At 35.7% G+C, this 70,242-nt stretch overlaps 10 protein-coding genes and 1 long non-coding RNA gene across 12 annotated transcripts; 8 read left to right on the forward strand and 3 right to left on the reverse strand.

Moving 5' to 3' along the window:
- Nucleotides 1-5,890: 5,890 nt before the first annotated feature.
- Nucleotides 5,891-8,716, reverse strand: LOC125220460 (stemmadenine O-acetyltransferase-like). Its single transcript, XM_048122631.1, has 3 exons — nt 8,655-8,716; nt 8,257-8,562; nt 5,891-7,784 (listed from the first exon to the last, which is right to left on the reverse strand). The coding sequence occupies exons 1-3, from the start codon at nt 8,714-8,716 to the stop codon at nt 7,439-7,441; spliced, it is 714 nt and encodes a 237-aa protein (XP_047978588.1). The 3' UTR covers nt 5,891-7,438.
- Nucleotides 8,717-11,699: 2,983 nt separating this feature from the next.
- LOC125217581 (solute carrier family 40 member 3, chloroplastic-like) lies at nt 11,700-17,252 on the reverse strand. The gene is made up of 14 exons (XM_048119098.1): nt 16,872-17,252; nt 16,491-16,689; nt 16,313-16,376; nt 15,003-15,127; nt 14,834-14,923; nt 14,582-14,758; nt 14,407-14,481; nt 14,221-14,322; nt 14,026-14,143; nt 13,746-13,892; nt 12,786-12,892; nt 12,573-12,686; nt 12,076-12,373; nt 11,700-12,000 (listed from the first exon to the last, which is right to left on the reverse strand). The coding sequence occupies exons 1-14, from the start codon at nt 17,027-17,029 to the stop codon at nt 11,897-11,899; spliced, it is 1,878 nt and encodes a 625-aa protein (XP_047975055.1). The 5' UTR covers nt 17,030-17,252; the 3' UTR covers nt 11,700-11,896.
- A 1,333-nt stretch (nt 17,253-18,585) lies between these two features.
- LOC125217614 lies at nt 18,586-21,142 on the forward strand. Its single transcript, XM_048119139.1, has 6 exons — nt 18,586-18,703; nt 19,477-19,552; nt 19,694-19,871; nt 20,014-20,157; nt 20,289-20,521; nt 20,605-21,142. Exons 1-6 carry the CDS (start codon nt 18,612-18,614, stop codon nt 20,908-20,910), a joined length of 1,029 nt encoding a protein of 342 aa, XP_047975096.1. The 5' UTR covers nt 18,586-18,611; the 3' UTR covers nt 20,911-21,142.
- Nucleotides 21,143-24,508: 3,366 nt separating this feature from the next.
- LOC125219525 (transcription factor bHLH149-like) lies at nt 24,509-25,562 on the forward strand. Its single transcript, XM_048121525.1, has 2 exons — nt 24,509-24,699; nt 24,783-25,562. Exon 2 carries the CDS (start codon nt 24,794-24,796, stop codon nt 25,316-25,318), a length of 525 nt encoding a protein of 174 aa, XP_047977482.1. The 5' UTR covers nt 24,509-24,699; nt 24,783-24,793; the 3' UTR covers nt 25,319-25,562.
- Nucleotides 25,563-32,560: 6,998 nt separating this feature from the next.
- On the forward strand, nt 32,561-34,989 carry LOC125224547 (GDSL esterase/lipase At4g10955-like). Of its 2 annotated transcripts, none has more exons than XM_048127964.1 (3): nt 32,561-32,667; nt 32,764-32,870; nt 33,895-34,989. In XM_048127964.1, exons 2-3 carry the CDS (start codon nt 32,809-32,811, stop codon nt 34,826-34,828), a joined length of 996 nt encoding a protein of 331 aa, XP_047983921.1. In that variant the 5' UTR covers nt 32,561-32,667; nt 32,764-32,808; the 3' UTR covers nt 34,829-34,989. The 2 variants fall into 2 exon arrangements, with proteins under 2 accessions (XP_047983921.1, XP_047983920.1); XM_048127963.1 differs by having other exon boundaries at nt 32,562-32,672.
- A 3,696-nt stretch (nt 34,990-38,685) lies between these two features.
- LOC125220461 lies at nt 38,686-39,099 on the forward strand. The gene has a single exon (XM_048122632.1). It carries the CDS (start codon nt 38,686-38,688, stop codon nt 39,097-39,099), a length of 414 nt encoding a protein of 137 aa, XP_047978589.1.
- An 8,378-nt stretch (nt 39,100-47,477) lies between these two features.
- On the forward strand, nt 47,478-48,444 carry LOC125220462. Its single transcript, XM_048122633.1, has 3 exons — nt 47,478-47,606; nt 47,713-47,783; nt 47,943-48,444. Exons 2-3 carry the CDS (start codon nt 47,722-47,724, stop codon nt 48,442-48,444), a joined length of 564 nt encoding a protein of 187 aa, XP_047978590.1. The 5' UTR covers nt 47,478-47,606; nt 47,713-47,721.
- Nucleotides 48,445-51,771: 3,327 nt separating this feature from the next.
- Nucleotides 51,772-53,154, forward strand: LOC125224093. Its single transcript, XR_007176823.1, has 2 exons — nt 51,772-52,868; nt 52,947-53,154. It is a non-coding gene; the product is annotated as an uncharacterized LOC125224093 (long non-coding RNA).
- Nucleotides 53,155-54,045: 891 nt separating this feature from the next.
- LOC125220463 lies at nt 54,046-59,535 on the reverse strand. Its single transcript, XM_048122634.1, has 3 exons — nt 59,494-59,535; nt 56,208-56,996; nt 54,046-54,543 (listed from the first exon to the last, which is right to left on the reverse strand). Exons 1-3 carry the CDS (start codon nt 59,533-59,535, stop codon nt 54,046-54,048), a joined length of 1,329 nt encoding a protein of 442 aa, XP_047978591.1.
- Nucleotides 59,536-60,951: 1,416 nt separating this feature from the next.
- Nucleotides 60,952-62,513, forward strand: LOC125220464. Its single transcript, XM_048122635.1, has 2 exons — nt 60,952-62,002; nt 62,089-62,513. The coding sequence occupies exons 1-2, from the start codon at nt 60,952-60,954 to the stop codon at nt 62,511-62,513; spliced, it is 1,476 nt and encodes a 491-aa protein (XP_047978592.1).
- Nucleotides 62,514-66,527: 4,014 nt separating this feature from the next.
- Nucleotides 66,528-67,227, forward strand: LOC125217604. Its single transcript, XM_048119125.1, has one exon. It carries the CDS (start codon nt 66,561-66,563, stop codon nt 67,026-67,028), a length of 468 nt encoding a protein of 155 aa, XP_047975082.1. The 5' UTR covers nt 66,528-66,560; the 3' UTR covers nt 67,029-67,227.
- Nucleotides 67,228-70,242: the final 3,015 nt, after the last annotated feature.

Here is a 70,242-nt window from a genome sequence, read left to right on the forward strand (position 1 = left end):
CATCACTGTTGAATATTGATGGTCTACTTTTAGTTGGACCTTAAGTATTTAATCTTGCATTGGGCCTGACCCAATTGATTAAATGTTGTGGCCCAATGTTTGTGTAATGGTGGCCCAACCCGGCTTGATCCATGACTTACCTTGACTGCACCGATGTCTGCCACGTGTATCTCTCACCTGGATCCAGCTTTGTGGCCGTTGATTCTGTGATGTGTTTGTTAAGTGAGAGGCCGACCTCTCACTTACTCAGATTCGAGTCTTTCTCCTCTCACACACCAGAACTTTCTCTCCGTCTTCTCTCTGCTTTCTCTCTCTTGTTTTCAGGCGACTTCGCCGGTGAACTCCTCAGATCTTTGGGTTACACCGATTGGTCCTTGTTTTAGTGGATCTTATCGGTTTAGATCTTGAGTTTGGAGACTTTCTCGGTTTCCAACAGAGTGCTTGAAGGATTCTCACCTAGGGTTAGAATCTGGTGAAGAGCAGTGGTCAAGAAGTGAGTACATGAGAGGATCTTGTGAGTTGCTGGTGATTGTGGAGTGTTTGATAGTCTGGGTGACATTCGGTGTAGCTAGGGTTTTCTGACCTAGTATTCAAAGGTTTCTCATCGTGTGACTTGTGGTAGAAGCGTGTGGGGAGGTCCTTGGCCTAGTGTAGTCACTGTTGTGACCTGAGCCATATCCTTACTATTCTGTCTTTGTTGCATTTGTTTGTTTCTACTAAGATCCGAAAGGATCTTGTGTTGATTTACTGATATATCTCCTTGAGTGTGCAGGTACTAATTGGGCAAGGACTTGGATTCAAGATTGGTTGAAATCTTGGAAGTGTTAGGGCCTCAATTAGGGTTTGATACCTGTAATTGTTAGATATCTCAGTGGGTTAGATTACTTGTAATCTTGTATCACCGTTTGTACTTGGCTTGTAATTTCTGAGATTAGCCATCTCAGAGATCAATCAATAAAGAGGTCCCGGTAATTAGCGAATCCCGAGTGATCTGATCCCTACAGTGGTATCAGAGCCACGGGGGGATCACTTGGGCGCGCCGGGTCGCAAAATAAGGAGGTGGGCTCGTCAGAGTAAGGCTCAGCCTCCGGTACAGGCTCTGAGGTAAGTCGGATTCTCCTTAACGAAGGGTTTCCGCTCTGGTAAATTGGCTAAATCCCTAAAACTTTTACAGCTTTCTAGTTTTAGGTGTGGGCAGTTGTTGCTGGTAGTTGCCACTGGCCGTGGCTTAGGACTTCTGTTCTCCTACTTGTTTTGCATGTTCTAGTTGCTCTTTACAGCTTTCTTGCTTCCGTTGCTGCTTTCTTTGAGTGTTTCTTTAATCTCAAAGTGTGTATCTCAGAGCTTGACTCTGTGTCCTTGAGTGAATTACCTATCCACCCTGTGCCTTAACCGCCTTGAGTGACCCCCTGCGCCCCCATACATTGGGTGATTGTGAACTGGGAAATCCTCTTGCCGGGGTACACGTGACAGATAGGGAGGAACTCCTTCTGGACTTGATTCTTGAGTCTGAGATCACTTTGAGGTGACTCCTGTGCGTGTGCGCCTTTGCTGTATAAGTGCTTCTGTGTTTCTTGCATGAGAAACCCCTGCATATCTGTTTTAAGTGGTCTCTTTGACTGTTGTGTGTTTAAGACCACTCTCTGTGAAAGCAGGGTTGCTTGCTGTGCTCTCTGGGTTGCTGGTACTTTTGTGTGTGTTAAAATCTTTCTCAAAATGTCCCAGCCAGTTGGCATTGTCCCCTTTAATGGGAAAAATGATTTTGTGATTTGGAAACATAAAATGAAGTGTGTTTTAATTCAGCATAAAGTTTTCAAATCTGTTGAGGGTTAGTCCCTGACACTGAGTCTGCAGATAAGGCTGCAGAAATGAATGAATTAGCTAGGTCTATTATAATACTCAACCTTTCTGATTCTGTGATTAGAAAGGTTGGTACCATTGAGTCTGCCTCTGAGCTATGGGAAAAGCTAGATACTCTGTATACTGAAACCTCAATGTCATCAAGAATGTATTTGCTGGAAAAGCTCTTTAAGTTTAAACTTGATCTTTCAAAGGACATTGAGGATAATATTGACATTTTTCAAAAGCTTGTTCAAGACATTAAAAGGTCTGGTGACAAAACCATTGATGAGTATACTAGCATTGCCCTAATGAATGCTATCCCTGATTCTTACAATGATGTTAAAGCTGCCATTAAGTATGGTAGGGATTCTGCCCCCCTTGATTTAATCATTAGTTCTTTAAAATCCAAAGAAATTGAGCTTAAGGAAAATCAAGCTTTTAAAACTGCTCAGTCAAAGGCTTTAAATGTTAGGGGCAGATCTAAAAATAGAGGGGGTAATGAGGACAGTAACTCTAATGGGAATGGTAAAAAGAAGGGCAAGAGTAGGTCCAGGTCTAAGAGCAGGAATCCTAAGGCTAATAGAAAATGTTTTAACTGTGGTGAGGTTGGTCACTATAAAAAGGAGTGCCCTAATCCTAAAAAGCAGAAAAATAATAATCAACTGGATTCCATGGCTAACCTGGCTAAGGATAGTGATTCTGAAGGTGTTTGCTTCATGACTCATGATATTCTTTCTGTTAACTCTACTCTTGGCTGTTCTTTTTCCATTAATGACTGGCTAATTGATTCTGGATGCACCTATCATATCTCTCCTTTCAAAAATGTGTTTTCTGATTTCAAACCTGTGGAAAATACCTTTGTTTCTATGGCAAATGACAAAAAGTGTCAGATTCTTGGCATTGGGACTGTGTGTTTGAAGTTCAGTAATGGCTATGTGCTTAATTTGAAGAATGTGAGATATGTGCCTGATTTGAGTTACAACCTGCTCTCCTGTACATGTTTAGAACAAGAAGGTTTTGAGGGTAAGTGGGGGCAGGGTGTTATGAAAATCTGTAAAGGGTGCTATGTGTTTGTTTAAAGCTGAGAAGAAGTGTAATCTCTATGTGTGTTCTGCTCAATCTTTGGCCTGTGTGAGTAATCTTGCTAATGTGGTCAGGGTTGATAAGGCCATGTTGTGGCATAATAGACTTGGTCATATGAGTGAAAAGGGTCTTAATATTTTGAAGAAAAATGAGTTGTTACCTGAAAATGATTTTCAAAATAGTCTTCCCTTTTGTGACACTTGTGTTTTGGGCAAACAACACAGAGTTACATTCCCTACATCCTATGACTGACAATGTCAGTCAGAATGTTAGAGTATCTCCACATGGATGTGTGGGGTCCAGCCTCTGTTTCTTCTCATTCAGGGTCTGTGTATTTTCTGTCTGTAATTGATGATTTTTCCAGGAAAGTTTGGTGTTTTTTAATGAAAAATAAGTCTGAAGTCTTTGAAAATTTTTGACATGGAAAAATCTTGTTGAAAATCAAACTGGAAAAACCATTAAAGTAATTAGAACAGATAATGGTCTTGAGTTTTGTAATTCCCAAATGGATGCTTTGTGCTCCAAGTTTGGAATTAAAAGACACAAGACCACTCCTTATACCCCTCAGCAAAATGGAGTTGCTGAAAGGATGAACAGAACCCTTTTGGAAAAAGTTAGGTGTCTTTTGTCTAAAAGTGGTCTTTCTAAAAAATTTTGGGGTGAAGCCCTTCTGACTTCAGCATACCTGGTGAATAGGTCTCCCTCAGTCCCTTTAAAGGGTAAATGTCCTGAGTCTATATTCACTGGGAGGAAAATCTCTTTATCCCATTTAAAAGTTTTTGGATGTAGTGCTTTCATTCACTCTAAAACTGATAAGCTGGATCCCAGATCCAAGAAAGGGGTATTTCTTGGATATCCAGAAGGTGTTAAGGGTTATAGGATTTGGAATAGAAGTGAACCAGGTTTTAGGGTCATAATAAGTAGGGATGTGGTCTTTAATGAGGATGAGTTCCCCTGTCTTAAGCCTGACCCTGATACCTCTCCTATAAGTGCTGACAATGAGCCTCTTAGTGAGGTGGAGTCCACTGACACTCTCACTGAGGTGGAGCCATCTAATGATGCTCCAAGTGAGGTGGAGCACTTCTGGAATACAAATCCTATAGCCCCTGACCCTGAACCAGAACCTGAGCTTGAGCCTCAGCTTGAGCCTGAACCCCAAAATGTGACTCTTCATGATGACCAAGTTGTTGAGCCTGAACATGTTCCTAACCCTGGTCCAGATTTGAAGGATTACCTCCTGTCTAGAGATAGAGTCAGAAGGAATCCTAATCCCCCTGTTAGGTATTTAGGCCTTGTTAACTTGGTTAATCTTGCTTTTAATGTTTTTGAGTCTGATGGAAATGAGCCCCAATCTTATAAGCAGGCTCAAAAGTCCAAGTTTTGGGACATGTGGTTCAAAGCTATGACAGAAGAAATCCACTCCTTGGATGTTAATAAAACCTGGATTCTTGTGCCTCTGCCCCCTGGTGCCTCTGTGGTTGACTGCAGGTGGCTATTTAAGTTGAAAGATGAGATTGAGGGGTTGAGGTACAAGGCTAGGTTGGTTGCAAAGGGTTTTACACAGCAAGAGGGGGTAGACTATACAGAAATTTTTGCTCCTGTGGTTAAGTTTACTACTGTGAGAGTGATGCTTGCCTTATGTGCTCATTTTAATTGGGAATTAAAGCAAATGGATGTCAAAACTGCTTTTCTTCATGGTGACTTGGATAAACCCATTTACATGAAACAACCAGAGGGTTTTGTGGATCCAAACTTTCCCAATCATGTGTGTTTACTTAAGAAAGCTTTGTATGGTCTTAAACAATCTCCAAGGCAGTGGAATATTAAGTTCAATACTTGCATGCAGAAGTTAGGCTTTGTTAGGAGCTCATTTGATGCTTGTTTGTATGTGAAAGATCTTGATAAAGTGCCTGTGTTCTTGCTGCTGTATGTGGATGATATGCTTATTATGGGTCCTTGCATGAAGTCTGTTAAACATGTGCAATCTGCTCTCTGTGATAATTTTGACATGAAAGACCTTGGTGATGCCAAAAAGATTTTGGGGATCAATATCCTAAGGGATAGGAAGTCCTCATCTCTGATTCTTCATCAGGAGCCTTATGTGCAAAAAATTCTTGAAAAGTTTAATATGCTTGGTGCTAAAACTGCTTCTGTTCCTCTAGCTGCTCATTTCTTGCTAAGTAAGGACTTGTGTCCTAAGTCTGAGTCTGATGTGAAAGCTATGAAGAAGGTCCCTTATTCTAATGCTATAGGCTCTGTTATGTATCTCATGGTTAGTACTAGGCCTGATATTGCCTATGTTGTTTCTTGCTTAAGTAGATACATGTCTAATCCAGGACTTGTGCATTGGGAGGCTCTTAAATGGTTGCTTAGGTATCTGAAACATACTTCCAAGTATGGTCTGTGTTTTTCTAAGTGTGATGATGGTGTTGAGCTATGTGGTTTTGTTGATTCTAACTATGCTAATGACAAGGACAAGAGAAAGTCCACTACTTCTTATGTGTTTACTGTGTGTAGGTCTTGTATTAGTTGGAAATCACAATTGCAGCACATAGTTGCCCTCTCCACTACTGAGTCAGAATATATAGCCATCACAGAGGCTATGAAGGAGGCTATTTGGTTAAAGGGAGTTCTCTCTGAACTCAAATTCTTGCATAATACTCCTGCTGTTTATTCTGATAGTCAGTCTGCTATCCAATTGTGCAAAAATCCTGTTTTTCATGATAGAACTAAACATATAGATGTTAGGTTCCATTTCATTAGAGATGTTGTTGAAAAATGTGAGGTTTTGTTGCATAAAGTGCATACTGATAAAAACCCTGCAGACATGGGCACTAAGTGCTTACCTGTGGAGAAATTGCTTTCTTGCATTAAAAGGCTGCATTTTGATTGTGGTTAGCATGTGCATATGCATGTCCCGGGGGAAAGACCTTGATGATTCATTAAGTCTTGGCTTAGTTGAAATCACAAGGCAGTAAAAGTCCTATAAGACTAATTGGCTTGCCATCTGGTGTCTTATTAGGCAACCTGGTCTTATCTCTTGACTAATGAGCTTCAAAACTCTTTGGTGTCTTGAGGAAGGCCTTGTAGGCTGTGATGAAGCAACAGTAGACTTAGGCTCTCCCCATATGCTCCCAAAGTAATCCAAGGTGGAGAATGTTGAATATTGATGGTCTACTTTTAGTTGGACCTTAAGTATTTAATCTTGCATTGGGCCTGACCCAATTGATTAAATGTTGTGGCCCAATGTTTGTGTAATGGTGGCCCAACCCGGCTTGATCCATGACTTACCTTGACTGCACCGATGTCTGCCACGTGTATCTCTCACCTGGATCCAGCTTTGTGGCCGTTGATTCTGTGATGTGTTTGTTAAGTGAGAGGCCGACCTCTCACTTACTCAGATTTAGTCTTTCTCCTCTCACACACCAGAACTTTCTCTCCGTCTTCTCTCTGCTTTCTCTCTCTTGTTTTCAGGCGACTTCGCCGGTGAACTCCTCAGATCTTTGGGTTACACCGATTGGTCCTTGTTTTAGTGGATCTTATCGGTTTAGATCTTGAGTTTGGAGACTTTCTCGGTTTCCAACAGAGTGCTTGAAGGATTCTCACCTAGGGTTAGAATCTGGTGAAGAGCAGTGGTCAAGAAGTGAGTACATGAGAGGATCTTGTGAGTTGCTGGTGATTGTGGAGTGTTTGATAGTCTGGGTGACATTCGGTGTAGCTAGGGTTTTCTGACCTAGTATTCAAAGGTTTCTCATCGTGTGACTTGTGGTAGAAGCGTGTGGGGAGGTCCTTGGCCTAGTGTAGTCACTGTTGTGACCTGAGCCATATCCTTACTATTCTGTCTTTGTTGCATTTGTTTGTTTCTACTAAGATCCGAAAGGATCTTGTGTTGGTTTACTGATATATCTCCTTGAGTGTGCAGGTACTAATTGGGCAAGGACTTGGATTCAAGATTGGTTGAAATCTTGGAAGTGTTAGGGCCTCAATTAGGGTTTGATACCTGTAATTGTTAGATATCTCAGTGGGTTAGATTACTTGTAATCTTGTATCACCGTTTGTACTTGGCTTGTAATTTCTGAGATTAGCCATCTCAGAGATCAATCAATAAAGAGGTCCCGGTAATTAGCGAATCCCGAGTGATCTGATCCCTACAATCACTATATGATCCTTCAGCTCCGACACCATCGTTTGCGTTGGGAGGCTGAGTGAGTCCGGCTTTCTGAACCCAAAATCCAGCTCGTAATCGCCGAATTTCGAAAAATCCGTCAACCATATCATCTTACAATCGTGGGTCTTGGCTCTCTTGTTGGCATCCAAGAAATTGTCAACCATCAATTTCCGACCAAACTCTTTGTCCGCGAGCAGTCGCGGACTCCCTGTACCATGGCGTGGCGGATCCTTGACGCCAAGGCGGGAAAATTTTTCCCTTGAGCGTCTTCTGCGGCTATGTCAAGGAAAGAACCGGAATCCACGTGCCAAAAGCGTTCTTGGGCACGTGTGGGATGGTTCTTTCTCAAATACTGATGAGCTGCCCGATGATGGCGGCTCGGGGTTCCCCGCGACGCGCGATGTCTGCGCAGAGGATGGCTTGTGCTAGGAAGGTAGAGACGGTGACCTCCCTCGACGGAGGGGGCTCGGACGTCAGCCGCTGGCGGAGTTTCTTTATGGCTTTGTTGTCGAAGAGGTAGCGCTCGGTGATGATGTTTTCATGAGGCTCGTTGTCGTAGGGAGGAAGATTCTCGGCGGGGAAGTAGGAGCTGCGGTGGTCGAAGTAGGGTTGAATAAGTAGTTTTCCGGTGGTGCATGCGGCCATGGCCCAGGCCGCGAGGAATGAGGAGAAGGAGGCGGTATCAACGACCCTGTTGTTCACAAAATATAACAATAGGATACTATTAGGATGATAATTATCTTAAATTGATAACTGAACACCAAGAACTAATAGGATACTATTAGGTTGACATACAAATTTCTTCGTTACTCACTTTGTCCTTAAAAATTTGTCACTTATTTCCATTTCTGTTCATCCCTAAAAATTTGTCACATTTCACTTTACCAACATTCCACTAACTCATTCTCACTCACATTTTATTATAATACTAATATATAAAAAAGTAGGACCCACAAGTCACTAACTTTTTTAGTCTACTTTCTATTGCATTTTTTAAAATCCATCCAGACCAAATGGTGACAAATTATTAGGGATGGATGGAGTCAGTTTAAGAAAGTTATCAACTGATCATATACATATAAGTTATATTCCACATCATTGTATAAAGAAACCTAAAAACGTTATGTAAGTCTCATGGATCACTTTGAAACCATTAGTATGACCTGTGCGACACGCATGCAACGATGGCCAAACCCCCGCATTGAAACCTGTTGATTTGGACGGCGAGGATTGCATGAGTGGGCCCATCGACATCAGCCAAGTCGACTGGGAAGAGCTGGTTCAACTGCTGGGGATCCACGTGGCTCCTCAAGGTGACAGAGAGATCCACACCGACTTGAGCAGTCAAAAGGAGAGCGCCTTGGTCGTCGCAATCCACTTGTTGTTTCTCCTTATTGTACCTTCCTGCAGCGGGTAGAAGTTGGATAGAATTTGAGCCAAAGATTCTTCCAACAAAACAAATTTCGATTCTCCATCATCACATGAATAATAAAGGATTCGAGTGTGATTGGCAGCCGGGTTGATCTGGTCTAAAAGAGAGATTTTGTAGCGGCTGAGATGCGGCGGAGTAGCCTTGCATGGTTTCACAAGCTTCTGTGTCACCACCTTCACCTTCATCTTCATCTTCACCGCACAAAAATAAGAGCAAATTGTAAGTGTTGTGTGTGGTGAGGAGGCTCGGCTCAATGCTTGCTCTATTAATGTAAATCGCTACACACACTCCCCCTCACATTATGGATGTAAATAGGGTTCAGTAATATTTAAAATGCTGAAAGTTGGGGCTTAACTTGGGACAGGTTGTATTGTAATTTTTGTGGCAAATTTTAAAAATTGACATGACTAAAAGTGGCAAATTATTAAAATAATAATTGACATGACTAAAAACGACTACAAAGTGGCAAATTAAAAAAGAAAAGAACTCACATGATTAAAAGATGAGTTTGTGGCTGAATTTCTGCCCAAAACCTTTATGTAAAGGAGAGACATGCATTAAGATAATAGACTAAATAATTATGCTCCATTATTAATTTTCGTGGGGTCAACCCAATAAATATACAGTAAATATGTAAATATAAATTTCTTGATTGATACAACCACTCATTCACGATCCTGCTTATTTAATGGTGTAGATCAAATTTATGCTTCTGTTATTTAAGAAAAAAAATTACGAAATTAAATATGAAAGGGTCGAATCGTATTTTATAGTTCTCCCTCTGTCTTAGTATTAAATATAAAATAATTATTTATCGACGAAAGATTTTATACATAGTTGTCTTGTAAGTTAACAAAGAAAAAAGAAAAAGTAGACATGTTGTTTTCATTTTAAAAATATTTTATTTTTAATAGGATAATTAAAAAAACTCATTTTATTTTTAATTGTACAGAGGGAGTATGATTTTTAGGAATGCAATTTACTCATAAAACTAAATTGATATGGAAAAATAGGTATAAAAATTATGAAACCAAAATACATTTTAATCATGTTAGTGGAGAATGGGATCCACTTCAATAGAGAGAAAAAAGTGATTCAAAGTATTATTAGACCATCTTCAATCATACATAAAAAATGAGTTTCGGTGTAGAAATCTTCTCCAACCATATACCAAATTTAAACCCATTTTTTAGTTTTTTTTGTGAAACAACACCATATTTGGTGTTACTGCGAAAGTTTTGTGAAACAAAATCTCATAAATGGTGTAAATCTTAATTTTGGTGTAAATGGTTGGAGTAAAATTATTTTTTGGTATGACATATGCTCAAAGATGAGTTTAAATTTCGTGTAAATAATCAGAGATGGTCTTATAGATGTCGCATGAGACAATTTTTAAGCATACCAATTAAAAACAACATAATTAATATTCCATCCGCCAATAAAATATAGATCCATATGTAGATATTATGAATTTTAATGAGAAATTAGTAAAGTGAGAAAAAATGAGCAAAAATGGATAATGTATGAGATAAAAACTTTTTTCATTTTTGAAAATAGAACTATTTTTCGCAGACACTCTCAAATAAAAAATATTGTGGATAGAGAGACTATCATATGCGGACAAAAGTAAACATTACCATTGTGCTTGCATTCTTAAAAGTAGCTCGGGAATCGTTGGTTCAATTAGTTGAACTTTTTCTTGATCTTCGTTGAACTAATAGCATCAGTAATGGAAGACCCTTTCATTTTTAATTATTTCCAAGCTAGCATTTTACTCAAGAGCGTATCTCTTACTGCAACAAAGGATCCTATCTCAGGCCTATCCCACTTTCCATTTCATTTCTATATTATTATTTATTTATTTTAATTTTTTTGCACTTCTATATTTAATATGTTAATCCCTCCGTCTATGAAAATTTGTCACTTATTTCCATTTTTATCTATTCCTAAAAATTTGTCACCTTTCATTTTTACCATTTTTTCAGTGGACCTCATATTCCACTAATCCATTCTCACTCACATTTTTTATAAAACAAATATATAAAGTATGAATCACATGTCATTAACTTTTTCAACTCACTTTCCATTAAATTTCTTAAAACTCGTGCTTGGTCAAATGATGACAAATTATAAGGGACGAGGGAAGTATCAAATTAAATAATTTAAAATGCAAAAATATTATTACATTCGTCCCACAATAAGAGTCAAATTTTCGCATTTTGGTCACTCCCACAATAAGAGTAACATTTCACTTTTACTATAAATGGCAAGTAAACCCCACATTCCACCAACTTATTTCACCCACATTTTATTATAAAACTAATATATATAAGTGGGACTCATAGTCCATTAACTTATCCAACCCACTTTTCTTTACAATTCTTAAAACTCGTGCCAACAACAAATGTGACTCCTATTATGGGACAGAGGTAGTAATACGCAAATCTTCATTGTATTGCAATATTGGAAAAATTGTCTTCCCTCCATCCCACAACAGATGTCACATTTCATTTTCTGCACTCGTTTTTAAAATATGGGACTAATAAATAGTTATAGTGGAGAGAAAGTAAAGTAAAAGAAGATAATATTCTATCTTTTACTTTACTTTTTCTCCACTTTAACGATTTATTACTATCATTGTTCCAAAATGAGTGCAAAAATAAAGTATGACATCTGTTATAGAACGGAGGACGTAGAAACATAAGAGAAGATAAAGATGTTGATGTGAGAAATGGGAAAAATGGGATGAGGTATTTATAGTAGAAAATATGAAATAAAACATTAAAAATATACTGTATATATAAGGGCCGATGATCGGCCCTATCCAGACAATGGGTGACCGGTCATCAGTCAATGGAGATCGGCCAAGGCTGCCGATCGGCATATGGGAGGGGCCTTTGATCGGCTCTTTCCCCGCAATTCAAGGCCTCTCGATCGGCCCTTCCATCGTCAATGCTCTAATAAGATTTTGACGCTTGAAAATGCATTTTGATGGCCGTTGATCTTATCATCAAATTCAAGAAAAAGTTAAATTAATTTGGCAATTGTTTAATTTTCATCAAATTGAAGAAAATGTAAGAGAGAGAGATCTCTATTGGTGTTTGAGTTGGCTCTAAAAACTATTGATGTTTGAGTTGTACCACTACATCTTCGTACGAAGCGTAATATAGTGTGTGTTGTACAATTCGAGAGTACAATTGATAGATTAGTGGAAATCCCATAATATTGGAGTACAATTCAAAAATAAATCCTCTTCCTTATACACCAAAAATGATGATGAATTACCAGCCCATGGCTTTGCCATCAAGAATGAGATGTGATGATCTTTAAAAAATGTTAGCATGTATTTACAGATATTAGGTGTGAATAATTTATGAGATATCATTTGTGCAGAATGGTTGAGACATTATCAAAGCGGCAGGGGAAGTGTAGTGTACCTCCTCGCCTTCCTGCTTGCTCCATTGCACCTTTGCACCTTCATTTACACAATTTCAAACATTCAACTACATTTTACGAAATCAAATAATCAAGCCAAATTCTCTTTGCTTACATTGTGAGGGTAATGGCTCGAAAGAAAATAGCCTTCTTTGGGCATCGGTGGGACTCTTCAACCATCTGCAGTACAAAGATGCTGCTCCAACCACCGATGCAAGTGACAGCAATGCCAGATAACCAAAATGGGAAGCGTCGTTAGCAAGTATTGCGACCCCTAGCATCACCGACTCAGACAAACTAGCTACCGCCACCTCTGTTGTCCCAATAAGATTCACTTTAGATGCAGGGATCCCCGTTTGCAGAATCTGTGCCCCTACAACGTTATATGACATGTGCCCCAATCTAGACAAAACCTGTGGATCAAAATGTCGAATTTCAAGAGTCAAATGAAGAGCAAACGTAACAAGTTATCATGATAATATGACTGAGTAGTAAGAAATTGAAATAGTCAAATGAAGAACAAGCATAACAAGTTATCATGATAACTCTAAGAGTGATTTAGAATTTCAAAAGAAATCAACAATAATAAAATGAGAGCAGAAAATGACTCACAATCAAACATAAGAAGAATACAACTGGAATTTTCTGAGACACAGATCCACTCCAGTAAACACCAACTGCAAGGGTAAGAAGAGCAGCATGAAAAATAAGGCCAGCTGCTCCAGCCTAGAATCCGAAAATAATGATTATTAGCGAAAAAGTCAATAAACTCTTAGCAAAAAGAAAAACTAATAGATTAAGATCAACTGGTTTTTAAAACATTACCTTAAGCATCCCAAGTCGCTCAACCATTTTTGTGGAAATGAATGTTGCTGCAACACCCATAAGTGCACAGAGTCCAGTGAACCCTCCAATAATAGTAGGATTTAGACCTGAAACAATCACATTTACATCAACATAAATACCTGGTTTATCACTAGGGAGGAAATAGTTTTTGCGTACAAACACCCAATCTCTCATGAATCAATACGAATGAATTTCCATAACAAACTTCTTGTTCTCAATCTTAATTAAATTATACATAGATGATTACAGTGTCCCAAACACCCCAAATCATTATTTCCATTATCATTTTCATTGTGTTATCTCTCTTTTTTCTCCCCTCCGACTCTACTCGTCCCTGCTCAGTTCTCAAACTCCATAACTAGAGTACCACTGCCGTAATCGTGCCAGTGATGCTCAAATTCCGACTGAAGATCTGACAGGTCAATGCTTAAAAGTCAGACCTACCTTGTATGCTTGAAATGTATAAGTCAAGGAAGAAGGCAGGACAGACTGTTCGTGTCAGGGGATTAGTGGGAGAGGAATCAGTAGCCATGAATATAAGTGAAGAGCAAGGAGTTAGGTTGCAGGTATGTGGGCGAAGTCTGTTGGTGCTGGCAGTAATGGCTGTACTGGGGGAATCAGAGACGGGTGGAGATGAGGGGACAATTAGCATCGGAAGGGGAAAATATAAGGAAAGGAAGAGAGGGCAAAATGGGTGGCAGCAGGAGCAGAACAAATAATAAAGTGGCAGAAATGAAAGAAAAAGAACAAAACAGCAGCAAATTTGAGAATCATAGGCTAAAAGAATATCAACTGTACTGGGTCTTTCCGGCAACCAAATCTTATAAGAGATTTCATGTTTTTAAGAAAAGCATAACGAAACTTGTAGTTTAATAAATTGACATACCAGAGTTATCATGCATTAACCTATTCGTTTAAGTTTAAGGTTCAAGACAATACCGTGTTGCGTTAAAAATGCAGTCATCATGCCTCCAGGAGTAAGAACAACATTAAAATAGAGTAGCACATAAGCAAGGCTTGCAGGCAAAACAGGCTGCTGAATGTATTCTGACCACCCATGCTTGATTGCTTCTACACTTGTGGCCACTATGCAAAAAAAAGGCATCATTAGCTCAAACAATAAGCAGAACCAGAATCAACACAAATAAAAGTTAGTCACCATATAAAGATAAAAAACAATATATAAACACATGTCTAGACATAAAAACCGTTATATTACATAAATTTGCGGTATTTGGAGTGGATTCTACTGATGAATTGGCAGAACAAGTTTGTGGACATTTGGCACGGTCCAGAACTCCAGCAGAAAGCTTGTTGGTTAACCAGGTAAGAACAACCTACGTCGTGCGAGAGAAAGTCAGAATTTAAAGGAAGCTAGTAAACGAAGAACCAGGGAAAGACCAACACATATTACCACAATAGGTAAAGACCATATCATCAAACTAGCTGCCAGTTTTAAGCATTTCACTGGTTCATATTTAGATAAGAAGATGCCAAATAAAGATGCTCCTGCAATCTGCATTTGCAAATAATGAATATCAGCACTAAAAATCCAATAAAAAGCAGGAATTACAAAGGGATCTTAATTTTCAGTCATTACCTCACATATGAGATCAATTCTACTCAAAGTTGCATTTGCTTGAGCAAGAGCAATTGGTCTATTTGTTCCTGCCAACTGTTGAGAAATACACAAACAATATAAAAATACTGCACAGCATTAGCAGGCTAAATAGTGGTTATGGAAAAGGAACTGATGAACTAGATAAACGTGTTACCAAAACAACCCAATCACGCTCCATTGCAACCCCTAGAGCCAACCCAGAGAGCCTTTCAACAGCCAAAGCAATAACGAGTACAGCAAACCAAGGTTGGAGAAGAACAGAAGATGCAGCTGTTTGGTTGACTCTGTGGGCTTGGATAATCATTCCAACAGATAACAGCTGAGCAGCTGCCTGAAAGAAGAAGAACAAAAGATTAATTTTTTATAGACAGGTTTACCTTCTTCCAGGCAAGAAAATAGAAGTTACCTGAACAACAGTCAAACAATTATATGCAGGTACTCTTGGAAAATGATCCATTAGCTTCCCTACCAAAGGTCCTCCAACAATTACTGCAAGCTGTTAAAGCAATCACATGATTGTACGGTTATCCAGCTGCCTCCAATTGAAAGCCTTTGTTATCTATGTGCACCAATACCTTTGCAAAGAAGCCCATGACCGCCACAGGAAGAAGACTAGGATGAATCAACGCAATGGCAGCAGGCCAAGCAAAATTCCACAGCTGTTCGACCAAATTCCCAGCCAAGCAGCTACCATATAAAGCTAATTGAACATGCGATCATCATTAGAAGTTTAGAACATAGCACAGCTAGAATTTTGTACCACTGTAAATACATGAATTTGAATATGTGGATTAACAGATAAAATATGCCCCGTTATCTCTTTAGATGAAACTGAAGAATCAGATATAGAACAAGCTAGTATGTATTGGCACAATTATAGATGATTATGAAGCATATGAAGGCATTTTGATTCGACAATAGAGACAGAGAGCATAAACAGTGATCAGATCAAGTCTGTGGAAACCTTATGTTCCACTCAAGAAGATTTCACGGTGCCACTATATCTTGCAGCACCTTTAAAGTCAAATTCTTCACATTTTTTTTACACAAAGGCATCATCTGGTCAGCTGTTTAGGCAATAATACTCCAGGATATACCAAAGAAGACAGAAAAGACAAGGTGTTAATATTACAATTTGTTAATCACAAGTCTATGTGCTGCAAGGAAAAGGGATGGGGCAAACATAGGCTCGGCCTTTACTTCTTGTTTCATCATTTTAATTGCAGTTAGGTATTTTAGTCTGCCTGTGGGCTCCTTTCGTGGGTTTAGCAGGCTAAAGTGGATAAAAGAAGTTTCTCTCTTTTTAGAAGATTTTTCTAGGAAGCTAATAAAATAAGTCTCTCCCTTCCTGAGGAGGACTATCTAGGATTTTACCTTTGATCATAGGTTTATCTTCTAATAGTTCTCGTTATTAGAACCTTATTTGATACTCCTCCGTTCCACGGGAAGTGAGTCGTATTCCTTTTTGGGCCGTACCAACTAACTTGATGCATTCTCTTTATTGGCAAAAAGCAATACTCTATCCCTCTCTTACTTTATCTTCTCTCCTACTTTTTTCTCTCTATTTTTTTCACACTCCTACTTTATTCTCTATTTATTTGACCACTACCTAAAATCCTGGTGGGACGGAGGGAGTACTTTGTTTAGTTATCACTCATGTTGAGACGGATACCAAGGCGGTTGCTTCTCTTTAATCTCAATATAATTGTATGTCATTTCTGGAAATGAAATGTTTTTGGGAAGTATATCAATGTAGTGAAGAAACTAACTCAATTACTTCAGCAATCTTCTTCTTTTTTTTACACCGTCTATCTTTTCTTGTTGTTTGCAAACTCTTTTTGTAAAAAATTCTAAAATAGTTAAATATGAATAGGAGAAAGCTAACCATATAGTCCGGTTGGATGAGCAGGAGTGGCAGCAATTGCATTCTGCTCTTCCTCTGATAAGACCTACATAATCCAAATAGATAAAGATAGCCAACAATCTAGATTTGCAGAAACATATAGTTTCACACTTGAGAAAATGCCAAGAAATGGAGAAATATGCATCTGAAAAAAACTCACAGGCAGTGCTGTCAAAATTGTGTCTACATAGGTGCCGCCACCAACTAGTAACTCAAGTCCATCTGTCTCTAAGGGATCAGATTTTATATGAACAACCGGGATTGAAGAATTCGAGTCAAGACATGCACTATCCTCAGTTGCTACAGGTTCCAAGACTTCCGTGTTGATCAATGAACACCTTAAGTTAAAGGGCCTAAGCCTGCACATCAGCGTTCGAACCTTTTGTGATCAGCAAAGTTACAATGAAATTGGATATTTACACAAACACTGCAATTATCGAATTATTCAGCTTATCCAAACAGTGGCAACAATATACTCACACAACCAAATCAAAATCATGAGAACAAAGAGGATAAAATTCAGCTGCCTAAAATTGAATACCTGGTGGGGACAGAATGAAGAGTCAATAATCGTGGAGTGTGAGAGAGGATTGGTTGACGTAATCGAAGATAAGAGGGCGGAGGAGACAAGGCAGAATAAGCTTGGAGGAGGCGAAGGGCGGGGGAAGGGTGAGAGTGAGGAGTGACGACGATACCCATGGGTGCGCCGTCAATATCTCCACCGATCAGCGGCGGCGCTAATGCTTCGGATTCCGAGGCGTCGTGTTGAACAATGATGCATTACAGCGAAAACCTAGTGAGCGCAGGTTGCTGCAATGCAAGAGAGAGTGGAATTGGAGAAGGAGAGAGAGCAAGAAATCCAATTCCAAGTGGGATGAAATGGTTTAGAGGCCATAAATTAGTCTGACGTGTACGGAACTCTACCCACATTCCAATCAAATGCATTTCCTTCTCGTAGTAACGGGAATTAAAAGACCACGAAGCAGTTTTAATATCCGTCGGATAGTTTGTTGCCTTATCTTCTGGTGCTCAACAAGTAAGCAAGAGGATTAAGCACTAGTTCAAATTGTTTGGCAATTAATACTAAAAAATATTCATTTTTTTTTTAGTATTCAAAGCATCCGACGACAGTTAAAATGACCCCCTATGCGTCAAAGAATGAAGGACACCCATCGGTGGTGGGAGGCTTTAAAGGGCCGAAATTGTGTAATACACGATGGCAGAAGATGGATTTCGCCCCTTTCACCCTAAGATTAGGGTGTTTTTATCAATATAATTATTATACGGGGTAGAATTATTATAACATTTTATTTAACTTATCATACATAATTGAACCAAACAACTATTTAGTGGACAAATTTTGTAACCACAAAACCTTAAAACAGCATTATCAGCTAAACCTTGTTAATGGCTAAATGTGAACCAAACATAGCCTAAGGAAATTTTTAAATCATTGGACCAACTATCAAATCCTAAGGTCCTATAAATTAGCAAGGGACTTGGTTACAATGATTTCTAGTGGATGTCTTGATTCATTAAGTACCCGATCCAAACAAAATTGAAATTTTAAATTTGGTCTCGTTTTTTGAAATTTCGGTTTAGTTTGATTCGATTCAGATATTCGGAAAATTTCAATTTCAGTTCGATAATATAACAACCAAAAGCTGAATTTATTTTTGATATTAGCATACTTAAACCAAACACTGTCTTGATTCAAAATATTGATTGATTAATTTTGTGGTTGTTGGTAACGATGAATTTCTGTTGTTTTCTATAAGCATATGTTGTTGGTGTCATTTAGTTGATGTTGTCGTGGATGAATCTTTGTTGTCGTTTGTTTGATGTTGTTGTTGTTGCGGATGGGTTTCTGTCGTTGAATTTCTATTATTGGAGATATGTAACCTTTCCCTCTGCCGGCTCGTCCCGATGGGGCGTCCGAGCTCCCGGTGAGTGCGGGTGCTCCCAAACCATTAGTTTAGACAATAGGTTGAAATCTAGAAATAAATGTGTGCCTTTGGAATGTGTTTTCAGCACTCACCAGAAAATAAAATATATTTCGTCAGTATATATAGGTACACATATAGTAACAATTTATAGTTTAATCTCTTTCTCTTTATCATCGCCAAAGGAAATAAGAAACTTGAAATAAATAGCTCTAAATAAGTATAGTGGGAAAGTCAAAACCATAGCAATCCAGTTTAGCTCAAAGAAAGCGAAAACAAGGGATTTTCTTTTCCGGAGAAAAATGGCGAAGCAGCCCGGAGGTTTTTCCGGCCATCAAATGCCAGAATCAGCCTCTAATGGCAAGGTGTCTGTGGATCTTTTCTATGAAAAACTAGGGAAACTGAACGAGTCATCAGGCCTCAGTTCACTGTGAGACTTCTTTCCCCATTTGCATGCATCCATTCCCATCTTCAAATATAACTTCATGCATTGGGGATTTATATTTGATCGATTCGTTGCGCCTTCTTCTTCTTGAATTTTAGCTTTACTCAAATTTTCCCTTCATTTGGAATGGTTTTATCACAATGCTCTGGTGTTTTATTAGGAAGATTTTAGTTGAATCACAATACATTGTTAAGACGTTTTGCTTCGAAATCACGATGAGAAGGAATGGGGATAATCGATGGACTAATAATAGTTTTCAATTTTCTAATATACTCCTTCTGTCCTTGGTTAATTGAGGCATTTCTTTTTGCCAATAGGTTTTAAGAAAGTGGGTTTTAAGTAGAGAAAAATAAAGTAAATTAAAAGGGAATAAAGTAAAAGTGTTATTTTTGACAAAAAAAAAAGGCAATGATTACCCAGAGGTGGAGGGAGTACTATAGAAATAGCGTCTTTATCTATAGAAATAGCGTTTTCATTTATATTACTTCATCTGTCTCAAGATAAGCGAAGCATTTGTTTTTTGCACTCTTTTTGAAAAAATGATAAAATAGTTAGAATTTAGAGAGAGTAAAGTAAGAGAAAGAATAATGCAGAGAAGAGTCTTCTTTATATTATCTCTCTTACTTTGCTCTTTCTCCATGTTAACTATTTTATACTATTATTTTTCCAAAACTGAGTGCGAAAAAAGAAGCACTTTGCTTATCTTGGGACAGAGGGAGTATGTCATGTATGGTGATCTGATACTCCTAATTATGCAGCTTTAATTTCCGTCAGGCAATGTTGGATTTGCATTGTGTCTACATGGAAGTGATGAAACGAGGAGGATTTTATCAGGTGCATATGTATTACTCATGAACAAACTTTTTTATTTTTCCTGTAATCTTTGATCTGGTTTCATTTACTTATCCTGTCGATGCTCAATAATAACTACTATGTCAAAGGACCTCACAGTCAAATGTTGTTCAACTCTTTTAGGTGACTAAAAAGGGAAAATGGGATGATGTTGCGCTAGTATCAAACTCGCGAAGCCGTGTATCCATGTCAGCAGCCCAACTTCGGAATGTTTATGAAATGCTGATTCTCCAGTATGAACTAATGTATTGTGGCAAGAAGTCCAGTCCAGCAAACTTATGGCCTGCCAAGAGCTCTCCAGGTTGTTATGCTACACTCTCCTTTACACGACTTACAAGTATTTTTTGGTTACGTGAAGCAATCTTCTGTTCTTCAAAATTTGATAATGCTCTTCATGTTCTTTATTTCACACATTAAAAAACATAGTGAGTGGTATTTGACAGGTTATTTTGGCTCTGGGACGAGTCCAAGCTGCTCGACAGGAAAAAGGAAGCGCTGTGACAGCTCATCTCCGTTTCCATCAGTTCATCTTGGTGATCTAGATGGCTGGACAGAGGAAAAGGATTGCTGCGGGAAGGAGACCAAAGGTCTTACTTTGTTTGAAAAAGATCGTTGTCGAGTTCAAAAACAAGTTTACACACCAAACAGAGATGCAATCATGCAACTGAGATGTCAATATTTCCTTCATTTTTGCATTATCAATTTGTTATAAATGCAGGCCAGGAGACAGTTAGCAAGAAATCAACCGTGATCATATCAGAAAACTCAAATGCTAAGGAACTCACAGCGGACATCCCTAAAGCACCTCAGAAGCCGAGGACTGGATATCATATATTCCTTAGATTGGAGACTCATAGGCTAAGGAATGTGCTCGGAGAAGGATCGAATTCCCAAAATCTCCGGGAAATGGCTGTTAGTGCATGGAGAAGTCTTCCTGAGAAAGACAAACTGGTAATTCACCACTTTATGATGATTTTACAATATGCATTACTACTTTTGCATCTAACCTCAGCTATACTTGTTTTCCTTTGCAGCCGTATATCGAGGCCAGTAAAATGGACAGGGAGAGATATGCGAAAGAGATGGCTGCCTATAAGCAGAAGGGTGTGGGCCAAGGATTGTTCAGCTCTACAACTCCAAACATGCTGAGTTTCTCTACACCTAAGGAGCCTGCAGACGATGTTTATCACGTGTCCTTCGAAGATGACCCCGAGGACCTCCATTCACCTGATGAGTCAATGGTCGGATTGGCAATCGAGGCGATGAAGAATGCTGGATCCAGCGACTCGTTCTTCCAGATTGACTGGGAAAATGGCCCTCCCAGCATACGTTTTAACTGAAGTACTACGACAAGACACCCTCTAAAGGCTGAGACGCCGCGCTTGTAAGGGCTTGTATAAGATGCAGTATAGGTATGGTTCTAGTAGCTATTTCAATGAACATAAAACATGTAAAAGGACAAATCCAATTAGATTGGTGAATTTTGTGTGCAGATAATGTGGCTGCTGTAAATAGCTTATCTATGTAACTAAGACTTCCTATTTTGTATTAATTGCATGTACATTAATTATACATGATGTCTAAAACTAAAATACACACACACACTCTCGGTACATACCGTGCCTTTGCTTGAAGTCGTGCACGGTATGTACCAAGCTTATGAGGAGCCTGATTTCGACTCGATTTTCATCCTAACTCCATATTTCATCTTGTTTCACATCCTACAATTAAAACAACGTACTTTTATAAGTCCAAAAACATATAAAACCACTTAAAACTAAGGAGATAAAGATCGTATATTTGATTTGCATCAGAGATGGGATCGTGGCGAGACAAGGTTTCACCGAGCTAGTCGCCATGTGCATATCGGACGTGGTTCTCCTTATCTAGTATCTAGGCAATCTACAAATAAAAACTAGAAATTGAAAAAAACATTAACTTATCAAAAGACCACACCCTTCTAAAAAAAATTCTTTTTTATTAAGATTATTTATATTTTATCTTTTATTAAGGTTATTTACCAATAATAAATAACAGAAACATACAAATACAGCAAAAACAAACTAATTCTGATAGTTGTAAAAAATGTGTCGCGACAGATTTGAACCTATAGGGTATTAACAATTCTGTACAAAAGGAAAAAAGAAAAACAAAAAACCATTTATCTCAGGTAAATCCACGAATAGTGTCATTGTAGTTTTAACTTATATAGATATGATACTTATAAATTTACTTTTATTCGGTATAGCTCCTCGTCGCAGTATCTTAAACTATTCATTTTTCTGTCCTTTATTATTTTTAGATACTATAACACAATTTCTCTTTCATATTGTTGTGCCATCACATTCTATACTACCACTATCTGCAGTTTGTTGTCCTTTTACTTGTCGATTCATTAATTTTAGTACTAATTTAATTTGTTACGTATTGTATATATTACCGTGCTCCGTCAATTGGCTGTATTATTTAATTAAACGATAAAATTGAAAATTAATATCGATTTAATTAGCCATTATATGTGCAAGTTGTATAAGTTGTGGTAGAATTGAATGTGTACAAATCGGTAAATAAGTACAGTGCTGCACCAGACCATGTGTTGCCTATTATCCTTCACATGATTTTTGCTTCATTTAAAAGCAATGAAGCTTTACTATTAAATTCAACAAAGCACATATGTAGACTAGTTATCAAGTAACACGAACCATCTCCCTATATTTAACGAACAAATCAATTTTAATTAAGAAGGTTGCTAAGGAACAACGTGACTTAATTATTTTCCCCACATTGTAAGACAAGATTTCTTTTTCTTTTTTGTGTGTGTGCGAGTTGTGACGGCCAAATGAAATTGTTTTCTAACATTGTATTAATTGTTATTGATTTGGAGGTTTAGATTTGTTATTACATAAATACGCACTCGCAATTTTAATACTCCACTTAACATAGGATATTGCAATAGCAAATATATATTTGTCTGCAAAAACCAGTTACTTTGTCCTAATGTTTATTGGTTTTAGAAACGAGTACGGTTATTTGTTTAGTTTCACGTGCATCCAAAATGATACTATACAAAACAGCAATTTATTGGATTAAGAAAAATATATTACCAACTAAATTGGGCTTTGTTATCATAATTGTTATGATTATTGATAGATTGAAATGTGCTCTCTTCGTCCGGCGGGCGTCCGGCATTAAATATCACATTTTAATTCGATACAAGTTAGACGTAGAAAGTTATAGTGGAATGTATAATCTAATTTTATAGTATAATTTTATAATAAAATTCAAAGAAGATGTGCTAATATGGAGTATGTGATTTAAGTTACCAAAACTAAAAAAAAATGAAATGAGATATTTAGTGACGGATATTTTAAAATTGTAATATGAGATGTTTAACCGCGGACGAATGTAATACTACAATGGAACAATCACATTTTATATATTTTACCAGTGCATGTTCCTTTTCATATTATACCTACAGTACATGTATTTTCATGGTGAAGCACTATGTCTATACGTGAGTTTTTACGCCAAAGTTATCAATGAAATTCTTGAAGTTTCGCTATTTTGCCATCTATAGCCCAACAATAATAGAATATTCTGCAAAGTTGCCAAGTAAATGCAAAACCTACCACGAACAAACATAACATTTAAAGAAAATCTAGCGGAACAAATATGAAAGTCGGTGGTTGAATTAATTAATACTTATGCCATTTCTAATTCAATTTCATTCCATATCATTAATCATATCACAAATTCATTTTTTAACAAATAAATTACTAAATTAGTCTTATACTTCAAACTCAAATCACCCACAACAGCTATATATACTCCAAATCATACCTTAAGTTTAGTTTTTATTTTATCGATTAATTATTCTTTATTTTCATATCATTTTAAAAATGAACTAAACATTTAAAAGTTATTTAATTTAAAATTACAATAAATTATTTCTAAAATATAGTACTAAATAAAAAACCAAACAATGCATAATTTAAAATTCTAAATTATTTCCGAATTATGTTAAGCATCTCTTGATGGATTACCGGACAATTTGAGGGGCTTGGATGGGTACATTGCTCAAAGTCGCCGCAACCTCCCCCTTCCTCTTGGCCGCTTTATCTACGTGGGACAGCTTTTCGGCGCCTATGATGAGAAAAATGGTAGATTTTCCTCTATCGCGACATTAAGATTGATGGTGGTAGTACCACTAATAAGTACTCTCTGAAAGTGAAGAAAGCCTCATTCGCCAATTGACAAATATCTTTCAAACAATGTTTGCTACCCCAATTGATAAAGATGCAAACGGATTTGGAGATATCATTCTATATAGGGGCCCAGTACTAGCGTAGCTGATTGACACATTTCACCTTCAACTCGTTTTACTTTGTCACGACCTTATGTTAGAAAATTTAAATCCATTGATTGTTTTTAGTGATTGAATTTTCGGAGATTTGCTTCATCGTAACACTATCATATTTGAAAAAGACCAAGAATTAATAAAATAGCTTCAAGAGAAAACAAAAAATTAAACATTTCGACAATTTAGAATTAAGTGTAGGTGTAAGATGTGTAGACAAACTTATGTTTAAAGTAACGCAGGAATTTGTTGTTTTTAGTTAGGAAAACTTAAATTCGTTGAACCATCTCATCGCCGATTTTGACATGATGTGTAACGATAAGTTAATGGCAATTTAAACCTCACATTTATTATTGAATACCTACACAATTAATTAAAAAATACCGAAAATTGAATGCTTCATATTTACACCTTCAGTTTCTTGTCTATTGTGCACTGCACATTGTGTGGATGCGCGCGGTCAGGTCTAAGTTGTACGTTCTCTTTTGTTTTACATATTTTAGATTTTCATTAATAAATTTAGTAAGAAAATGGTGTAATTGTAATGCATATATTAACAGCTACCTGGTTTTTAGCACATGAAAAGTAGAGAGGGAAAAAAGAGTAACATGGCAGCGCAATAAATTGATGAATAGACAAAAGACGCGTGTGTTGTCGTTTCTTCCCATCTCTCTCTCAAGTCTCAACTAGTGCTCCACTTCTTCTTCCCTATTCTTCCTCCAATTCAATTTCTCTGTTTCTCTCTCTACAAACCGTTTCCCCCTTTGATCGGGTATCGTATATAATTTATTTGATTTGATTTGAGGTGAATTGATTTGATTTTGATTTTATCCAATTTCCGTTACTTTTTTGCAGTTGACTTTTCAATGGCGGAATCGTCGAATTCGCGCAAGCGTCGCAAAATCGACCCGGATTCCCAAACCCGGATTCAACCGGAAACGGGTCCGACCCGGTGGCGGACGCAGGCGGAGCAGCAAATCTACTCGTCGAAGCTCATCGACGCGCTCCGCCACGTCCGCCGCGGCGGCCACGGCGGCGTCCGAGACGCCGCCGACCGGGTCCTGGCGGCCTCCGCCCGGGGCAGGACCCGGTGGAGCAGAGCCATCCTGACCAACCGGCTCAGCCTCCGCCTCGCGCAAATCAACCGGAAGCACAAAAAGGCGGCGAGGCCTTCCGCCGGAAAATCGCGCCCGAGAAAGCCGGCGAAGAAACTCCCGCCGGTGGAGAGCAAAGTGAAGGTGTTGAGCCGGTTGGTCCCCGGGTGCCGGAAGGTCTCGCTGCCGAACCTTCTAGAAGAAACTACCGATTATATTGCGGCTTTGGAAATGCAAGTCAAAGCTATGACTTTTCTCACCGGCCTGCTCAATGCCGGCGCCGCCGCCCCAGCTTAGGTGTTTTTTTTTGTCTGTTTCTTTTGATTAATTTTTTTTGGGGTTAAAGTTTTTTTTTAATTTTTAAGTGTATGTTAATAATTAAGGTTGATATATTCATGTTTTTTTTTAAAAATTTGCCTGGCGTAGAAGTTAGCATACCCGATCTGTCATTTGTTTTTTTGATATTTATTTGACTTTAAATTAGATTTATTTATTCTTTGGGTTTATGAATTGTGACATGCCAACTCATATTTTGTTTTTATATTGTTTGCGCCATTTCATTTGATTCCCCACTAGCTACTCAATTATTAGATTAGGTTTTTCTATTTCTGTTTTGTTCTTCTACTTATCTATCTCTTTATATATGATGGCTTAGTTTATTATAGAAGTACATTCGCGAGTAGCATCATCGATGAAAATTGGAATGGAGAAAATAATACATTAGAGTTTTTTGTCACTTAAATCTACTTATAAACGTTTCATTATTAAATCAATGTTTATTTTCATAACTTTATTTAGGACAGGAACCGTCAATATAAATTCAAAATTGGCTCCTTTTTCACTACCGGTTACACTTCCTGGAAAACCGGAACAGGTGGTATTATTAATAAATACTCTCATTCGTCCACAAAAAATAGAGCACAATTATTCATTTTTGGCCGTCCACAAAAAATAGAGCACATTCATTTATGAAAAATCTTCAACTAATAATAAATACACATCATTCCACTAGCACTACTTCTCAATTACTTTTTCTCCTTCTCCTCTTACTTTTTTCCTCCTTCTCTCTTACTTTACCAATTCTACATTAAAACACATGTGTCATACACAAATTGTTTTATTTTTTGTGGACGAAGGGAGTAGCAAACACACGTTTATGAGATGTGTCATCGAACCAAAAATTCATACTCCCTCCGTTCTATAGTAATGGAGGCGTTTCTTTTCGGCACGGAGATTAAAAAAAATTGTGTTAGGTGAGTTAATTAAAGGGAGAATAAAGTGGAAAATGAAGGTAGAGATATGAAGAGAGAGAAAAGTAAGAGAAAGTAAAGTCAACTTTTAATCGAAAAAATGTGTTAATTTTTAATTAAAAAAAAGGGAATGATATGCAATATATCTATCATTAGTGTGATACAATCCCTTAGTACATACTAATAATTACTATCATTTATAATTAATTTGGATTTTAAAAATTGATAGGTTTAAATTTGATGAAATTAAAATCTATACAGTATATCAACTAGTACTGCCTAGGGGTGTGCATTCGGGTTTCGGTTCGATTTTTCGTCCAAACCGAACTGAACCCGAAAAACCGAATTTAGGTTAAAATTGAAACCGAACCGAACCGAACTTAAAAAACCGAACTACCGAAAAAACCGAAATTTCAAAACAAAACCGAAAAACCGAAAAAAATAGTATATTTTAATATATCTAATTTATTTTATTTTATATATACTAATAGAATATAAATATATATAATATAAAATTAATATAATATATATAATATTTATTATATAAAAATATATTAGAAGAATATATGTTATATATATGATATAATATACTAAATTAATATACTGCCTAAAAATTTGGGTGGGAATTTAACTACAGGAAGCTAAGTGAAAATGTGGGATTCTTTTCAACACCTATAGTTCTTCTTCCTTTCTACTTATACCGCTTTGTTTCTCATTGTCTATTCGTCCCTCCCATTCTTAAGTATTTCGTTGAAACACAAAGCAAAATAGCATGCGTATCAATGTAGTAGCTTGAATGTTGTGTGACTTGTGTGAATGTATGATACAAATCAAACATGAAAACTCATCCGAAAAGATTAGCATATTAGGAGAAAGAACTCATTTAGTCTATATACATCATATTAATAACATCTAAAGTTTTATTATAGTCGAGAGAGAAATAAAACCTCACAAATTAAAAGTAGGTAAAATTCCGCCAAAAGAACAGCCTAATTTTCCAACAAAAATGGCCTGTCATGTTGTGTAAAGCCCCACCCCCACTTATACACCACATGTGACATTCCTATTAAACATTCAAATCCTCTCAACTTTATGCTCCCTCTCCCCTTTTCATGAAAATTGATAGCTGCATATTGAGTCATATAAATATATTATCTTTCAACATTTAAGTATAACATACCCAAATATATAGAAACTTTAATGTAATTCACTACTTTGAGTATTCATCCACATATATTAACCCCCACTTTATTTCCCTCTTTTCCAATTGTGACTCTTAACTTATTCTTTCATCAACTTCCTCAATTTTAATTAGCCTTGCTCTCTTGAAATATTATTCGGATTATGTCATATTAGTAGAGAAGAAACTGGAAAAATAAAGTGACTCTCAGAAATAGTGTCAAGAGGCAAGACACAAAAAGCAAGACGCGTGATGGAGTGAGAGTCCCAAATATTGTCATTTGTTGGAGTGAGAGAGTGTGGTCGCCATCAAGGGTAAGGGTGTGCAACTAAGAGAAAGGTTTATGATGTTGATCAAACTTGGAAGTTGGAAGCATTAAGAAATCGTATATAAACAATTTTTTTCGTAGCATAATTTATACATATATGGATAGTTGATTTTTTGCACAATTTAGTATTTGCCTATTTAAAAGTGTATTCTCTAGTTGTGTTGGAACCTAGTTCGATCAATGTAATTTGAGTAGACCAAAAACAACGTGGAAAATAAGCATATGTGGCTTGACACACAGTTTTCCATGTGTGTACAATGAAATGATAGTCCAGATATGTCCTTTGAACGAACAACAACATGAGAGGTGTACAAATACATCAGTCCAGGTTCATGCTTCATGATAGATGTTTGTAACGTCTGTAACATCCAAGGTATACTCTAATATTATTAGCAGAGTTGACTCTGCATTGATTCCACATGCTCCACATATAGTAGGTCTGGCCTATAATAGGGAGGCATACTCATGCATTCTCTAAACCAAGACACTTTTATCTGAATTAGTATACGCTCTCTATCTGCATTTTCTAAGTTGAAGTTTTGTCTGCATATATTGCTGTAACAAACAAAGTGTAGTCATTTTATCTTTGAGAACGACACGCCTAAACTGAGAGCACTATTGAGATTTGTATTGCGGAAAAAGACACTCTTCGATTCAACTAAATACTACTATTGTATTGTTTTATTTGTAATTCAATTTTATAGTTCCATTTCTTTGTTGTCTGATAGAAAAGAAATTTATCTAAATTTGTGTATTATAGATAATAGTGGTTTAACTTGATAAATTGGTGGTTTGCGTAAACATGGTTAAAGTTATAATTTTGACAAGGTTGAGGCGGACCTTTATCTTACATTGGGCGTTGAATTAAGTTTAATGATATCAAATAATTAGAAATAATCATATATAATTTTTTATCTTGATATTTTGATCTTATCAAACACATCATATGTACTTTTTAATCTATGCAACTTGAAAGGTTTGAGACGCTTATATATATCAATGGAATGCATGGAGTACTATAGTACAAATTGCACATCATCGCATAGTTAAAACAATATCGATGTATATGATAGAGATTTCCATAACACTAATATAAATTAGTAGTATAATATATAATCCCAACATTCCTATGGTTGTGATGCAGCCAGCAAAGCAAATATATGTGTGTGATTGTGAGGCACATCATAGGGACTAGGGAGTATATATTACTACTATATATACATATAAACAGTGACTAAAACAAAAATTTGTTTTATTATTCAGAAAATGATGATGTGTGCCACATTGTTTTAAATCACTGTGCCAACAATCTCACATGCATCCATGTGAATTTCAATTAAAGACACCCATCTCTTTTTTGGTACTATTATATTTATAATAGCTCTTGCCGTCCTACAACTTAAAAAATAAAATTTTAAAAAATACTCATGTAGCACTTCTGTTAATTTTCGATTTCACTGTATGACTGTGTTTTTCATGCGTTCGTTTATATCACCTCTCTTGTTTTTTAGATCATGGGAAACTACGAACGCAATCCACGTTTTTTAGCAGTTTTCTGCAAACCAATCAGTACGAATAAATGAAAAAAGAAATCCAACTGTGGTATTTTTTGGGCCGATTCGGAAGCATTTTTGTTCTCTCTGGGTTAGGGCAGTTTTTCCCTCTCTCTCTCTGGTTTAGGCATTTCATATGGGCATCTACTTGCATACCTAAATAAGGGAATCATTCTTTCAATTTCTTCCCAGGCTATCAAGTAATTGACGTCGGGCTATTTTTCCCGGGCTATCAATAAATTGACGCCCGTGCGATGCACGACACATATATTTATTTGTAAAATTATATACTTATAATATAAAACTATGCATTAAAGTAAAAAATAAATAAAAAATTATTCAAATTAGTCCATAAGTATTGATTATCTTTTTGGATATCCAATAAAAAAATTGCAAATGCACACTAAGAACACATAAAAATTAGAGTTGAGAGTGAATTTAAAGCAATAGAATCAAGCAGTCACAATATATAATAGGTGAATTTAAAGCCGGAACTCAAGTGAAATGAAGGCGAGATGCGTTGTTTGTGGTGCAAAATCTGCTCTTTCCTGTTCAGTGTCAACTTGTGACAAGAGATACAAAATAAATTTTGGTCATGCAAAAGGTGGCTTTGATCAAATTAATGATGGATGATGGCATAGGGTCGGAAAATATTTATCTTCTTGTTGGACTCTTCCTTTGTTAATCCTCATTACATTAGTCATTGTGTCCAACTTGACTTACTCTTCGAATTAAGCTTTTCATTTCTCCCACCAATTCCAACATAACATCAAATTTATATGACTGTGGTTATACATGAATCTGCCGACTATCACAAAATTAAATCCCTAGCACATCATATAACTAAGATATGCAAAGAATTTCAAAACATTCATCAAATTAACCAAATTTTTAATCAAAAAATATAAAAAAGGGAAATGACTGCATCATCTGTTGAAGTTTTTCAAGGTTCCAATGTAGTACGAGTATTATTTAGCTTATTCCTTCTCCATTATCACGCCGTTTTTCATGTCACTTTTTCTTGTCCACTTCTTAGCTGCAAAAAATTCAATCCTTTGAGCAAAGCTAAAACTTCAAAAACTTTGTGGAAATAATTAAACTTGAGCTTAGTTGATTCCTATGAATGCATAACGCAATTAAATAATGGGAAAGTAAGGAAATCAAACAAATTTCTTATACCTTTTGTTTTTGGATGCAATTGCAGAGACGAAGCAAGTGAATGAAGCTGAAACTAAACCGATAGGCCGAAATTTTTGGCATGCTTTTCATAGCTCGTTTCCCTCATTTATATTCCACATAAAAGCATCAAAATTTACTTCCATAACCTTTTCCACTTCCTCCACCCTTTTTATTTCCCCCATTTATTTTCATAATAATAAAAAAAAACCTTTTTAACTTTCCCACTTATTTCAAGAATTTATATCCATTAAAGTGGCATTTACATTTTTTTTAATATTATATAAAATTGTTCAAATGGCATTTTTGTTAGTTATTGAACGTTTCAATAATTAACAGTGAACAATAAAGTCAATATTATTCCCAAGTATTAATAATTGAATGTTTCAATAATTAACATTGAACAATGAAGTCAAATATTTCCAAAGTATTAATAATTGAATGTTTCAATGATTAACATTGAACAATAAAGTCAATATTATTCTCAAAGTATTTAGTACCCATCACCCAAAACTCCTAAATATTAGTATAAATTTAATCCAAAACTCATGAATATTCAAAAGTGACCAAAACTCGCATTTTTTATATATGTATAGATAGATGTCAATGCAATCCACAACTCGTGGCTGATTTGAATAACTCACTAAATTAATAGGTTAAGATTAGAAATTTTTAACACCATAAAATTACAACCTAATGAGCCCACAAAAAAGAAGAGGGCCACCAGACCATAAACATAAAGAGTTGGCCCGATAGATTGGACGTAGGTACAACCATTATCGATTACTATATCTTTATGTTCGACACATAATTCGATATTTCATTAATTATTTTTATAGTAAAATAAATATAAAAAAATCTTCCATTTTATATAGTATGATATATAAGGGTGTAATCAATTGCTAACTTTCTTAAGTTGTTAATTAACTTGCTAACTCATCAATGCAATGTATTAAAAATGTCACACGATAATATTAAAATGTCAACACATAATTTTGTTGAACTTCAATATAATGTATTGATATTATGTGTTGACATTTTGATGTCACCGTATTGACATTTTTAATACATTGTATTAATGAGTTAGCAGAGTTAACAACTTAAATAGTTAGCACGGTTTACTTTTTCCATAAATGGTAATAGGGTCCCACCTTCCACTAACTCATTCCATTCACATTTCATTTAAAACTAATATAAACAAGTAGGACCCTTATTCCACTAACTTTTTCCACCCACTTTTCTTAACATTTCTTAAAACACGTGCCACCCATAAATGAGACTCGTAATGACGGACGGATGGAGTATATGTTAGATTTTAATAATATAGGAAAAAATAAATAAATTAAAAATTGTAGTATTAATAAGAAATATTCTAATTCTAAATAATACTTTAAAATTTCTTAAAATAAGTTTAATTTTTATGTTATTTATACAAATTTTAAATTAATGCTCCCTCCGTTTCATAATAGTAGAGTCATTATTTTTTGGGTGTTCCATAATACTCCCTCTGTTCTTAAAGAATATGCACTTTGGGTTCGGCACGGATTTTAATGTGAAAGTGGTAAAGTAAGAGAGAGGTAGAGAGAAAGAGTAATTAAAGTATTGTTAGTGGAGAATGAGTCTCATCTCAATAGAGAGAAAAAAGTTTCCAAAATTGAAAAATATATATTCTTGTGGGACGGACTAAAACGAAAATGGTGCATACTTTTATAGGACGGAGGGAATAGTAAAGTCATTTCATTTTCTAGTAAAAGTGACATATTTTCTGACTCATACCTTTCTCTCTTTCTTACTTTATTCTTTCTGCTTCGTCCTCTCCTACTTATATTAGTATCTTTTATTTTTTCCCTCCATCCCAAAAGCAAAATTTTTTATTTCATTTTAAAACACTCTCCATCCTCAGAAGCAATTCACAAGCTATTGTGCATACATGTATGCATACATCATGCGATGACGTACGTGTGACTACACGCTTTAACACACGTTGACTTGAGTCTTGACTCTTGACTATAAAAAGATGAAATTTCATTGAAACAGGCATAGCTATTTCCCATGTCAATTAGTTATACCATTAAGTAATTCTCCCTTTTTCGCTTAGATATTTCTCTACTAATTGTTGCCTGCAGATATTTTGTTTTCCACTTCTGCTGCAAATTCAAGTCAGGCTAGATTTCTTTCATCATCTCTTATTAGTAAAAAAGTTGGGCGTTTTATTGTTTTCTTTTCTTAGTCGTTATGTTTGTTGATTTATGCAGGTTTTAAAGAATAGCTATTGTGCAAGTTTTCAGAAACCCACCACCATGTCAGACAAGGAGAAATTTCACGTTTCCGGACCATCCCAACTGCCATCAACAATTGATTGGTACATCTTCTTCTATGGGTATTTTGAAAGAGAAGATAAACATTAACTACTGATATTTTCTGATTTTTCTCTTAAAATTTGCTTCTTTCTTTCTAATTGAAATACATGAAGAATGAGATTTTCTAAAAATATTTTCCCAATAAATAACTTCAATCAAAATAATACTAATAATTTACCTTTTTCCTAAATTATTACTAATATTTAGTTGTTTTAAAAAATAATTTTTTAAAATTATATTTAACTGTCTAATGTCTTGAAAAATTAACAAATTTTAAGATATTGTTGTGAGTTAAAGATATTTGTGTTTCAAATTGTATTTGATTAGAAAGATGATTGTTTATTTTTATAAACTAATGCTTTATTTTCATGATTTAAATTACATACACTCATATTTTATTTTGATTATATAATTTTTTTTATTTAAATGATATGATTTGAAATATATTATTAAAATGGAGTAGTATTATTTTAAAAAATTCACGCTCCATACACTTTGATATATATAAAATTAATATTTACACCTAAATTTATAAAGGTGTTGACATTAAATGATTTAGAAAAAATCTATCTTTGGGGAAAAAAATAAGGTTTAGGAAATTTTTCAGAAAATTTCAAAGTTCAAGGAAAATTCTAGAAAATAATGAAAGTTCGTGTATTTTTCAGCTTCAATATTCATCGCTTTTTGGCCACGTTGGCACATCCGACGTACACATCAACTTCAATTTATAGAAAAAATATTTTTTAAGGAAAAATCAGAAAAAAAAATTCATGTATTTAGATTCAAAAATAAAAGTTTGTGGAAAAAACATAAAATGTTGAAGTTGGTGTATTTACAGGAAAATCTAGATTGATCGTACATTCCACTAACTTATTTCATTCTTATTTTATTATAAAATTATTATATAAAAGTAGGACCACAATTTATGAAAACTCAAGCCAGTCCCGTGAGACATTTATTCTCTTAGGTTAGTTAATTCAAGTGATTTGAGTTATTTTGGTGGTGATGATGAAATAAATTGTGCAGGTCAAGTTTGTGTGACCAAAAATCGGTTGCAGCTAGTTTGGTTCGAGGCGCTTACGTTTTGGAGCTTGACCGGCTCCAAAAACGACAAGGGGCCGAAGCCCTCGCGCATCCGTGGTGGGAGGGTTTCGGTTTCAAGTTATCCGAAGTGCTCGAAGACAACCGATCCACCATATTCGGCGCCGTGTTAGTGTATGATCATCTCATACAAAACCAGCAATACCAGCCTAGCTGCGTGGTGGCCTTCAGGGGCACCAACACCAAAGATATTGCCGGCTTCATAAGGGACACCAATGTGAACTTTTGCATCGGGATCCACACGCTCCATGAGACGGACCGCTTCGAGAGGGCTCGAGAAGCCGTGCGTGGCGCAGTCAACGCTTTCGGCATCGACAACGTCTGGATCGCAGGGCACTCGCAAGGCGCGGCCACGGCACTCCTCGTGGGGAAGGACATGGCGAAGGGCCACGGCGGCGGCAATCCGTTTCCCCTCAAGGCCTTCTTGTTCAACCCACCCTTCGTCGGGTCGACCAACCGGATCGGGCGCTCGTTGGTGGGGGTGCTGGTGGAAGTTGCCAGGACATTTAGGATTGACGACGGCGACGACGAGGCGGCCTTCGCGGCGTGCTCTTGTTGGCACCCGCATCTGTTTGTGCATCCCAAGGACTTTCTTTGCCGTGGCTACATAAAGTACTTTGAACGAAGGAGGATGCCCACGGCGCAGTACACGCTACGGGGGCTCCTCCTCGGGGCAGACTCGACGCATCTCATTGCGTCGGCTGTCCTCGTAGTGAACCACACTCTGGCTCCTCTGGCGCACTGGAAAAAAGCTCATGGGATTTATCAGTGGTGGAGACCTGAAATTGAGTTGAGAGCTCATAAATACACTTTTAATCTTAACCAACCATTTTCTACACAAGAGTTCCCCGTCTCATAATGTTCAGGATGCAAAAATTCAAAAGATAATGACTTGTATGTTATAAACTATACCGTCATTTACTCTTTTCTATGGAGTACGTAGTGTATTATTTTTCAAGGAGCATGAATTTTTGACATAATGTATTGTCATAATAGGGTTGAAATTGTAATTGTATTTTATATTTTAGTTTTAATTAAATTTATATTTTGTGTATTACTTTAATGTGTTTATTAAATATACCTATTTAAGGACATAGATGTAGCTTATGCATATATTATTACGCATTTAATGACATGTGTTTCATATATTCTTTTTAAAATATGATTGGATAATATTTTTTTTTATCTCTTACCCTAATATTATTAACTCATATGGTGTATTTAACATTCTAAAGCTATATATCTTTATCTCTTCCCCTGATATTCTAGCTAACGGCTTTTTTATGAATAAATCATTTGTGTATATCTAGCTACCTTTACCCCAAATCCCAATACAGAATCACCCTGTGCATTTATCTCTCCATCTTCCTCTACCTCCCTTCCAAGTTCCAACTATACAAGAATAGTTACTTCTGGTTTTGTGTTTACTTCACTCCCTCCAACCACCTGCAATCCTCCTTTAATATGCTGATATAAACCTTTAAGTCAATTCAATATTAACGCCTGGCTATCCTTTTCCTAATTTATTATACGATACATACTATTGTTTCCAAGCTTTACAGGTGTCCTAATCCTACTCGGTAGATGATACATAAAGCCATAAAATTAATTACTCCACTACTTCTTACTAATTTTACTTAATCCCATTTGCCGCATCAAGAAAAATTCAACAATTCAATAATTTTTAGTTTATTATAGTTTGAATATATATAAGTAAAGTTTCCTAGCTAGTTATTTAAACTTTCTTAATAAAACATTAATGTAGCTCGATATATATTCATGAAAATAGACTCCAATTAATATACATATCATCTCATGTTAAAATCAATATAACTTGAAAGATTTGAAACGTTATACAGAACCTAATAAGGGCTGCATTACATTTAATGATTTAAATAAGTTATTTAATAATTAGTTAAGATTGCACCATTTATAATTATCTTTATTTTGAAATATGACCATCCTAACACGGCACACACTACAATTTGGCATCCTGATAAACCGACCTTGAATTTGAAGTTCGTCCGTCATTAAATGTCTCATTTTTTTCTTTTTTCATTCATCTACCAATAAATGTTCCACTTTACTTTTACTATATTTGGTAAATAGACCCTACACTCCACTAACTTTCTACCCACTTTACTACATAAAGTCAAACAATATTTTATAACCCGTGTCGATCAAATATGAGACATTTAATCAAGGACGGGGGAGTACATAAGTTAATAGTATTAACAGTAAAGCATAAAAGAGAATTGTGACCATGCGCGCGTCGTAGATGATAGTTTATCGTAGATGATAATTTATCAATAATTAGGCAGATCAATATGCCTATAGATGAACTATATATTATATTCAAATTAAAATTGATTTTCATGTATTAAACCTTACCTTGCTAATCGAGATATTGGCACACACCCATGTTAGAGAGTAGAGTAAATTAGTCTAACAAATTGAGAAATTCATTCATCCAGCTTTTGCTTTGTTTTTACCATGTTATAAAAGCTTTGTTTTTACCATGTTATAAAAATGAGAAAAATCACAATCAATGGCATAATGTATTAATGTGTTCAATAGACCATCTCCAGCTAGCAATGCAGTGTACGTACTGTTCTCATCAAGGAAACTGCAACAAATTGAATTTTTAATGCGTTCGAAAAAAACCATAACTGAAGTTGCAAAGAAAATCGTCCTTAAGTTGCGTAAATTAATGCGTTCGAAAAGAACCATAACTGAAGACTTCAGCTATGACTAATTATCATATGATTATCCATCTAGAACTAAGTCATGAGATTCAATTAACCAAACGTTAAGTTGCAAAGAAAATCGTCCTTAAGTTGCGTTTTCTCATATGCCTTTGCATATTATGTTTGGTTAATTGAATCCCATAACTTAGTTCTAGATGGATAATCATGTGACAATTAGTCATAACCAACCACTTCCCACTAAATAATCTCACAACTTAATTCTAAATTATATTTTGGTACTATTGTTTTATAGTATAAGAAACTGAACACTTCTAACAATATTTTAACTCGGCAGTCGGTACGCACAGTGTGGTTGAAAGGGTATTAATGGGGATAGAAGCAAGATTAAGGTCAAATTAATTTTGCTCTCATTTATATAATAAACACCACCATCCATCAACATCTCAACTTCACAAAAAGCATTCATTTCAAATAGCAAAATGTGTTAAGAGATGATTTCTCTTAACAAGATTCCGGCGTCGCGGAGGCGATCGTCGGAGGGATAAAAGGTAGACGAGGTAGTCACGGGATCAATACCGAATTGAAATAAGCGATAAACATAAGATAAAGGTAATTGTATTTCTTGATTGAAAAATGAGAATAACAATAGCCCTATTTATAACAGGGATATTAACTTAACGAGAAAGACAAAAGATATGAAAAAGATAAGCAATTCCTAAATAATGCAACTAAATAATAATGCAAGATATGTGGAATAATAAACGTATCAACTCCCCCGCGGTTAAAATCCACCTTGTCCTCAAGGTAGGAACCACGAAGCAACGAAGAGAGACGATGATAACAGAAACCGTGAGCTTTTCCCTCCCAGATCAAACGCACACCGAATAGTTGAACAACTCCCTTCATTATTCCCATAAAAACTCACCAAGGGTGGACTCTTGTTGAAAATCAGACGGCTCCATTTGTGGACCAATTCTTGAGCAAGTTTATGGATTCTACTAGTCTTATCATCTGGCTTCAACAATAACATAAACACCTTTCCAAGGCCACTTTTCCTTGATTGCCTCTTTAGACGTCCCTGCTCCGTCCGCTCGACGCCAGCTCTTGCTTCTTTAATGCTACTATCATCTGATGCTTCTGCAGCCTCTCTCGGCTCCTCAATGGGTATTACCGGCATATCCGTCGGCGGCGGTATATCCTCGATATTATTATCATCGTCCATGGTCCTAACGCCCTTTCGATTCTCCTCAGAGTCACCACCCGCGATTGTGTCCCATATCTCCATCATCTCCTCCCTCTCATTAATATGTCTCATACCATTATAAAGGTTCTGAAACTCAGTTACGTGTCCTTGGTGATTGACAAACGAGGTGCGTGGCTGGGAATATTTGTTGAGGTGGGTATGCTGCTGGTGGGTGTATGGAGGCGGCGTCTGGTAGCAGGTGTTCTGGAATTGCGGCTGTGCGGCGGCGTATAGTAGAGGTCCGTCCGGTGGGTCAGGTTCCGGGCACAATGGAGGGCGCGTGGATGCTGCCCTACGCTCATGCTCAAGCAATCGGGACTCGATTCTGGCCAACCTAGTGAGAATATTCTCCCACGTTGCTGCTATTGAAGTCAATTGCAAGCCTTCACATGCTTGCGATATCTCCGACCATGAAGGAAGATTGACTTCAGCCATGAGTTCGAAAATGGAAGCACCGATTGTTAAGAGATGATTTCTCTTAACAAGATTCTGGCGTCGCGGAGGCGATCGTCGAAGGGATAAAAGGTGGATAAAAGGTAGACGAGGTAGTCGCGGGAGCTTTGCCCGTCGATTAAACCAAGATCAATACCGAATAAGATAAAGGTAATTGTATTTCTTGATTGAAAAATGAGAATAACAATAGCCCTATTTATAACAGGGATACTAACTTAACGAGAAAGACAAAAGATATGAAAAAGATATGCAATTCCTAAATAATGCAACTAAATAATAATGCAAGATATGTGGAATAATAAACGTATCAAAATGTCTCTGATCACCGATGAAATAAGAGCGGCGGCATCGGAGATGTACCGCGGCGACGACATCTTCCAGGAGAAATCCAAGTTCCTCCTCACCGAAATGGGGCTTCCCAACGGGCTCCTCCCTCTCCGTGACATCATCGAGGTCGGCTACATCAAGGACACCGGCTTTGTGTGGCTCATCCAGAAGAACAAATGTGACCATCGCTTCGAGAAGATTGGGCGGCCTGTGCATTACGGCGCCGAGGTCATGGCCTACGTGGAGCAGAAGAGGATAAAGAAGCTCACGGGCGTCAAGGCGAAGGAGATGCTGATGTGGCTCACCATCTGCGACATCTACGTCGACGGAAAGATCACCTTCAAGAGCCCCACCGGTCTCTCCCGCTCCTTCCCTGCCGACGCTAAATTAAAGGGTTAAGATTAGAAATTTTTATCACCATAAAATTACAATCTAATTAGCCCACAAACAGAATGAGCAAGACCCTAAACTCGATGAGTTGGCCCGATAAATTGGAGGTTATGTTAGAGCATAATCTGACATTTAATTAATTATTTTTATGGGACGGAGGGAGTCATTCTTTCCTCTATGGTCTGTATCTTAAAAATAGGAACTTTTCAATTTAGGAAAATTTGAACCACATTTACCTCTATAAATCAATTTATTTATAACTTATATTCCATGTTTGCCATTTTGATCTGTCTACAAAATATTGTCCACTTTTTTTTTTAATTTTTTTTCCAATTTTGATCAGTGGACTTCGCTTTCCACTAAATTATTATTACACTCACAATTCTATGATAAAACTAATATATAAATGTAGACTCATATTCTACTAACTTTTTCAAACTCTTTTTTCTTGTATGTCTTTAAACTTGTGCCAAGTCAAATGTTGATATTATTTGGTGGATAGAGAGAGTACTACTAATGATGTGGACCCTACAATCTACTAATACTAATTTCTCACTGTATTGTTCTCTTCATTTTTTTTATTTTATCTTTTATTTCTCTTTCTCTATCTTATTTTTACAAAACGAAGAAAAAGACTATATAAAGACTTGATATTAGTATTGTGGTTGGTGACTCGAGATATTGTCGTCTTATTTGAATTTAATGAATTAAACGTGAGCATGATAGTAATTTGAATTTAGTTTTTTATATCCTCTCTTTTCTTTCTTTTTCATATTTTTATATCTACAAAATACTCCATAACTTTAACTTGGACTCCCAATATTGAAATCCTAGCTTCGGTCCCTAAATGCAACCACTAATTACTAGTACTAACGTTGTTCTCTTACAATTTTAAGAGTTATTTAGGATTTTTAATGTTTCTTTAATAATATGAGCTTATATTTTAAGGGGTACTATGGTAAAATCATAGATAGAGTGACACCATGCCACAAAAGTATGTATTTAGATCTCTTACATGGACGCCTAGAATTAAATTTCGTGAATGAGTGCAGATTGTAGTCTACCTTATTCAAAATTGCAGGAGGGCATTTAGTCATTTCCAAAAATTTGAAGATGAATCAAATTTGGAATGTCCCCAAAATTTAGCGTAACTCTTTATCCCCCCAAAAAATAAAATAATATGTAAAATGCAAAATTGTCGTGGTAACACTGCAATCTGGTTTCGTTTTATAAAACTACATTTGGAACAAAAAAAATTAAAGTAATATGCAAACTACAAAATCGTTGTAGTAACACTGCAATATTGAATGTATAACATTACTATCTGGTATCGTTCAATAAAACTACATCTGGAACAAAAAAAATATAAAGTAATATGTAAACTGCAAAATTGTCGTGGTAACACTGCAATCTAGCATCGTTTCATAAAACTACATCAGGAATATGAAATTCCAATTTTGCCCCTTAGCGTTTTAAAATGATTAAATTTAATTAAATTAGTTGTCACATGGCAGCTTGAGAATCACACGATCTTCAGATCAAATGCTTAAAATGGTGGTATAATGTTACAATAAAAAAAGATTGTCATATTAATACATCCCTATATTTTATACCATGAAATTCATAACAAATGTTATTAATATTTTAATAAAATAAGATAAATATAATAAATTTATTTTTAATATTATCTATTAAACATTTTACTAAAATTATCTTTGACATGAACTCAAGTGACTAAATCATAATATCTCTCCATCCCATAAAAATAAATATTTTTGGGCCACCATGACTCATGACTCATGAGTTTAGTTGTACAATTGGTTATGTAAAAAAGAGAAAGAAAAAAAGTAATTAGAGTATTATTAGGAAAGAGCCTACCTTATTAGAAAGAAAAAAATTACAAAAAGTAAAGTATACTATTTTATGAAATGGATAAATAAATTTATTTTTATGGGACGAAGGAGTACGAGACTGCCACCATAAATATGAACGCAATTTAGAAATTCTCATATTACAATATTCCCACAAATATCATGTTGCAAATTTCAAATATCGTGTTACAAATTTCAAACTATCATTTTGGTTTTTTCTCCAATTTTCTAATTATTCATCTCTCTATTTCTATAATATTCCAATTTAATTTCCTTTCTCTTTCGAACCGGAGTTGCTTTTGAACTTCCTCTCTCACGAAACGGCCGCAGGACAAATAAATCAATGAAATTTCAAAATTAAAGTCTACCAATCTAGAAGTGTAATTTTACAAGCAAAGGAAAATGATTATTGCAATTTATGATACCCAAATACTAAAATTAAGAGTAATGCTAAATGGTCACATTATGGCCAGCCATAATATTAAAAAATTATTAAAATTTTGTATAGTTAATGCCAAATTGCTGAAATTAATGCATTTAGAGAGTAATAATTTTTTAAAGACTAATCTACCCTTAAATTTAAAATACTTATGTTGAATATCTCTTTAGTAGCAGTATCTATTTGTATCCAACCAATAATACGTACAATTTGCACTTCAATCTCCATTTTTTATTTGATGGAAAAATTAATAGAACCAACTCTAAGGCATAATAAAAAAAAAAAAATTACTTTCTCCTACTTATTTCCCAATGTCGGCATTTGAAAAACATTGAACCAACTTAGTTATGTAATTTAATTATTTTGATCAATTTTAATTATACTAATCTTTAATTATTATAAATTATTTAGTAATCAAACATGCACTTATTTGTAATCAAACACGTATTTTAATAATTCAAAATGAGGTACTAAAAAAGCTATTCAAATTATTTAATATGTACTACAGATAATTAATTTTGAAGTCAAATAAAATATTCTCCTGATATTTCAATTTTATTTTCAGTGATCAATTTGAAGGGGTTGGCAGCGGAAGCGTTCACATAAATCAATTACATAATAATTCTGATCTATTTAGCGGATTATTTAGACAAATTCTATTCGCGTAATTATCACATGTATCATGCTCAAAACTCAAATAAAACATGCTTTAAATTAATTGAAACCTAAAACATGCTATTCTACGGTTTAGCCAGTATACCTTGAAGATTCTCCAAAGAATCGAAGATGGCTAGCGCCTTTTCCACGTGAAGATCTTTAGTACAAAATCACGGATCTTCTGTCTGGTTCCCGGACTGTAAATTGATATCAAGGTGGGCTGATCTCACCAGTGCACTAGGACTTAAATAGAGAATACAGAAATCCTTTCCCTCGAAGGAGAGAAAATTCGACACCTCCTAGAAGAGAGGGGGCCGAAAATTTTGAGAAAAAATCAAGTGTATTTTCTGTCTCCTTTATTCTCCTATTTATAATAAGTCACATATTGGCCCCAGACAGGGATCTATGGAAGACTTTGGATATGGGCTCCTCCAATTAGCTTTTTACTAATTAAATTAAACCCAATTTAATATAAGCTTATAATTGGAATATTACAAGCAGCCACTACAGAAGTAATATTGCACTCCCCATCCAAATTCGAAATTATAAGTACTTCGGGTTTCCATTACTTTATATTTATTTCCCGCGCTTAAGATAGAAACATCTATTAATTAATTATTGTCTGCTATGGACTTAATTAATTAATATCTTATTTATTCCAAGAGAGGACTCATCAAGAAAATCTTATTTATTATTTATAGAGTAATTAAACTCCAACTAGCTAGGTTCTGAATAATAAAACTTTATTTCAAGCTTTTCTTGAGGATGTTATCAAACGAGACTCACCTCGCGCACGATTCAACATAATAGCAATCCTAGGGTCGCTAGATATTAATCACCACTACCCAATATACCAGGCTTATTGGGTTGCGAAAAATCCGCACCATTTGGTAAGTCAAAGTAGTGCATAATCAATACCGTATGCTCAATGCTAACGTACATTGATTGAGAAATAATTTACGAGACCTCGTCTTTCAGTAGATAACATAAAGATTGTCTCGCTGTTAGATCCATTCAGTGCTATACCACACCAATGTCATCTTATTTCAGTAAGGTTTAAAAATAATCGGACTGACATTGCAACCTTTCACGATAGGTAGTCTAATCCTATCTAGGTTGTGAAATTATTCTTTTTCTTTGTTTAGAACTGACCTTGTTACCTTAAAGTGAACGACGCCCACAACCAGTCTACTAAAACAAAGACTTAGACTTTGTTAAGTTACTTATACATTTAAATATGTAATAAATATCCATTAAATGTAAAACATAACAACATTATGACAAAAAATAATCTGTTTATTGCTTTGGAAAATAAAATAAAATAAAAGTTTTAACAGTATTCAATCACTCGAAAGGTGATTTCTAGTATACAAACTCTAACACAATTTTCAAGTGAAAATTTATCAATGAAGTACTAAAAATGATTCAAATTAATTCAATTAATTATTCATAAAATATACTCCTGGTATTTCAATTCTATTTTCGGTGATCAATTTTCAAGTGTATAAATTGATATATGAACAAATTATAAAATATTTTGAAAATAAATAAATTGTAGGAGTATGAAATAATAGGATTAATAATTTCACAAGAGTGAGACATTATATTTATAAAGATTATAAAGTATGAAACAATAAACTTTTACTCCGTACAAAATTGCAAGGAAGTCTTATTGTTACAAATAAATTCTCAATTTAAGTACTTCTTCCGTCCCATAAAAATATATGAATTTTTCGTTTTCGTCCGTTCCATAAAAATATGAGCATTCCATTTATAGAAAGTTATCCATTATATTATCCATATACATCAAATTATTTACCTCAACTTATACCACCATCAAAACATTAATAATAATGTTGGTCACACTATCCACTAGCATTACTTTAACTACCAATCTCATCATCTCTCTTACTTTACCAATTTTGTCTTAATTCTCGTGTCGTATCATCCGTCCATATTTTTATGGGACAGAGGGAGTAGTACAAATGTACAATCTTTTCTTTTTAGTCTGTTCCACAAGAGTATGCATTTTCTAATTTGGTAACTCATTTTTTTCTAGAGATGTGGAATTCAATCTCCACTAACAATACTTTAATTACTTTTTTCTACCTCTCTTACTTTACCAATTGTGCATTAAATTTTGTGTCTAACCAAAATGCATACTCTTGTGATATAGCTGGATATTATATATAACAAATTTTCTAGTTTTCAATTTACTATTCTTTATTGAATTATGCTCCAATCAATTTGAACTTATATAACTGAATTAGTCCCACATGATAATTACGAAGAATAATTTCATAATTTTAATCAATTTTAACTATACTACTCCCTCCTCCCGCTTAAGATGATACGTTTTCCTTTTTAGTTTGTCCCAACTAAGATGACACATTTCCTTTTTTGGCAACTTTCTCTCTCCAATTAATACACTCAACCACTTTTTCTCACTCCTATTAAAATATCCATCTTTCTTTATCTCTCTACTTTAATACTTACACCCACATTCTCTCTCTCCAATTAAACACTTTAACCAATAACTCCTAAAATCTCGTGCCGGCTAAGCAATGTGTCATCTAAGCCGGGACGGAGAGAGTACTACTATTTAATTGTAATAACAGAATTCATCGTAATTAAAGACCTGCATTAAAAATGAAAATTTAAGCAGCAACAATTATTTAATCTGCCCATAATTGGATAAATACTGTTAATTATCAAGTGAACTTTTAATTTTAACTAATTTTTGTTTTAAAATACATTTAATCATCGTATTTAAATAACCTATTAACATTAGAATTAATAAAAATATTGTTTTAGTATCTTTTCAAAGAAGAGTATTTCAATATTAAAAACATAATATCATATTTTGATATTATCAATTAATTAATTATATATATAATATTATTTCATATATGATATTTTTATTTTATTTCATATATAAATATAATTATTATATATATACTCATTGGTCATTGGTGTATACGTAGTATTATGTCACAGTATACTTACTAGAAATATATACTACTACTATACATTCAAATGTTGTTTTATTTTATATTCATTTACTAAGCTGTAGAAAAAAAAATGGACAAAATGAATTTTGATTTTTAAGCAAATTAGAGAAGTATAAAATTAATGAGTCCTTAATTTTGACCAATTCTATCTTTCTCTCAATTATTTTTTTATTGATCTCTTATTAAGTCAATCGATTTTCAATTTAATTTATAATTAATTTATAACCTTGAAATTTAATAAATTTTATATTTAATTGAATAATTTGATATTCAAATAGTAGATCCATACATAGTTTAAATAATTGGATGGTTTATTAATTTTATATTGAATTGATAATTTTAATTAGTCTTAAATTTATTTGAAAAAGTACGAAATTTAAAAAATAAAATAAAAAACACTATTTTTAAGTTGGGTGGCAAATTACGTCTCAAAAAGATGGATTATGAATTAAAAAGAAGTTGCAGTTAAAGAATAAGGGTAATATTGTCAACTGAATTAAGTATTAAATGAGATAATTATTTATTAATATCTATAAACACTTATATTTACTGAAATGCCATTTATGGCCAGCCACATTGTGGTCACATGGACTTAACCTAAAAGTAATGCTGACCAATATTACGATGAAGAAAATTCAAATTAGGCTTTAAATTCAATTTGTGGAATTTTGATCCCAAAAATGGGGAAATTCATAACTGGCGGGCTGGTGGCCTTATTTAGTAAAAAATGGTGGCATTTTAATTAATGAATTCCCACTTGTTTTTCCAAATACAGGAGCAAAACAACACCTATAAATACATGGAATTGAGAAATCCTACACAATTCACTCCTTCATAAATTGGGAAAAAACAGACTCTTTCACGAAGCAAATCAATCTCGTTCTTTCAATTTATTTTCGATTGACGATGTACCAGGTCGACGTCGGGGCAGCTTCAAGGAAACTATAGCATTTATTAATTTGAATATTTCAGTTTTGACACTGTGTGTTATAATGCATATATATTGTTGATGTATTCTTGTAAAATACTCCGACCGTATGTACGTATAATGACTAGTGGTAGAATGGTTAGTGTCCACGATAAAGTCATACTTTGACTCGATACAAAATTTAAAAAAAATGAAAAATTTAATGAAATACAAATCACTTTAAATGATTCACTAGTGCTAAAATAATAATAAAAAAGTATTGTAATTTACACTTTAAATCATTGATGTCTCAAAATGTAGACAAAGGAAGAATAATGAAGATCTATGGTTTACAATTTTAGTACCGATGCATGACGTACAATCACTAAAATGTAGTACTACTAACGTTTTAGAAAATAAATAAATATTTTAAACTTAACTATTTGAAAGATATATTATCATAAATTCAACAAATAACCGTAGATATCCTTACAAAAACACCAAATGGTACGACATCTCTTTATGACGAATGAATCCAAGTAAAGAAAAAGAACGCTTTTCCATAACATAAAATAAAGATTACTACTCCATACTTATGGAATGATAATTAGAAATCATAAATACCATATCACTCGGTAATGCATCTAAATTTATTTTAATAGGATCATAATCATTTCGTAACCAATTTTTAATGAAGAATTACTAACCATGAACATTTTATATACTTGTAATGAATATGCACTTGTAGTGAACATAAAATGGATCAATTGATATGTTTTGTACTAATAGTTTGTGCCACCAACTAATATATTTTGTACATCTAATTGATAATTCTCAATTTTTTCATTTTAAAAATAACTCACAATTGAAACACTCACTATAAGTGTATTCTTAGTAATATTTATTGAAATATAATAAAAGAAAAAAAAAGGAAATAGAAAAAATATAAGCACATATTGTATGTTAGTACATGATAGATCCTACCAAGAATAGGAACATAGCATGCATATAACTATCTCAGTCCCCCAAATTTTGACACGATTTACCATTTCGGTCCGTCCCTAAAAATTTGACACACTTCACTTTTACCATTTTTGGTAATGGACCTCATATTCCACTAACACATTCCTACTCACATTTTATTATAAAACTAATACTTTAAAAGTAGGACCCACATCCCACCAACTTTTTCAACTCACTTTCCATTACATTTTTTAAAACCCGTGCCGGGTCAAAGTATGTTAAAATTTGGGGGACGGAGGTAGTATGTGATATTCGACTACTTGAGACTAAATTGGGTCCAAATTTTCTGATATTGAATTCGGTCGAACTTGTCGAGATATATTTTGTAACAGTAGGTGAAAGAAAGACTCAAACTAAGATGAATTTCACATAGCATTATTACCTTAAAATTCAGTGCAAGGGTAAGGGTAAATAATATTGAGTGTATTTACCCTGTAAATACACTCAATTGAACAATATATATTAAACTCAATCCATATTTTCCATCAAAGCTAACCCTTGCTATAGGTAGCAAAAATAATGAACGAATATTCTATAGTACTACTATATAGTACTACAATTCACTTGGAAGTATCTGTGTCATCCCTTGTTCTGCAAAACCAAGGCAGGTGTAGATTTGATTCTCTCTTATAAAAATTTCGGTAGTTTTAATTATATTTGGCTGTTGTTTTCTTTTATTAATCAGTATGTTTGTTGATTTGTGCAAGTTTTCAGAAATCCAGCATGTCAGACAAGGAGAAATTTCACATTTCCGGACCATTGCTTTTGCCATCAACTATGGACTGGTAATATCATTATCAACACCTTCTTCTTTGTAGTATATTTCTAGATCGATTCCCATCTTCATAATCTATGAAACAGTTCGTTCAAATAAGAATGGATCTGTAAATTTAAGTGAATTATAGTTAATTTGTTGGTGATGATGAAATAAATAAAGTTTGCAGGTCGAATTTCCGTGACCAAAAATCGGTTGCAGCTAGTTTTGTTCGAGGCACCTACGTTTTGGAGCTTGACCACCTCAACAATCGACAAGGGGAAGCATCCCTCGCGCCTCCATGGTTCGAATCTTTCGGTTTCGAGCTATCCAAACCCCTCGCCGACGACCACGGCGACATATTCGGCGCCGTATATCATCGCAATCAACACCAGCCTAGTTGCGTGGTGGCCTTCCGCGGCACCAACACCAAAGACATCCCCGGCTTCGTCACGGATAGCATGATCAACTTCCGCATATGGAGTTACACGCTGGAGGAGACCGGCCGCTTCGAGAAGGCTCTAGAAGCCGTGCTTGACGCGGTCAACGACTTCGGCGTCGACAACGTCTGGATCGCAGGGCACTCGCAAGGCGCCGCCACGGCACTCCTGAGTTCTCATATTCAGTTGAAAGCTCATCAATACACTTTTCATCTTAATCCACCATTTTCCACACAAGAGGTGGCGATCTAGCTCTCCGTCTAATGTGTATGTATGACTATCTATCTTTCTGTTGCCTGATTCGTTAAAGTTTGAACTAAAGTGTATCTAATTTTAATTTGTTATGAAAAAAAAAATTGTAAATACCATCCGTTGTTCTTGATTAATCATGACGCTTTATGTAATTGTTCATTTAATTTTTTATTAATCATGACGCTTTATTAATTGTTCATTCAATTATTACAAAAAGAGATCTTATTGCCTCTTTATTTATTGATGATTCTCTAAAATTTGATAAGAAGAATTAAGGTTCCTTATTCTTGCTTGGTTTATGAGTCTGCTACAAAACTAGGGTTTGTATTTTATGAATTTGTTTCATTGATGATTGAATTGAGAATTCGTAATTGTCGCATACCAAGTCAAATTTAGTTGATGAATTGAATTCTCAATTCATAGTTGAGATATTTTGGTTAATTAATGAACCTTTTCAATTCAAGGTTGTATTATACAGCATGATCGTGACTGTTTAGAATTACTAATGAATTGATGAATACGCCGCCAGATCCTAGGAATATGGGATTGAGTATAGATTATGATCATGAAATCTTACCAATAGTTTATTTGGCTAATTTGGTAATTAAATTAATCATCACGCATGTCCAGAATTTTTTATTTGATGATGAATTGTGAATTTCATTTACGGTGGTTTATTTTTAATTTATGGTATAATGTAATTAAGAGCTGAGCATACATGTTTATAGTTTACGTGTGTTTGATCAATTAAAGTTTATGTTTAGAAATTGTAAATTTTATATTCCTGCATATTCTTGTTTGGTAATGGGATATTTTAGTTTTTGATTTCTTGTAAATCCATAGGTCATAAATTAGAATTTTTACTGAATTTATTGTTTTCCTTCATAAAAATCTAGTGTTGATTTTTGGTTGTTAATGTTCATTGGTCTCCTTCTTGGAAAAGGAATATCGGTAGTTTTTGAGAAAAGGGAAGAATGGAGAAATTTCTCCAATTTGACCCTACAAGTTTGAAATGATTGAAAACTAAATGATTCAATTGGAATCTGCTTATGGACAGATTTAAGCTAATAATTGTGCACTGTATAATTGGTATATGTATCTTCTTTATAAATCAAGTCTTTATGTAAACAAAAAAACCTGCTTCAAATTCTGACAGGAGGTGATCTTATGTGTTGAGAGTCTGGGGTATAAATTTGGTGATTTTTGAGCATGTATGAATGAAGTTCTGATGAGTTTTACAAAATCATTGTTCCGTTGAGTTCTAATTTTTGGCTGCCTGCACTAAATCATGGATAACCTTTAAACGATTATGATTTGGATTTTGAAATTTAAGTCTTATAAACATAGACAAGTACAACTTTAATTTACCATTGGTTTCACTAAGTTACGACATAGTCTGAGTTCCGGAAGATTTTCCAAATTGATGTTAAAATTAATAAATTAATAATAAATCGGAACGAAGCCCTCGCGCCTCCATGGTGGAAGGCTTTCGGTTTCGAGTTATCCGAAGAGCTCGTCGGCGACGGCGACAACCGGTCCACCATATTCGGCGCCGTGTATCGTCGCAATCAAAACTACCAACACCAGCCTAGTTGCGTGGTGGCCTTCCGCGGCACCAATACCAAAGATATTTATTCAACCAAATTGTCCATATGAGTACAAATTATACCGTCATTTACTCTTTTCTATGGAGTATTTTTTTTTTTAATTGTAGTAATTGATTTCATGGGAATTAATGTTCCTATTTTGTTGTTTATGATGGCTTTAAAGGAAATTGAGGTCGCGAGTCATGCAAATGGATGAAATCGTTTTGGCCAGTAAGACCCTAATTAGTCGTTGTGTACAATTAATGCGATCAAAACCTTAACCCACGTATTAGTAATTAGTAGTTTAGTAGGGTGAAGTAAGGATCAATCTCAAATGTGTGGGTTTCTGTCGAATTAACTTCCAATTTGCCTAATTACAAATCTAGTCCCAAATATTGCAATTAAGGTAATTTAGATTATATCACAATTATTTCTTAATTTATTTTTGACTTATTGTACTCCCCCGTCCCAGTTTAAGAGTCACATTTTGCCATTTAAGTCTGTCCCAATTTAAGAGCCACATTTAGAATTTACCATATTTAGACATAAAATTTAGCCTCATTATTCCCTTCTATTTACACTCAAATGTCATTAAATCAATAAAAATAAACCAAAGAAAAAGAAATGCTACTTTGGGTTACCTAACTACTTATTTAGAAGTCTTGTCCCAACACCTTCGCCTGCTCGTCCACGTTCAACCTGCACATTTGAAAATAACATGCAGGGTTGAGTATTTGAGTGGGCACATTGCCAAAAACAGTTCTATTTTAAATTGTCAATGCCACAGTTGAGTGATCACGGGGTTTTACTTAAAAGACCCGAGTCACTAAATACTTTTCCTTTAGTAAAGATTTTGATTGCGCAATCACATAACATAGATATACCATATCTGAACCTTGTGTGAACCGAGAATGTGGCCACATTCCACGACGGTCACTGGACCGGCCAACCCCTTTTGTTAGCTCACGGTCCCCTTATGTGTACACTAGTCCGAGTAGGGTTTGCGGCCTATTGGGACCCGAATTCGATTTAACTTAAATTGGCATAGCCAAGCAGATAGGTAATCATAAAACAAAACATGGCATGACAACATACTTGAGCAAAGAATCACATTTTCATACTGAAATCACGTTTTAAAAGAATGCCCACCTCAAAAGCTAAAGCTCCTTCCGTAATTTCCTTAACTTGGCCTTAGATGCCGTGTGAAGACGTCCCTTTAGGAAATAAAATAACCATATACTTAATTAGATTTTTAGCTATCCATTAAGCTTAAACATGAATGCATCCTAAGTGCGTGCTCATTTTATTCTTTTTCTAACTTTTCTAGAAGAGTTCTAGAATTCTTGAATATTAATTAAATCAGTAGATTTAATTAAATTAGAGAAAATTATTCGCTTAACTAGAGGGTGCTACCTCTCATGCCATCTATAAAAATAAATAAATTAGGCTCGAGGTCTATTCGTCATTAGAGTATCATAATTTTTTAAAATTAATCATTTGAGCACCCATACTAAATTCCGGAAATTTGACTCATCCTCGTGGAAATAATTAGCGGACCATTAATTATTAAATCCATAACATAGAAAGGTCCATGATTTAATTAGGTTCTTACTTTAATTTAATTAGTGGCCCAAACAAAAGTAAAGAGAGGCCCAACACAATAAGAAAAAGAGGAGGCCCAATTGCTCTCTATACCCATCGGCCTCTCTTCCTCTTCAAACACAAAATCCCCAAAATTTATACACAAATCCCTAATCAAAAATTCTCTCTTCCCTCTCTCGGCGGTATCGCCGCTTCACCTGTCGCCGGAGTGCCATCGCCGCCGCTGCTTCATCTCCCTCTCTTTCTTTCTTAGTGGTATCGCCGCCATCCGCCCCGCCTCGCGGTCGCCGCCTCGACACCCAAAAGAAACCTCGCCGCCGCTACCTACTAATCGCCGATCTCTGGGCTCGCACGACCGTGAGCGAGCCTCTGTCGGAGATGTCGAGCCGCCATCGGAAAAGAGGAGGAGCCTTGGCGATTCCGGCAGCAGAGAGGAGGCATCGCCTCCTTCTCCCTCTCTCGGCCGTGGCTTGTAGCTGCTCCGCCGAGCTCCTCAGAGTCCCGCCGTTATCGGTTAACTCTACAATTAAGCTAAGTTCCTTATCCTACTACTTGTTTCGCTTGTGGTTTTTAATTCGGCAGTAGCCAAATAGTTTTGAAAATTGGGATGTTGGCTTTCATAGAAGAGCTACTGCAGTTCCTACATTTCTTGTGGAAATCTGAGTTCCTAGTTCTGGCAGTCATGATTTCTATGTGAAACTTGATTGTTGAGCATGATTATTCGAACAAAAGCAGGGGTGTGTTTGTGTTATGTTGATTGTGGTTCTTAAGTTGTGGTGACTCTATATGATGACATGAGAATCGATTGGAAGAAAAAAAAAGTGGGGTGTATTACCTCTGGGAAAACGATGGAGTGGCTGTCCTAGCTGTTGTTCACTACTTGCTCCACTCTCTACTCTCTGTTTTTGCTGAAATTTTGAAGTGTGTGTGAAAGGGAGTTGAATGGGGTGTGGAGGGAATTTTATAGGCTGATTGTGGTGTACTTGTGAGGCCTTAAATGGCTGTTGTATCACTTGTTGTTATGCTGCAGAATATCTCACTTTTAGTGATCCCATTGTCTCTCCTCCATGGCTGCAAAACTTGTATTTTATGGGTACCTAGTACTAGTTATTAATTGGGGTTGTTTGATTGCAGAGAGGCAGGGTTTGTTGTGCCAAGGGGCTGCATTAGTGAAGAGTTTTGCAGGCTGGAAATCCCCTTTTTGGGCAAGTTCTTGGTCTTCAAGGAAAAAGGAAGGTTGTTTTCTTCCCCTCCATAAGTGTTCCATTAATTATTCTTGTCCCATGGATATTAAAGCTTGTTTATATATTGCAGGTGAGAGGAAAACTTAGCTCCCATCCGGCTGCACTTCGAGTGGGCTCAGTTTCGCCGACTGGCCGACGGGCTGCCCGAAACGGGCCCTAATCGGGCCTGGAGAAAAAAAGGCCGAAAAGCACTCCACATTTTATATATTTTTCCTTCCATGATTTTCTTTCTTTGGGGACTTAATCCGTGTAATCTATTTCATTAGTTGTTCATTAATCAAGCTTTGTTCCAAATATTGTAGTATTTGAAAATTAGTTGTTCGCTTATTGTATAAGAAATGCTACTAAAAAAAAATCCTGATATTCTACAATGTAAGTTTCAATTGTTCAGTTCATTTGATCACTTAGCTCTTACTCGCAACTAAAAAGAATTAAATCTCATAACAAGGGCTCGAGTTCCAAATAACTCTTCGTGAAAAGAGAACTTACATCTTTAGTTCGACAATAACAAAACGAAAGAAAGGAAATAAGGGTGCGGGTATTACAACTCCGAAACTCAACCACCGTCTTCATCAAAGGTGGAGTACACCGAGAATGAAAAAGCAATGTTGTTGATCTTGTTGCCTAGTCTCAAGGATCTCATCTAATCTTTGAGTATTTTTTCAATTCCAAGCCACCCCCTGTGTAGGGTTTGGAGGCTTTTTTTAGGGAATTGATTGAGTATGATTGCTGCCTTGGCTATGTTGGTTTGTATGCTCCTCTATGATGAAGTTTTTCTGAGAGTAAAGCATGCTAATCTATGTATTCTCTGCATTGGTTGGATTATTGTGAATTTAGCCACCCCTGTGATGGCTTGGAGGCTCTGATTTGCAATTTTTGTGGCCTTTGAATAGTTTGTTGGCTCTGATTTTGTGTTATTGCTCTTCTGTGATGAAGTTTTTCTGAGAGTAAAGCATGCTAATCTATGTATTCTCTGCATTGGTTGGATTATTGTGAATTTAGCCACCCATGTGATGGTTTGGAGGCTCTGATTTGCAATGTTTGTGGCCTTTGAATGGTTTGTTGGCTCTGATGTTATGTTATTACTCCTCTGTGATGAAGTTTTTCTGATGATAAGCCACCCCTGTAATAGGTTTGGCCTTTAAACAAAACACACACACCTACATCACTTACACCTGGAATTCATACAAAATGCAGCTTATAGAGCTGTAATGCAGCCTAGTTACCCTAACCCAAAATGCATTCTCTTCAACTTCAAGTGAGGTTGGAAGCCCCACTGTCCTACTCAACCTATCTTTGTTCAAGTGGGAGACTTTGTAGTTGTTGCCCCCATGGACTTCTAGGATCTTGCTGAAACAACTTTGCAATGTTAAGAAAACATTGTTCAGAGTTTGTGGTGTGATTTCCTCAAAAGAACTCCAAACATTACCCAACAATTCATCTATATCGGTGGCTTGTTTGTCATCTTGTAGTGATTGTATGGCCCTAAAAAAGCCAGGGTCCAATGCATTGGTGTCTGGAGAGTTGGCTTGTTGGCTTATTAGATGGAACTGAAAACCATCTGAACTTGCAAGAGCCTCAAATTGTAAGTCATAGGATTTCAGGTGGGGTTTGGCATTATCTTGTTGGATATATATCTTCTTGCTTGCATTGGGTCGCCACTTAGCCTTGATTGTTCGAATAATCAGTGCATGATGTATGAATGAATGAATGAATGACTAAGTGATGACATTACTGATAAGTCGAATTCTAAGCCTTAGTTACTGGTCAGTATGTCGTGAATTGCATGCATTATCTGCAAAAACGGAGTTGCTTAAGTGCGCGGGATAAAAGGGTCCCGAGTTAATGATAGGAAACCCGGATCGGGCAGAAACTGCCGAGGTGAAAAGAGACGCTAGAAGGATGCAATACTTGCGACCGGGATGCATGCGAGAGAAATGGCTCGAGATGGAGAAGAAGGATAATTTGAGATGATCATAAACAAGGGCAGAAAAGTCAAATCGAAAAGGAAGTCTACCCTAAAAGCAAGGGCAAGCCTCCTATATGAAAATGCTTGGAAGAGAGAAAAAAGAGTTAGAGTTCGAAAAATCCAACCACTACACTTACTAGAATTCTCTCTAGAAGATCGGTTCCTTCGACATACGTCGGTTATTCTCGTTCTCCACAGCTATGGTCACCTGAAGTCCAGAAGTCTACCGGAGAGCCATCATCCCACCGTTCCAGCCAGGTTTGTCATCGTAGTATAGCAGTTTCGTCGCCCGGAGTAGCATAAACAATCTTTACTCGCTTTCCAAGTTTAAAGTTTATTTGCTTTCTTCGTTGGATCTGTTGCAAACGTTAATTCTTGTTGCCTTTTCAAGTATTTCTTGAAGATCCGAACATTTTTAATTATGAAGTTTCTATTTCGCATGTCTCTTTGGTTTGAAGTTGCTTCGTTCTGCCTAGGAAAGTTAGATCTAGTTGTCGCTTTTAATTTCTAAGTGTTTGCATATATTCTCGTTGAGTATTCTAGATCTGGAGTTGTTGATTGAAGTTTTTAGTGATGTTTCAGTTTAAGTTTTCGTGCATGAGTTTCCTGTTTTACGTTGTCGTCACCACCTTGCATGTTAGCCAGTAGGAGTAATCTGCAGTTTAGCCGTTAATCTTAAGTTTAAGCTTTTTAATCGATGGATCTTGTGTTTAAATTTGTTGATCTGAGTTCATCCATCGATTTTGAGTTCATGTAATTTCTGTTGATACTAGTTGAAGAAGAAAACATCACAATCTACTTTTGCTTTGGGCCACTTTTGCTTTTTGGTTACTTTTTGCTTTTGTCTTTTACTTTTCAGTTGTACTTTTCAGACCTGTCAGAGTAGCCACCCAGCCACCAAATATACCCTGCTTTCTAGTTTCCTAAATTAGTAATTGTCTACTTTCCACATGTCTCTGAGACACCTTATCCCCTATTCTCACAAACACAACCACATGTCTGTCATTTTCACGCCCACTAGTCAGTAGAGTACCATCTTTAATTTCCGTCTAGGTAGAATCTCAACCCAAGCGTGGTAGCTAACCAAAACCACCCAGGAGTATCACCACAGTTATCTAAACGTGTTCATCCTTGTGGGATTCGACCCTTACCTCCACTATACTAGCCAGTAGAAGTGGGTTGAGGAATTTGTTTGATGTGTCAGGTTCCGGTTGTCGTGCCAACGACTCAGCTAGATTGAGATTTTCGTCCTGATCAGTTGAACGCACTCCTTTAATTTAACACAACACATGGAAACCCGAACCACAACAGTATCAATTACCAATGTCCGATAGTATTGTGAAACAAAAAAAATGTACATACCTGATTCAAGAGACACTCTCTCATGGCTTCCTTGTGAACTGATGGGATAGGCTTTGTCTCAAGTGTCCTTCTTGGCCTATTCATTGACTTCCTTTTGGCTCGAATTTGTTGTGTGAATAGAAATATACATATTTTACCATCAAAGATGGACAGCCCAACATTGCCAAATTGTGGCCTACTTACAGCACACATGAACATCACTTTAGTGATGAATCTTTTTGACTTACAAGACCTGTAAGACTCATCCTCATCCGGCAACATGTAGTATCTATCTGAAGCCTTTGTCATGTAGAACCATTTCTCAACGGTATGAACTGTGTTGTGCATTGCATGATAAAGAAGCTTACCTTCAGCTATAGTTGGTTGAATATGAGTAAGACACCATCTCATTCTAGCAATTTTGTTTGCTTCAGTGAATGCTAGCTTTATGACATTTGTATGTGGTCTTATCTGGTTATCCTTCACCCATATACCAACTGTGGACTTGATAACTTTCATCTTAATAGCAACTTTTCTTATTGATGATCTCTCAAGCACAGACAAGTGTCTAAACTTATCTTCATCAAGAATTACTTTACCTTTTTTCTTACTATATCCTGATGCTTTGCATGTCATGACAACAAGCTCCCCATTTTCAAATGCCGTGCTCCAACACGGCATTGCTGTTGAAGGAACTGCACAATAAGGTTCTTTTCTTGGCTGCTCAAACTCACAGAGGCCCTCAGCCCTTGCTCTTGTGTTGCCTCTTGATTCTGCTCCTGCTTCATCTCTTGATCCATCTTCATTGCCCTATGATGAGAATTTTCTGAGGGTAATTTAGCTATAAATATGTTTGCTTTGTTTTTGGTAGGTGGAATTGAAGTCTTTGATAGTAATGGTGGAGTGAATGTATTTATAGGTGTAGTTTAGCTTTTGAATGGTTTTGGATTTTTCCCTCCATGGGATTGTAATGTTTCCCTCCTTAATTTGGAGTTTAAGTTAGTGAAAAAGTTGTTGGTTCCCTCTTTAAATTTATTTGAGATATGATGGCCGATGCACTCCTTCACATGTGTTAATCAACTTTTTTTAAGGTTGACAGCAGGTTTAATAAATTTAAGTAAGAGATTAATCAAATTGAAATATTAAAAACCATAAGTTTAAATAATTAAATGAATTTGACTTACAAGTTAAAAAGAAACATCTTTTACCTATTTATTACACACTACACCAACTCACTTCATTTATTACACACTACACCAACTCACTTCATTTATTACACACTACACCAACTCACTTCATTTATTACATATTCCACCAATTTCTTAAAATCCGTGTCATAACTAATTCTAACTCCTAAACTGGGACAGAAGGAGTATCGAACAAATAGTTTTGATAACTCAGTAACTTTATTTAGCTATCAAATATAACTATAATAACTATCATAATTGTATACGTCCCTAGCTTTCTAGGTTTTTCTCCGCCGTCATCTCCTTTTGCTTTTTCCTTCTTCGTGAGTATTGTGATTGTCTTAAATTTTCAGTTGCTACTGTTTTGATCCAATCAATTGCATTTACTTCAACCAAAGAGAGCGCAAATCTTGAAAGGAAGTATGCTAATCTGTCTATGGATGATGATGAATATTAAGTTTTTGATGTGGATGCAGAGGATTTGGTTGATGACAAAAACTTTGAATTATGTATGGTGGGAAGATTCTGAAGGAACTAGCAGCGGAAGCGTGTCGAATTGAATTCAAACAAATAAATCACATAAAAATCAGATTTATTTAGCAGATTATTTAGACAAATTCTATTCGCATAATTTTCACATGTATCATGCTCATAACTTGAATCAATTATGCTTTAAGTATAATTGAAACCTAAAACATGCTTTTCTACGGAGCAGAAATAATACCTTATTAATTCTCCAAAGAATTAACGATGGCTAGCAACTTCTCCACGTGACGCTTTGAATACTAGACAACGGATCTTCTCTCTGGTTCCCGAACTGTACTCCAATATCAGTGTGTCTGATCTCACCGAAATACTAGGACTTAAATAAAAGAGACAGAAATTCGACTCCACGGAGGAGAGGAAATTTCGACCACCACTATAAGGGGGGCGAAAATTTTAATGATTAAAATTGTGATAATTCTGTCTCCTTTATTCTCCTATTTATATTAAGTTCCTTTTGGGCTCAGACAGGGATCTATGGAAGGTTTTGGATATGGGCTCATCCAATTCACTATTTACTAATTAAATTGAACCCACAATTTAATACAAACTTTAATTGGAATATTACGAGCAGCCACTACAGAAGTAATATTGAACTCTCCCCATCCAAATCCGAAATTATAGTAATCCGGGTTTCCATTTTAACTTTCATTTCCCGCGCTTAAGATAAAAATGTCCATTAATTAATTAATGTCTCGCTATAGACTTAATTAATTAACTTCTTATTAATTCCAAGAGTGGACTTAGCATGAAACGATTATTTATTATTCTTAGTGTAATCAAACTCCAACTAGCTAGGTTCGGAATAATAAAATCTTGTTTCGCGCTCCTCTTGAGAACATTATCAAACGAGACTCACCTCGCGCACGATTCAATATAATAGCAATCCTAGCACCGTTAGATATTAATCACCACTACCCAATATATCGGGATTATTGGGTTGTGAAAAACCCGCATCATTTGATAAGTCAAAGTAATGCATAATCAATATCGTATGCTCAATGCTAACCTACATTGATTAAGAAACAAATATTTATCAAGACCTCGTCTTTCAGTAGATAGCACAAATAATCGTCTTGCTGTTAGATCCGTTCAGTGCTTTACCACACCAATGTCATCTTATTTCAATAAGGCTTAGAAATATGCAGAATGACATTGCAACCTTTCACAATGGATAGTCTAATTCCATCTAGGTCGTGAAATTCTTCTTTTTCTTTGTTTAGAACTGACCGTGTTACCTTAAAGTGGACGTCGCCCACAACCGGTCTACTAAAACAAAGACTTAGACTTTGTTAAGTTAACTTATACATTTAAACATGCAATTAACATCCATTAAATGTAAAACATAACAACATTATGACAAAAATAATCTGTTTTATTCCTTGGAAAATAAAATAAGAGTTTTACAGTATTCAGTCACTCGAAACGTAATTTCTAGTATACAAACTCTAACAGATTCATGGATGGGGCTTTGATCAAATTGGAAGCTATTAAACAGTTTATGAAAATGCTATGGCGTTCATCCAAGAATGTAAGTAATACAGACTTGGGAAATTCCCTTTTTCAATTCCGCTTACATTGTCGGAGGGATTTCGATAGAGCAATTGAAGGGGGTCCATGGACTTTCAAAAATAGAGTGTTAATATGGGCTCCCTTGAATCCAAAAGTTCCAGTTGCAAGCATGTCCCTCTTTCTAATGGATATACGGGTTCGAGTTTTTATTAGATCTAGTTATTGCTTTTAATTTCTTAAAGAATTCTTATATGGAGTTGTTGATTTGAAGTTGCAGCAAAGTTTAGTCAAATTTAAATTTATTATTTCTTTTCTGCGTAGTGATTACCACCTTGCATGTCGGTCAATAGAAGTAAAGTTGCAGTTTCACCGTTTAATTTAAGTTTGAGCTTTTTAATCGATGGATCTCGAGGTTTGAACTTATGAATCTGAAGTTTTAGTTATGGTGTTTCGTGTTCAGATGATTTCTGTTAATACTTGCTGAAGAAGACGGGGCCAAAATCAACTTTAGTTGGACCGCTTTTTACTTTTAAGTTACTTTTGCTTTTGTTTCCTACTTTTCAGCTTGTACTATCAGCACTGTCAATAAGCCTTCTAGCTCACCGTAGACATGCCTCGTTGTCTAATTTTTCCTCTTTTAAGTAGCTCGTCTACTTTTCACATGTCTCTCGAGACACCTTGTCCCCTACTTTCACGAACACCACCACAGAAGGCTATCAGAGTTTTTAATATGCCTGCAGCCTTCAGATCGGATAAGATGTGTTGTCACATAAGGAAGTTTCTTGGTGGTTATGTGTACGTGGATGAGCGTAGCTTCTCTGGGGAAAAGCAAGAATTTATCAGGATGCGGGTTTCGTTGGATGTTCGGAAGCCCATCAAAAAGACAATGAAGCTGAGATCGACAGGTGTTCAAACTTTTCAGATTGATTTCAAGTATGGGCGGCTTCCGTCATTTTGCTTTCATTGTGGTCGTATCGGCCACTCGGATAGAGGCTGCAACATGTTAGCAGATATTGGCCTTCGGGACAGAAACATTGTGATGAACTATGGTTCCGGTCTAAGAATCTCCTTTGGCTCCAAGAGCAACATCGAGGAAGATGAGTGCGTGAAGGAAAGAGATGCTTATAAGGGGAGTGTTGATGAGGTGCATGAGACCGGTAGTCGAGTTATCGTTCAAAGAGGCGAGGAAGACACAACACGAAAGAATGGGGATGAAGGTCGAGTAAAATCTAACCAAATTACTAATCCTTTATTTCTTGATGAGAATGAGGATGTTGAGATGACTTCGGCTATGGATGCCAAGCGAAAGAGGGCTGGAAAAAGGTGTGGTCTTAAAGCCAATTGATCTATATAAGAAGAACAATGAAAGTAACGGTGCAGTAGTTTCAAAAAATGAATTATCGGCGAGTCCTGGGGTCCAGGCCCGCCGGTCCCAATGAGTACGTTAAGTTGGAACTGTCGGGGGCTTGGCAACCCTGCGACAGTTCGTGAACTAAAGGACATTGCCACATTTTGTTTTCTTAATGGAGACAAAAATTGATAGAGGTCGTGTGGAAATTGTGAAATCACATATTGGTTTTGAAGGTGGTCTGATCATCGATAGAGTGGATATTGGTGGAGGCTCAGTGATGTTTTGGAGAAAGAACGATACAGTCACGGTCCTAAGTTATTCGAGAAATTATATCGATATTATAGTTAAGCTTGACGGTGAAGAGCCTTGGCGCCTTACTGGTTTCTATGGTTTTCTTGAGGCATCTCGACGTAGAGATTCTTGGAATTTGATTAGAAGGATAAAGGATATGTCGATGCTCCCTTGGGTGTGCCTAGGGAACTTTAACGATCTCTTATCGCCGATTGAGAAACGAGGAAGGAGGGAAATCTATTTGTCCAATTGTGAAGGTTTTCGACAAGCGCGTGATTATGGTGAATTGATAGGCATTGAGAGTCGAGGATATTCGTTTGCTTGGGAAAGAGGTCGAGACACAGATAATTGGGTTGAGGAGAAACTCGACAGGGCAGTGGCGTGTCCGAATCGGAGGAGGAAACATCGTCTTGCTATTGTTGAACATTTAGCCACAGCTACATCAGATCATATTCCGATCCTTCTGCATCCAAGCTCGCTGGTATATGTGGTGAAGGTTAAACCTTTCCGTTCTGAGAATTTATGGATTCGTGAAACAGAATGCAAGGAAATAGTGGAAAAGGCCTGGAACTCGTTGTTAAGCAACCAAAACTTAGAGAAAATAAATATTTGTGGTCATGCACTTCAAACTTGGGGGGATTCCTTATCCAAGCAGTTTCATGAGAAGATCAAGGAGAGTAAGAGGCAAATGTCAGCTCTGAGAGGAAGATGTGATGTGGAAGGGAGAAGACGGTTTATGGAGGCTCAACTATTATACTCGAACACTCTTGCAAGACAAGAAATCTTTTGGAGACAAAGGGCAAAACAACACTGGCTTCGGGATGGTGACCGCAATTCTAAGTTTTTTCATGTGAAGGCATCTGCTAGAAAAAAGAAAAACACTATATCCCAATTGAAAGATGACAATGGTGTGTGGAGATCTTGGAAAGATGGTTTGGGGTAGTAATTTCTTATTATTTCTCCAATTTATTTAGTGCCCAGCAAGTGGCATGTGAGTTAGTGGTTGATGCGGTGGTAGGTCGGGTGGCTCCATCAGATAATGCATTATTGATCGAGGAGGTAACTGAGGTGGAGATAAAGCAGACAGTTTTCTCTATGCACCCAGACAAGGCTCCAGGTCCCGACGGAATGAATCCTAGTTTTTTCCAGACCTTTTGGCATATTATTGGTAGAGATGTTGTCGAATCGTGTGTTCAAATCCTTAACTCTGAATCATTACCCAGAGATCTTAATGACACATTTGTTACGCTGATTCCTAAAAAGGGAAGGCTAGAGACCATAGGAGATTTTAGGCCTATCACCTTATATAATGTCCTATACAAGATCATTTCGAAGGTGCTTGCAAACAGGCTAAAAAGGATCTTTGACAAAGTGGTTTCAAAATCACAAAGCGCTTTCATTCCCGGAAGGTTGATTACAGATAATGTTCTTCTTGCTTTTTGAATCAATGCACCGTTGGAACACAAAGTCTATCCCAAGCTGCCTAATGAATTTTTTTAAAGGAGGTATGGGTTTCTGAAAATTAAAAGAATTTAATATCTCGATGTTGGGAAAGCAGCTATGGAGATTGATTGAGAATCGTGACTCGTTACTTGGACGGGTTCTTAAAGCTCGATTTTTTCCTCGACAGAGGATTCTTGAAAATGTTGGTAATCAAAGCTCGTTTTGGAGTGGGTTAGTGGCAGACAAAGATCGGCTGAAGGCAAGCTTTAGGAAAAAACACATTGGTGATGGAAGAGAAACGCCCATTTATGGGGGAAATTGGTAGCCGAGTGTCGATAAACTCCATCCAATCTCAAGTAGAGACAATCGATTTCGTGATGGTATGGTGTCAGAATTGTTCTTTGAGGGGGCACATGTATGCAACATAGATGCTGCTGTGTTCGAGAGCCAAAGAAAAGTTGGTTGTGGGGCGGTTGTTCGAGATTTTGAAGGGACGGTGGTAGCGGCGATGTGTGGACAGGTTGGAAGGATGGCTGACCCATCTATGGCCGAGCTCCTTAGCTTGAGAGAGGTGCTGAGTTGGATCAAAAGAGAGGGATGGAAGGAGATAGAGTTTGAGATGGATGCTCAAACGGTAGTACTCGCAGTGACAAGTTTACAGAAGGATGAATCTATCTTTGGGGCAGTAGTAGAAGATTGTCGTCAGCTTTTGAAAGAGGTCTCTGGATCCTCTATGAGGTTCGTAAGGCGATCAGCGAATCAAGTTGCCCATACGCTTGCTCGGACATCGGGTTCTATAGCTGAGAGCAAGTTTTGGTTGAATCGCATTCCTATTTTTATTAGCGATGTAATCGTTATGAATTTAATTGAATAATATCTTACATTTGGTGTAAAAAGAAAAAACTATCATGATTGTATCATATTTAGTCAAAATATAACCTAATATTAAACAATGCATGCTCGATGCACGAACAAATTTGTTAATTCATTTCTTTAGAACTGTTTCACATATGCACAACATATCTATTAGCATAATGAAATTATTTTATTTCAAACTAATACCAAAATTTGTATATCTAGCTAACTTTTTTTTATGAATAAAGCATTTTAGTGTATCTAGCTACCTTTAACCCAAGTCTCACCATGTCTATCTATCTCTCCATCTTCCTCCATACCTCCCTTCCAACTACATAAGAATAGTCAGTGGCGGACCTACTCAGAGTCATGGGGGACTCATGGAACTGTATTAGTATATGTATATTAATGCTTTTAACAATTATCCCAGTAGTGCAGTTGGCTTCCTTCTATGCCTTCAGTGCAGAGTGCCGAGTTTGGTGAGAGTGAGAGTTTGATTCCCAACAAGGCATAGTTTTATTTTGCTCCACGTCACTCTATTTTACTGATTCTTCTTACATATAAATGTCTTTATTTTCCTTATTTACATTTGACTTGAGTTTGATTCTTACAAATATTTTATTTTTATTATACACATTTGAGAGTTCGAATCTCACCGTAAAAGCAATTACTATATTTTCTTTCATTTTATATTAATTTTTCTATTTTATATTTTATGCGTTCCTATTTATATCATTTTTATTTTACGTTTTACATTGCTAATATTAAGAATTTATTTTAAGTCTTTCTTTTCTTCAATAATTTATGTTTTATTTTTTAAACAAAAAAAACTTTTTTTAAACAAAGTTTTTTTTTTACGTTGCATCTATCAACGATCACCTTATATATACCTCTAACTTTTATAATTAATTCTCTTATTCATTGGTGCTAAAAAATATCATAGTACTAGAAACAACGATTTGGAACCCCACCATAAAAACCCTGTGTCCGTAACTGGGAATAGTTACTTTTGGATTTGTGTTTACTTCACTCCCTCCAACCACCTGCAATCCTCCTTTAATATGATGATATAAAACTTGAAGTCAATTCAATTTTAGTGCCGCCTATCTTTTTCCTAATTTATTACGATACATACTATTGTTTCCAAGCTTTACAGGTGTCCTAATCCTACTCGGTAGATGATACATAAAGTCATAAAAATAATTACTTACTAATCGTTACTTAATCCCATTTGCCGCATCAAGAAAAAATCAATAGTTCAATAATTTTTAAGTTTAATGTAGTTTGAAAATATATACCCTTCGGTCCATTAATTATCCACTTTTGTTATTTTAGTCCGTCTTCCATTAATAATCTATTTTCATTTCTTTTATCATTAGTAGACTCTACATTCCACTAACTTCTTTCACTCACATTTTATTATAAAATTAATATACAAAAGTAAGACTTATATTCCACTAACTTTTTCAGATCACTTTCTTTTACCTTTCTTAAATGTCGTATCAGAATTAAAATGTATAATTATTGGAGGACGGAGAGAGAATAAGTAAAATTGCCTAATAAGGGCTGCATTACATTTAATGATTTAAATAAGATATTTCATACTCCAATTATTAAGATTGCATGCACCAATTATAATTATCTTTATTCTGAAATGCTAAGTTGTTGGTAAATTTACGAAGAGAGCAAATGACCATAGGTCTATACTCCATACTAACACGGCATGCACTACAATTCGACGTCCTGATAAACCGACCATAAATTTTTAGTACTACAATTTTATATTAACATTAAAGCATAAAAGATGATTGTGACCATTCGCGAGTCGTAGCTGATAGTTTATCAGTAATTAGGCAGATCAATGTGCCTATAGATGAACTATATATTAGTATTCAAATTAATATTGATTTTCATGTATTAAACCTAATCTTGCTAATCGAGATGTTGGCACACACCCATGTTAGACTTAGAGTAGAGTAAATTATTCTAACAAATTGATAAATTCACTCATCCAGCTTTGGCTTTGTTTTTACCATGTTATAAAAATGAGATTTCACAACCAATGGCATAATGTGTTCGAAAGACCATCTCCAGCTAGCAATGTTGAAAAATAGAGTGCAACACCAAAACCATTGCGTGTGGTTAAGTTGTTCTACTCACGTAAGCTACGACAAAATTAATTGCGTTCGTAAAAGAATCAAAATTGAAGTGTCATTAAATTGAGGACATAATTGTCTAATCTTTTGCTTTTTCTCGAATGCTTTCATTAATTTTAGTTATAACTTATACCACCAAGATTAAAGACACCTTTTAAAGCTAACTAGCGTGAATATATAAACAAATTAGTGTCTCTAATTGACTAAAAAAGTCCTTACACACTCTTTTATTTATTATAGTCTAAGAAACTCGAAAGTAGCATAGTACTCATTTGTTCTGACTATACGTGAGTGACATTATACCCTCACCGTTTGAACTATTGAAGGACACACAAGTATGACTTTATAACTATTTTTCTTTCTTCATTGTCAAATTTTTAGAGATTCTTGAAATTCATCCTTAAACCCCTCACAAAGTTGACGCTGATGACCAAATTACTAGTAATAACGCCTGAAATCACACAAAATAATAAAGAAAAAACAATGAAACTTGGTTGCAAGAGGATTTGAAAGAAGAAAGATGAAAATTTTAGTAAATAATTTGTTCAAACATGTGCAAGTGGGTAGTGATAAAATGCAAACTCTATATATTGTACAAATTTCAAATTTTTCAACAGTGTCAACACAACGTCAACACAATGTAAAATTTCAAGAATTTGTTGTCAACACAATGTTAACCATTGACACTGTTGATATTTTCTGTTGCTGTTATTTTATCATCTGCTGATATTTTTAACGGTCCAGATCATAGTTTGAAATTTGTACAATATTTAGAATTTGCATTGGATTACGTCCCTACGCAAGTGTGCAGTGACATTATTAGTGTATTATACACTTAAAATGTGAGCACCTATCAATATTTTAACTTGGTACGTACAAACCTACCTTGAACGGAAGTGTAGTTGAAAGGGCATTAATGGGATACATAGCAAGATTAAGTGAAAATTAATTTTGCTCCCATCTATATATTAGACACCACCACCATCCATCAACATCTCAACTCCACAAAACACACATATTCATTTCAAATAGCAAGATGTCTCTGATCACCGACGAAATCAGAGCTGCCGCATCGGAGATGTACCGCGGCGACCACATCTGCCAGGAGAAATCCAAGTTCCTCCTCACCGAAATGGGGCTTCCCAACGGGCTCCTCCCTCTCCGAGACATCATCGAGGTCGGCTACATCAAGGACACAGGCTTCGTGTGGCTCATCCAGAAGAACAAATGCGACCACCGCTTCGAGAAGATCGGGCGGCCCGTGCAGTACGGCGCCGAGGTCACGGCCTACGTGGAGCAGAAGAGGATCAAGAAGCTCACGGGCGTCAAGGCCAAGGAGATGCTGATGTGGCTCACCATATGCGACATCTACATCAACGATCCCCCCACCGGCAAGATCACCTTCAAGAGCCCCACGGGCCTCTCCCGCTCCTTCCCTGTCGACTCCTTTGTGATCGAGGATGGCAGCGCGGCGATCAAGCCCGAGCCTGTCAAGGAGGTTTAGGGTTTGAGATATAGATACATCATTAACTTATCAATGTCGCTCCTCTTTTATTTTCATTTCTAATGTTCTAGCTGAGTGTCATCAACCAGAGCTCTATGTGTTTTTATTTACTTTTTACAATTAGATTTAAGCTAATTATCATTAGACTCTGTTCGGTATCATGTAATTGAGCATGTGAAATTGGAATTGGAATGGGAGTCTTCAATTCCAAATCTACACTTTAAGCTAATTATCATTAGACTCTGTTTAGTATCATGTAATTAGGTATGTGGAATTGGAATTGGAGTCTTCAATTCCAAATCTAATTTTAGTCATGCAAAAAAATTTGGATTTGGAAATGAATTGAGTTACAATTCTAAGTCCACAATTTGAATTGCATACGATCAAAAGTAGATATAATTGGAATTTTAAATAGTTACAAAATTAGGTGTCTTCTCACACACTGCACACAATACACACAGTATACACACTGCACACAATACACACACACTTGCACACACAATGCACACAATACACACTTGCGCGTACAATGCACACAATACACACACACTTGCACATTCAATGCACACAATACACACACTTGCACACAATGCACATAATACACACACTACACACACTTGCGCATACACACTACACATGCACATGCAATATATAATTCAATTCCATAGGGATTACTTATTATATCATTTTTACCGAACAAAGAATTCAGAATTAAATTATAATTCAATTTCATACAATTATAATTCAATTATAATTTCGTGTACTGGAATTTTGATTCATAATCAAAATATCTCCGCTTAGAATTTTGATTCATTAATCCATAATTAAATACTAATAGTAGGTAGTTAATAAAACAAGGTCCACTATTTTCTTTTTTGAGAATTATTTGACGTATAGTGGTGACAATGAATAAGGTAGTAGTACAATTTAATACATTCACTAAAGAATAGTGCTGTAAATGATATTTTTATGTTTAGTAGGAGACTCGGAGTACACTTTTTAATGAATAATATTGATATGATTTAGGTTAAATAGTGATTTAAATTATTAAGTTTGACCAAAATCTAGTCTATCCCATAAAATTTGGAATCTGCTAATTAAATCACGAAGTTTCAGTTTTTCTAATTTATCCCATGGGTCGAATATTAGGTGGAATCTTTGTTGATGTGAATTGAGATTTAAATCACGAAAAAGTTGCGTGTATAATCAAAAGTGTAATCACATTGAGCTTGATCTTAAAGTTGGATTGAGATTTCAAGATGGATTTCAATGTAGAGATGCAAGAATTCCACATGAAATTTGACCCATGGGATAAACTAGAAAGATTGAAACTTCGTGATTTAATTAGCGGATTTCAAACTTTGTGGAATAGAATATATTTTGTCCAAACTTAGTGATTTAAATGGCTATTTACCCTATGATTTATTCCCTCACATTAAATCTTTATGCATGTGTACTGATTGAGAAATTCAAAATTTAAACCTTTAATTGGACAGTGGTTATTATATATAGTTTGTGGGTCCTGTTAGGGTGAGATTTTTGGGCCTAGTTGAGAACTAAGATGCATTTTCAGCCACTTATGTATAATTTTCGCGTGATGTCAACTACAGAGACATTATGTCAACTAGGGGGCATAATTGTCATTTTTGTGCGATGTCAACTACAGAGACATTATGTCAACTACGATGTCAACAACAAATGTTATTTATGTCAACTATTATGTCAACAACAACATTTTACAAATAATTAATGTCAACAACAAATATTTTTATGTCAACGACCCATATTATTTATGTCAACAACAACGTTTCACATGGAGTATAATATATGTAGTTGATATTATATGGATGTAGTTGACATGAATTATATATGTAATTGGTATGGATTGTACACATAGTTGACATGATATGTGTATAGTTGACATGAATTGTATATGTAGTTGATATGAATTGTATAGGTAGTTGACATTATATGTGTGTAGTTGACATGAATTGTATATGTAGTTGAAAAAAAAAAATAAAATAAAAAATTAAAATAATTTTTTTTAAATTTTTTTAAAAAAATTAAAATTAGAAAAAGTATTTATTGAATAAAATATACCATGAAATTACCATTTTGTCCTTTCATAATTAATTAATCTAAAATTTTTTTCTTGTGATAAATTCTGGATCACTCATTTAATAAAAATGTAACTGATAATGCATCTCAATTCTCAATTAGGCTAAAAAATCTCAATTGATCACGAATTTAAACTTTTTGAATGAGAGTTGTCGTGCGGTACACGTGAGCTCCGCTGATTGGAAAAGTTCTAAAACTAAGTTTTCTAATTAAAGAAAATTGGCCACTTTTTGTTTCATGGTTTCTTAATTTTGGACCTAGCAACTAGTAATTCTGTGCAATTAACGCAAATTGCGTTGAAGTGAAGAATTTTGTGCTGTAACAAAAACAGTAAGCTTGCTTACAAAAATTAGGTGAACCGTCAGAATGCTTGCTTATAAAATTGACTAGATTTTGTCTTCTTATAAAGAGACTTCGAGGCTCAAGAGGACCCTGACATAGTCTATACTGTACTGATTATTATTAAGGAACCAAAAGAAAAAAAAATCAAAATTCAAAACAACAAAAATTAAAATCAGTAAAGGACAATAGGTCAAGTCGTTGAGAAACGCTCTATCCACAAAATAATACCCTGGCTTGCACTATAGTTTGTGTGTATGTCCTCAAAGGTAAAACGATCTCAAGTTTACATCTCTATCCTATAAACAAATGTGGGATTTGGGTGAGGAGAATAGAAAATACAATAAGCAAGTCATCTCTCAAGTTCCCTTTTTCTGTACATGCATATAGATGTTCGTTTGCTCGATTCTTGAACCCATCAAATTCGTTGGTATTTAGCAGTTTGAGATGCACTAGGAAGAAATTATTTTATCTTTGGAGACAATATGTCAATCCAAGAATATCAACCGATCATGATTTGTCTCGTGAAAAGTAAAAAGAATGTAGTACTTTCAAGTGCAGAAACCAAGTTTAAAATCTGAGGCTAAGGAAAGATTAATGATATAACTCAATCTCAATATCAAAACTTGCCCTCTGTTTTATGATAACAGAGTCACTATTTGTATTTTGTGTCATGAAGAATCAGTGCAATATGCCAGGACGAAGCATGCATGTACTAGTTGACATATACTTTTATAAGATTAGAAAATCAGGAAAG

This window comes from Salvia hispanica, chromosome 4, assembly GCF_023119035.1.
Source record: "Salvia hispanica cultivar TCC Black 2014 chromosome 4, UniMelb_Shisp_WGS_1.0, whole genome shotgun sequence".
Classification (NCBI taxonomy): domain Eukaryota; kingdom Viridiplantae; phylum Streptophyta; class Magnoliopsida; order Lamiales; family Lamiaceae; genus Salvia; species Salvia hispanica.

Excerpts from the sequence above, each read along its gene's own strand:
- LOC125220463 (XM_048122634.1), bottom strand. The coding sequence starts at position 59,535 with ATGGACCCCCTTCAATTGCTCTATCGAAATCCCTCCGACAAT. Across the intron at positions 56,997-59,493 it reads ATCGAAATCCCTCCGACAAT|GGCAATGAAGATGGATCAAG; the intron begins GTAAGCGGAATT and ends TTCTCATCATAG. Across the intron at positions 54,544-56,207 it reads GAGAGTGTCTCTTGAATCAG|GCTAAGTGGCGACCCAATGC; the intron begins GTATGTACATTT and ends CGAACAATCAAG.
- LOC125220461 (XM_048122632.1), top strand. The coding sequence starts at position 38,686 with ATGTCTCTGATCACCGATGAAATAAGAGCGGCGGCATCGGAGATGTAC.
- LOC125217604 (XM_048119125.1), top strand. The coding sequence starts at position 66,561 with ATGTCTCTGATCACCGACGAAATCAGAGCTGCCGCATCGGAGATGTAC.
- LOC125220460 (XM_048122631.1), bottom strand. The coding sequence starts at position 8,716 with ATGAAGATGAAGGTGAAGGTGGTGACACAGAAGCTTGTGAAACCATGC. Across the intron at positions 8,563-8,654 it reads CCATGCAAGGCTACTCCGCC|AATCGAAATTTGTTTTGTTG; the intron begins GCATCTCAGCCG and ends GTGATGATGGAG. Across the intron at positions 7,785-8,256 it reads GTTGCATGCGTGTCGCACAG|GGTCGTTGATACCGCCTCCT; the intron begins GTCATACTAATG and ends TGTGAACAACAG.
- LOC125220462 (XM_048122633.1), top strand. The coding sequence starts at position 47,722 with ATGTCAGACAAGGAGAAATTTCACATTTCCGGACCATTGCTTTTGCCA. Across the intron at positions 47,784-47,942 it reads TTGCCATCAACTATGGACTG|GTCGAATTTCCGTGACCAAA; the intron begins GTAATATCATTA and ends TAAAGTTTGCAG.
- LOC125224547 (XM_048127964.1), top strand. The coding sequence starts at position 32,809 with ATGTCAGACAAGGAGAAATTTCACGTTTCCGGACCATCCCAACTGCCA. Across the intron at positions 32,871-33,894 it reads CTGCCATCAACAATTGATTG|GTCAAGTTTGTGTGACCAAA; the intron begins GTACATCTTCTT and ends TAAATTGTGCAG.
- LOC125217614 (XM_048119139.1), top strand. The coding sequence starts at position 18,612 with ATGCCAGAATCAGCCTCTAATGGCAAGGTGTCTGTGGATCTTTTCTAT. Across the intron at positions 19,872-20,013 it reads GCCTGCCAAGAGCTCTCCAG|GTTATTTTGGCTCTGGGACG; the intron begins GTTGTTATGCTA and ends GGTATTTGACAG. Across the intron at positions 20,522-20,604 it reads TTCCTGAGAAAGACAAACTG|CCGTATATCGAGGCCAGTAA; the intron begins GTAATTCACCAC and ends TTTCCTTTGCAG.
- LOC125217581 (XM_048119098.1), bottom strand. The coding sequence starts at position 17,029 with ATGGGTATCGTCGTCACTCCTCACTCTCACCCTTCCCCCGCCCTTCGC. Across the intron at positions 15,128-16,312 it reads TCATCCAACCGGACTATATG|CTTTATATGGTAGCTGCTTG; the intron begins GTTAGCTTTCTC and ends ATGTTCAATTAG. Across the intron at positions 14,924-15,002 it reads TCATGGGCTTCTTTGCAAAG|CTTGCAGTAATTGTTGGAGG; the intron begins GTATTGGTGCAC and ends TTGCTTTAACAG.
- LOC125219525 (XM_048121525.1), top strand. The coding sequence starts at position 24,794 with ATGGCGGAATCGTCGAATTCGCGCAAGCGTCGCAAAATCGACCCGGAT.
- LOC125220464 (XM_048122635.1), top strand. The coding sequence starts at position 60,952 with ATGGAGACAAAAATTGATAGAGGTCGTGTGGAAATTGTGAAATCACAT. Across the intron at positions 62,003-62,088 it reads GTGGAGATCTTGGAAAGATG|GTCGGGTGGCTCCATCAGAT; the intron begins GTTTGGGGTAGT and ends ATGCGGTGGTAG.